General features: G+C 44.5%; 1 protein-coding gene across 1 annotated transcript; it reads right to left on the reverse strand.

The window, feature by feature from the left end:
- Positions 1 to 27,881: 27,881 nt before the first annotated feature.
- On the reverse strand, positions 27,882 to 56,404 carry LOC309547939 (uncharacterized protein; the record flags this gene model as incomplete). The annotated part of the gene is made up of 6 exons (XM_082247937.1): positions 27,882 to 29,044; positions 35,645 to 35,685; positions 47,147 to 47,281; positions 52,016 to 52,066; positions 56,142 to 56,234; positions 56,323 to 56,404. The coding sequence occupies 6 exons, from the start codon at positions 56,402 to 56,404 to the stop codon at positions 28,784 to 28,786; spliced, it is 663 nt and encodes a 220-aa protein (XP_082104063.1). The 3' UTR covers positions 27,882 to 28,783.
- Between the last annotated feature and the right edge of the window lie 15,685 nt (positions 56,405 to 72,089).

The raw sequence follows: 72,089 nt of genomic DNA on the forward strand, positions 1-72,089 counted from the left end.
TACAGAAATATGAGGAGACCGTCAAATAAGGGCCGTGGCCTGGGTCGTGGTGCTGCTGGTAGAGCTCCTGTTGCAAGGAGAGGACATGGTCGATCTGTGCCAGCTACACGCACAAGTGAAACACCTTCCTCAAGTGTGAGTAGGCGACAGAACCTGCATCAGTATTTGGTAGGGCATCAAACGCCCCTAGAAGTGATGAGGCCAGAACAAGTTGAGGCGATAGTAGATTGGTTTGCTGCTGACAGTGCCTCCAGTTCCTTCACATTGTCTCCCACCCAGTCTACTGCAGAAAGGTCAGAGTTGGCACCTGCAGCCAATGTCCAACCGTCTTTCACCTCACCCCCTTGCAAATCAGGCCAGCAGTCTGAGCCCCAAGCCATACAGCAGTCTCTTATTCTTTTTGAGGACTCTGTCAGCAGGGTTTCCCAGGGCCATCCACCTAGCCCTGCCCCAGAAGTGGAAGAGATTGAGTGCAGCGATGCCCAACCACTTATTTCTCAAGATGAGTACATGCAAGGATCATCGCAGCACGTCTCCGATGATGACGAAACGCAGGTGCCAACTGCTGCGGCGTTCAGCATTGTGGAGACCGACAAGGAGGGCAGGGGTGAAGACTGGGTGGAAGATGATGTGGAGGACGATGAGGTCCTCGACCCCACATGGAATGAACGTCATGCAGGTGAACTGAGTAGTTTGGAGGAAGAGGCGGTGGTCGCACAGAGCCACCAGCACAGCAGAAGAGGGAGCAGGGTGCAGAAGCGGAGCGGCCGTGCCCTAGACACTACGCCCGCTACTGCCCAACGCAGCAAGGGAACGAGCGCACCAAAGTCAGCTCAAAGGAGTTCTCTAGCGTGGAAGTTCTTTAGAAAATGTGCTGATGACAGGACACGAGTGGTTTGCACCCTGTGCAATCAGAGCTTGAAGCGAGGCATGAACCTTCTCAACCTGAGCACAACCTGCATGATCAGGCATCTAAGTGCAAAGCACGAGCTGCAGTGGAGTACACACCTTCAAAACCAAGAAACGTCTCTGGCTCATCCTGCTTCCTCTTCTGCTGCAGTCTCGGCCGCTCCAGCCACATCTGTAGTGATACCGGCACCTGCCACCCCGCAAACAGACGATCTGTCAGCAACACCACCACCTGGGTCACCAACAACCATCTCCACAATGTCCCGTGGAAGCGTTCAGCTTTCCATCTCCCAAACACTTGAGAGGAAGAGGAAGTACCCCCCTACCCACCCGCGATCCCTGGCCCTGAATGCCAGCATTTCAAAATTATTGGCCTTTGAAATGCTGTCATTCCGTCTGGTGGAGACGCACAGTTTTAAAAACCTTATGTCGGTGGCTGTCCCACAGTACGTCGTGCCCAGCCGCCACTACTTTTCCAGGCAAGCCATCCCTTCCCTGCACAACCAAGTGGGGGAAAAAATCAGGTGTGCACTGCGCAACGCCATCTGTGCCAAGGTCCACCTAACTACGGATACGTGGACCAGTAAGCACGGTCAGGGGCGTTATATCTCCCTAACGGCACACTGGGTAAATGCAGTGGCGGATGGGCCTGAGGCGGATAGCAATTTGGCGCATGTCCTTCCACCACCGAGGATTGCAGGGCGCTTCAGTTTGCCTCCTGTTCCTAACTCCTCCTACTCCGCTTCCTCATCCTCTACCGCCTCCTCATCCGGACAGCGTAACACCTTCACCACCAACTTCAGCACGGCCAGGGGTAAACGACAGCAGGCAGTTTTACAACTTGCCTGTTTGGGGGACAAACCACACACCGCGCAGGAGTTGTGGAGGAGCATGGAACAGCAGACAAATGAGTGGTTGCTGCCAGCGAGCCTCAAGCCCGGCCTGGTGGTGTGCGATAACGGGCGAAATCTCATAGCAGCTCTGGGCCTAGCCGGTTTGACGCACATCCCTTGCCTGGCGCATGTGCTGAATTTGGTGGTGCAGAGGTTCCTTAAAAACTACCCCGATATGTCAGAGCTGCTGCAGAAAGTGCGGGCCGTTTGTGCGCACTTTCGGCGTTCTCACCCTGCTGCTGCTCGCCTGGCAGCGCTGCAGCGTAACTTCGGCCTTCCCGCTCACCGCCTCATATGTGACGTGCCCACAAGGTGGAACTCCACCTTGCACATGCTGGAAAGACTGTGCGAGCAGCAGCAGGCCATAGTGGAGTTTCAGCTGCAGCACGCACGCGTGAGTCGCTCTGCGGAACAGCACCACTTCACCACCAATAACTGGGCCTCCATGCGAGACCTGTGTGCCTTGTTGCGCTGTTTTGAGTACTCCACCAACATGGCCAGTGGCAATGACGCCGTTCTCAGCTTAACTATCCCACTTCTATGCCTCCTTGAAAAAACAATTCGGGCGATGATGGAAGAGGATGTGGCACAGGATGAGGAGGAGGAGGAGGATGAAGAGGTAACATTTCCAAGGCTTTCAGGGCAGTCATTCGCAAGGGGCTCCGAGGGTGGGTTCCTGCACACGCAAACGCCAGGGACGCAATTGTCCAGCAGGGGCACAGTTCTGGAGGATGAGGAGGATGAGGAGGAGGAGGAGCTGGAGGAGGAGATGGAACCATGTTCACAGCAGGGTGGCACCCAGGCCAGCTCATGGCCATCACTGGTGCGTGGCTGGGGGGATACAGAGGACACGGACCATACACCTCCCACAGAGGACAGCCTTTCGTTGCCTCTGGGCAGCCTGGCACACATGAGCGATTACATGCTGCAGTGTCTCCACAACGACCGCCGAGTTGCCCACATTCTAACTTGTGCTGATTACTGGGTGGCCACGCTGCTGGATCCCCGTTACAAGGACAACGTACCGTCCTTAATTCACTCACTGGAGCGCGATCGCAAGATGCGCGAGTACAAGCGCACGCTGGTAGACGCCATGCTGCTGGCATTCCCATCTGACAGCGGGGCCACAGTGGAAGCACAAGGCAGAGGAGGAGGAGGAGGAGGTCGCCAACGCAACCAGGGCACCGCCAGCACCTCAGAAGGCAGGGTTAGCATGGTCGAAATGTGGAAAAGCTTTGTCAGCACGCCACAACAAACAGCAGCACCAGCAGCTCAGATGGAACGTCTTAGCAGGAGGCAGCATTTTACCAACATGGTGGAGCAGTATGTGTGCACACGCCTACATGTAGTGAATGACGGGTCTGCCCCCTTCAACTTCTGGGTCTCCAAATTGGGCACATGGCCTGAGCTTGCCCTTTACGCCTTGGAGGTGCTGGCGTGCCCTGCAGCCAGTGTATTATCTGAACGGGTATTTAGCACGGCTGGGGGCGTTATAACAGACAAGCGCAGCCGCCTGTCCAGAGACAATGTGGACAAGCTCACGTTCATTAAAATGAACCAGGCATGGATCCCACGGGACTTTTCCGTACCTTATGCAGAATAGCAATGGATACCGACCTTACCCACCCATTGTTCCATTTTTGCTCTTTCTCACTCTTTTGGGGTGTACCCTCATTTAAAATTTGTGAAAAGAAGCAGTGTTGGCTACCTCGTCCTCCTCCTCAGGGCCAGATTAATGTAGGGGCTATTGGAGCTGCAGCTCCAGGCCCCTACCTTTTATATAGGCCCCGGGTTGGCCATATTCACTGTTACCGCTCTTCTGTCACTTGTAAACACAGAAGTCTGGCTTCTATGCTCGCTTCCCCAGGCAGCACCCTCAGAACCTCCCCACACAGCGTGAAGGCCGGACAAGGAGGGACAGTTGGCGATGCATGGATGTGTTTATGGGCTTCAGAGACAGCATCCCATGTTGAATTAGGCATGCATGGCTGCACCCTTCCTCCTCTGGGTGCATGGCAAGGCACGGCCCTAAGGCCCTTCAAAATCCTCAGCACCAAGCCCATGATGCTGTTAATCCGGCCCTGGTCCTCCTCCACCGCCGCTTCCACCTACACCGCCCATAGGTGTGCGCAGCCTATTGCATTAAGGTGTGCACCCCAAAGTTGAAATACACATGCATGTGTTTGCCAGCAGGGAGAGTAATGTATCGGGGCCATGTACCTGTAGGCAAGGAGAAATAGAGCAGAGCAGGTCCCAGGGAGATCTTTCCCATCTCCTCACTGGCAATGCTATGTGCCCTAGGTGATTAGGGTGTGCCCAGGCACACCCAGCACACCCTGTGCGCACGCCTATGTCACCGCCACATCCACCACCACCTCAACCTCCCTCCTACTCCATATGGGCCTCGTCCTTCAGAGATGAAGAAGAACATTGTTTTATTTTTCTGTTTTTTTTTGTTGTTTTAAGTTATTTCCCTATCCACATTTGTTTGCAGAGCACTTGCCATGCTCTTAATTACGTTTTGCTGCCATTTGCAGCACTCTAGCCCTTTCCTTTGGTGTTTTAGAGCCATTTTAGTGCCTTAAAGTTCGGGTCCCCATTGACTTCAATGGGGTTCGGTGTCCGGGAAAAGTTCGGTAAAAGTCCGGGACACGGACCCGGACTTTTTTTTAAAGTTCGGCCGAACCCGTCGAACACGGACATCTAGGTGTCCGCTCAACCCTATCCACAACATAATCATAATATAGTAACATAATAACAAAGAACTAGTTGCCTAACATCCCAGAAGGCTGGGAAACATGGGATAAATGAAGGGGGGAGCAGGTGGGACTTTAAATGAAGTGCATACAAGGGGTTGGGATGCAAAGGACTCATATAGGTATAAAGGTGGGTCCACAGTAAAATAACGATATAAACAATTTAATGTGTGTCATCAATCATACAGATATACAATGTTGGCATAGGTACATACATGTGATGGTATACAATAATACAGTTAAAACAACATGATTAGAAAATCACATATATATATTTTTTTAAAAGCAGAGGCCCTAGAGAATAAAATAATACCAAAGAAAGGTCCCCGCTCAACTCACCAACCATTCATGTATTTTCAAATGTGTGCTAACTAAGCCCCTGTTTTTAATGCAAACTGTTAGACAGGGTATTTGGTTGGTTGCAGGCTGGTTGGTGAGTAAAGCTGAGAACTTTCTTTGGTTTTGGTTTGCATGCACTGCCCTTTCATGTACTCTTTAACCACTTAAGCCCCGGAAGATTTTACCCCCTTCCTGACCAGGGGGTATTTTGCGATTCGGCACTGCGTGACTTTAACGGACAATTGCGCGGTCATGCTACACTGTACCAAAATGAAATTGACGTTCTTTTTTTCCCACAAACAGAGATTTCTTTTGGTGGTATTTGATCACCTGTGCGATTTTTTGATCATGCGCTATAAACAAAAAAAGAGCGACAATTTTGCAAAAATAACAATATTTTTCACATTTTTTATATGAAATTTCCCAAAAAAATGTAAAAATCAAAATTTTTTAACATTTTCTGCCAATTTGTTTGTTTGCTACATATGTTTGGTAAAAAAAAATCGCAAAAATTGTATTTTGATTGGTTTGCGCAAAAGTTATTGCATTTACTAACTAAGGGAAAGATTTATGCCATTTTTGTTGTTGTTTTTTTAACGAGTAATGGCGGCGATCTGCGATTGTTTTTTGCGGGACTGCGACATTGCGGCGGACAGATCGGACCCTTGACTGACATTTTTTACACTTTTGGGGCTACTAGTGACATTACTACAGTAATCAGTGCTATAAATATGCACTGTTACTGTAAAAATGACACTGGCAGGGAAGGGGTTAACTTTATTGGAGAAGGAGGGGTTAAGTGTGTCCCTAGGGGCGTGCTTCTAACTGTGCAGGGATGTGGCTGTGTGTGTAACAGCAGAGATCTACAGTCCTGTATAGCAGGATCGTATGATCTCTGCTGTTACACCAGGGAGAATGACAGGCGGCTTTGTTTACATTAGCCGCCTGCCTTTCTCCCTCTGTAACTGACGATCGCGAGTGACCGGCGGACATCGAGTCCGCCGGTCACACGCGTGGGGATCAGAGTGAGCGAGCGGGGGGCGGGAGCGTGCCTCCGGTGGCACGCGCTCGCCCCCTACTGGCTCGCAGGCGAGTAACGTACTAACGTACCGGTACGTCACTTTGCCTGGCCGGGGCTGACCGCCGCAGTATATGTACTTGCAGCGGTCGGCAACCGGTTAATGTGAGAGCCATTTATAGGTGGGGGCAGCTTTTTATATCTCACGGTATTTGCACAGCAGTTTTTCAATTGGAAAAAATACACTTTTTTTTATTTCAATGCAAAAAAACACAATACATAACCCAATTATTTTGAAAAAAATAAATAAAAAAGATGATGTTATGCTGAGTAAATGGATACCAAACATGTCACACTTTAAAATTGCGCACGCCAGTGCAATGGTGACAAACGACATAAATTTTACCATCCATAGGTGATGCTTTAAAAGCTTTTACATGTTACAGAGGAGGACTAGTGCTAGAATTACAGCCCATGATCTGACATTTGCGTTTATACCTCACACGGGTGGGAGAATCGCTGTTTGCGTGCATGCAGGACCGACATGCATGTTCGCCTTTGTGCGTGAGCACAGGTTAACGGTGACACTTTACTTTTTTACTTATTAATTAATTTAATTTATTTTTTCTTTTAAACTGTTGCTTTAACAAACACAATTTTCATCACTTTTATTGCTGTCACAATGAATTCACGCCAGCACTAGGCATGTACTCTTTATGAAAAGATCTGGGGTCAAATCCCTCCTCTGTTCTTAAAAGCATTCAAAACACCAAGATCAGTGTTTTTGAATGCTTTAGATTTTTTTTAAAATGGCGCCAATGACATCTGTTTAAACCGGAAGTGATGTCAGGTCATGGCTTCCATATTATGGTGTGGAGCTGATATTAAGGAGTTAGGCTTGGCCCCTTAGTTCCAGTGAAGGGAACTCTTAAGGCTTAAAGCATACCAAGACATTTTGGAGAATTTCATGCTCTCAACTTTGTGGGAACAGTTTGGGGATGGCCCCTTCCTGTTCCAACATGACTGCGCACCACTGCACAAAGCAAGGTCCATAAAGACATGGATGAGCCAGTTTGGGGTGGAGAAACTTGATTGGCCTGCACATAGTCCTGACCTCAGTCCGATAGAACACCGTTGGGATAAATTTGAGTGGAGACTGCAAGCCAGGTGGGAAGTATGGTGAAACATTCCCATAGACACACTCCTAAACCTTGTGGACAGCCTTCCCAGAAGGGTTGAAGCTGTTATAGCTGCAAAGGGTGGGCCAACTCAATATTGAACCCTACAGGCCAAGAGAGGGATGCCATTAAAGTTCATGTGTGTGTAAAGACAGGCGTCCTAATTCTTTTGGTAATATAGTGTATTTCACCATCAAGAACTTTGGCACTCTCATTGGACTGTAGATAACATATCATGGACACCCTTCAACTTTTCTGTAAGCTTTAGTAAAGCCAAAAGAAATAACAAATGTATTTTTTTCGACAAGCACTGGGGTCTCTTCACCTCACAAAATTATCTCTGTAATTCCCTCATCCTCCACCCCGCACGTGCGAATGTGGTTGTGGTTTCAGCTATACAAGTTTAATTTTTTCACAGGTTTTGAGAGGGACGGTGGTGTAGTGGGTGGAAATATGTGTTATTTTTTTCAATTCTATAGCTATAAACATACGCTGTGATATTTTAATCTCATTAATTATAGTAGCATACTAGCTGCAAGTCCTATGCTAGCCCTGTAAGGTATATATTTAGTAAAAGTGGTCTGTAACAGCAATTTTCTGCTTTGGGCTCCAGGAGTGTTTGATCCTTTTTTATTTTCTATTTGAGGTATGGGCTTTGAGATCTGTTCATATTTTTTATTGCTAGTTTCAAGACCACCAATGGATCTCCATTGGCACTATGGATAACCAGAGGCACTGACCAATATCATAGGAGGAAAAGCTCTCCAGCTTGGTATCTTATCATAGGTGTGCCCAGCCTATTGTATTAGGGTGTTCGCTCCAAAGCTCAAGCACATATGCGTGTGTGTGCATGTGTAAATACTGTATACTGACAGTGTCAGTAGAGCAATGGATGGTGTCAGTAGGGCAGAGATTGGTGTCAGTAAGGCAGTGTCAATAGTTTTTGTTTGTATTACCATATTTATCGGCGTATAACACGCGCCGGCGTATAGCACGTACCTCAATATTAGGAGAGAAATTTCAGGGAAAAAGCTGAAATTTAAAATAAACAGCTTTGAACTTTTTTTTAAAATCAAATTACATCTCACCAGTGCCCATAAATGCAGCCTCATCAGCAGTGTCCAGCAATGCAGTCTCCAGCAATGCAGCCTCATCAGCAGTCTCCAGCAATGCAGCCTCGCCAGCGCAGTCTCCAGCAATGCAGCCTCATCAGCAGTCTCCAGCAATGCAGCCTCGCCAGCGCAGTCTCCAGCAATGCAGCCTCATCAGCAGTCTTCAGCAATGCAGCCTCGCCAGCGCAGTCTCCAGCAATGCAGCCTCGCCTGCGCAATCTCCAGCAATGCAGCCTCGCAAGAGCCATTGACACTATCCGAATCAGTTTTGAAAAAGGCCGGCAAGCAGAGCCGAGAGCAGAAGGGGGAGGGCCGGGCCGAGGAGAAGGGAGAACGAGCACTCGTTGTCATCGGAAGTCCCACCTATGACAGACATCACACGTCTCGGCAGAGGAGGCGGGACTTCCTATGACAGCTCGTCCTTCCTTCTCCTCAGCCCGGCCTGCCCCCTTCTGCTCTCGGCGCTGCTTCCTGGCCTTTTTTTTTAAATATCGGCGTATAACATGCACTATTGCTTTTTCCTCCATTTTTAGGAGGAAAAAGTGCGTGTTATACGCCAATAAATACGGTAATTAATTTTTTTTATTATTTTTTACAATTTTTTATTATTTTTTTTTTTACAATTATTTTAGGAGCCCCATTAGTGGGCTTTTCTGAAATATTAGGAGTTTCACAGGGGGCATCTGCACCACTCAGGGTAAGTAGGGTGTACCCAGGCACTCCTGGCACATCCTGTGCGCACGCCTATGTATTTTTATGTTAGTTTTTGCCAAGACTTGAGAGCTGACACTGTGTGCATATCTCATTAAATATAGGATACGTCTTATATTGCGGTAGTATGCAATTTGAATCATAGATATAGTATACTATATTACTGGGCTCTGATTTTGTACTTGAGCAAACTAGACTTTGTTTAGTACAGTCATATGATGACCCATCCACAACCAAATCTAGGTCTCAAACTATAGTTAAAGTGATACTAAATACACACTTTAATTTACTTTGTCCCTTCTATTTCTGTATGTGGATGATGAGACTGTAATTAAAAAAAAAATCAAAGTACCTTTTCCTAATCGATATACAGCTGTCACATGACCCAGGTCTTTCCAAGTCTGTCTGCAGGGAAATGTAAGCAGGAGGAACTTCTAGTTCTCTGCTGTTGGTTACATATTCATAAAAAAAAAAAAAAAAAAAAAACAGCCTTTGGAAATGAAATACAGAGTAAAAATAAATAAATAATATCAATAAACTGTTTTAAAATGGCATACAAATGTATATTTGAAATTAAATCTTTATTATTTTGTGGAAATAACATGAAGTGGGCGAATTTCTATCAGTCATAGGTTGTGTCGCGCCCTCCAGCCTGTGTTTTAGAATAAGAGGGAGGTAAAGCCTCCATCAATCTACATGTAATATCCCATCATTGTGTTTAGCTGGTTAGTGGGCATGGAGGAGGAGGAAGGAGGGAGTGGACTGTCATTTCCCACTGTATATACGCCCACATGTGGGACTCTATAGTCACATGGGCTGCTCAGATGTGATAGAGAGGAAATGTTCAGCATAGAAACTCACTTAAAACTGAGCGTGTGCAGAGCTGCCAACACAGTTGCAAAATCCCTGGCTGAATCAGGGACATGGACAGGAGGGCGAGACAGAGAACAGCAGGATCAACCAGGTTTTTGACAGAATACAGAAAACTAATGTCATGGTGACTGAGTGAGTATGAACAGCATGTAATACACCGTTTATTGATAGTTTTTTATGTTGTGGTTTTAGTGACACTTTAAAGAAACACGTCCTTAGGGGTTGGAGCAAATTAAATCATATTTTATCAGGGTTTATTTTGCCTTGCTCTGGATGAACTGCTTATTTAGGGTTCTGTTTGGTTTTATTTGTCTTTTTGGTGAACCTGATGGACATATGTCTTTTTTTTAACCTAGTTCTGTAACTTGTATAACTAGCTGTAGCACACCCCCCAAATTTGGTCCTATTTTCCCCTTAGAGCACACACAACCAGTCACACTGCATTTTCAGCACTCTTCCACTTGTTTCCAATGAGCAATCTAGAGTTTCTTTTTTTATTCCTTTTATTGGATACAGGGTAGGGAACATGGGATACCCTGATGAACTTCAAACTGAACAACTTGAGGACTCCTTAATTTCTGGCTGAACTGCACAGACTGCTGGCTACACAGCATAAACTGAATGTCTCACAGGATTTCATATGCTGTTGGTGACCTGAACGCCTTCCAGAATTAAAAGCTACACACAGTTACTATTCTTTAGCACTGGGGTCATCTGCTCACATAGTGGAAGGATCATCAGTTGCCTCCTACCAATATCCTTCAGGCTCTTCCTAGTGAGGGAGCAGTAGACTCACATCACCATAGGACAGCTTGACTCTCTCCAGTAAACTTCTCCATACCCAACTCGATCTCCAGAAGCAGATTTGCAAACAAGACAGCAGCTTGGCCTTGGACCTCAATGTCCTTTTCAAGACTTCCTCTAGGATTATGAACCAGGGGGCAGAGCCCCCTGACAGGTGTCTCCATCTGCAATGCATGACTGGAATCAGGAAGACTGCACCCAGCTACCCAGGTCTCAGATTATTTATGGGCTCTCTCACCCCCTACTGGGTGCACCTCTCCAGGGATTGGCTAGTGTCAGGACCCAGACTTGAACCTGGGACCTCCATGGTGTCTGACAATGGCTCTACTCGCTGAGCTATCTGGAATGCTGGACAGCTCCCTGGACAATGAACCCTTTGCTCCTAGACAAGAGCTTCTTTGGAGCATATTGCGTCCCGCGATTTTGTTTGCGCGATGTTGCCGCGATTCGGCAGGTGGAAATCGCGGCAACATCGCTCGGCGTTTGGGGGGCTATTGCAAATCAACGGGCAACGCTAGGCGTCCCGTGATTTGCAATAATCTCCGGATCGCGGGCGGAACCGCGGCGGTTCTGCCCGCGATCCAAAGGCTGACATGTGAATGCAGCCTAAAGAAATGACACTTTGCTACAATATAAAGTAGTGAGTGTACAGCTTGTATAACAGTGTAAATTTGCTGTCCCCTCAAAATAACTCAACACACAGCCATTAATGTCTAAACTGCTGGCAACAAAAGTGAGTACACCCCTATGTGAAAATGTCCAAATTGGGCCCAAAGTGTCAATATTTTGTGTGACCACCATTATTTTCTAGCACTGACTTAACCCTCTTGGGCATGGAGTTCACCAGAGCTTCACAGGTTGCCACTGGAGTCCTCTTCCACTCCTCCATGACGACATCACAAAGCTGGTGGATGTTAGAGACCTTGCGCTCCTCCACCTTCCATTTGAGGATGCCCACAGATGCTCAATAGGGTTTAGGTCTGGAGACATGCTTGGCCAGTCCATCACCTTTACCCTCGGCTTCTTTAGCAAGGCATCGGTCATCTTGGAAGTGTGTCTGGGGTCGTTATCATGTTGAAATACTGCCCTGCGGCCTAGTCTCTGAAGGGAGGGGATTATGCTCTACTTCAATATGTCACAGTACATGTTGGCATTCATGGTTCCCTCAAATAACTGGAGCTCCCCAGTGCCGGCAGCACTCACGCAGCCCCAGACCATGACATTCCCACTACTATGCATGACTGTAGGCAAGACACACTTGTCTTTGTACTCCTCACCTGGTTGCCGCCACCACAGTACATGGTTTCCTTCTGGGATGACAGCCATGCAGACCAATTTGATGCAGTGTGTGGCATATAGTCTGAGCACTGACAGGCTGCACCCCCCCCCCCCCCCCCCTTCAACCTCTGTAGCAATGCTGGCAGCACTCATACGTCTATTTCCCAAAGACAACCTCTGGATATGACGCTAAGCACGTGCACCCAACTGCTTTGGTCGACCATGGCGAGGCCTGTTCTGAGTGGAACCTGTCCTGTTAAACCGCTTTATGGTCTTGGCCACTGTGCTGCAGCTCAATTTCAGGGTCTTGGCAATCTTCTCATAGCCTAGGCCATCTTTATGTAGAGCAACAATTCTTTTTTCAGATCCTCAGAGTTCTTTGCCATGAGGTGCCATGTGGAACTTCCAGTGGCCAGTATAAGAGAGGGAGAGCGATCACACCAAATTTAACACACCTGCTCTCCATTCACACCTGAGACCTTGTAACACTAATGAGTCACATGACACCGGGGAGGGAAAATGGCTAATTGTGCCCAGTTTGGACATTTTCACTTAGGGGTGTACTCACTTTTGTTGCCAGCGGTTTAGACATTAATGGCTGTGCGTTGAGTTATTTGGAGGGGACAGCAAATTTACACTGTTATACAAGCTGTACTCTCACTACTTTACATTGTAGCAAAGTGTCATTTCTTCAGTGTTGTCACATGAAAAGATATAATAAAATATTTACAAAAATGTGTGTGTGTATGTATGTGTGTGTGTGTGTGTGTGTGTGTATATATATATATATATATATATATATATATATATATATATTCTACTGTATACCTTGTGTGTATGTATATGTGTATATATATATATATATATATATATATATATATATATATATATATATATATATATATATATATTATGTATGTGTGTATATATATATATATATATATATATATATATATATATGTATATACTGTATATAGACATTTCATATGATGCATTTCATTTATAGATTTTTGGGGGTGGGTTATAAAATTGTGATGTCATCTGTTCCGGGGAGGGCATCATGTATATTTACAGACAGTTACCTTAGATATAAGTGTGTACGTTAGTTGGGAATTTTGCACATCTCAGGACTGGATTCTCTGGGTCAAAAAAATGTGCAAGCTTCTGCATGACAATATTGATTCTTGGAAGCATTGAAAGGAAGTACAAGTGCATGAATATTATATACCACTTTGTGACAAACGCTAAATGGTAAGCCACACAAGTAAGGTGGAAGCAAGAACAAAGTGCAAAAATAGTCACAGCGTTGCAAGTTGGGGAGTGAGGTTACCACATAGGAAAATAAAAGCATATAGCATCACCTGGTACAGAAATGTGGTGTTTGGGGAGGGGGAGGGTTATTGCATTGTTTTCAGCAGTCCTAATTTTTGCAGCACTGTTTTACTTACAGTGGTTATCAAAAGTCTACACACCCCTGTTAAAATGTTAGGTTTCTGTGATGTAAAAAAATGAGACAAAGATAAATCATTTCAGAACTTTTTCCACCTTAATGTGACCTGTAAACTGTACAACTAATCTTTTAGGTGGAGGGAAGTAAAAATAAAGCATTAAAATAATATGGTTGCATAAGTGTGCACACCTTAAACTAATACTTTGTTGAAGCAACTTTGATTTTATTACAGCACTCAGTCTTTTTGGGTATGAGTCTATCAGCATCGCACATCTTGGCAATATTTGCCCACTCTTCTTTGCAAAACACCAAACAAAGATTCCCTCTAAGTGGGACTTTTAAGGGTTTTCAGGGACATTTATAATGTCTTGCCCTTGAGACTCGATTCACACTAGAGCGACTTGTCAGGTGACTTGTCAGCTTGACAAGTCGCGGTCCCTCGCAGTCCATTGACTGCTACAGGACCCGTTCTAATAGGAGCGACACAAGTCGCTCCGACTTAGAAAAAGGGCCCTGTACTACTTCGGGGCGACCTCGGAGCGACTTGCATAGACATTCATTATATGAAGTCTGTGCAAGTCGCGCCGAAGTCGCGGTGCACGGGCCTGACAAGTCGCCTCCCGAAGTAGTGCAGAGTCGTGTCGCCCCAGTGTGAACCGACTCTAAAAGTCCCACTTAGAGGGAATCTTTGTTTGGTGTTATTCATTTAGGGATGTGGGCTATAGTTGTCCAATAGGTCCAATCTGTCAGATTGTGAATGCATCTCCTGCACACAGCCCTCTTCAGATCACACCACAGATTTTCAATTGGATTAAGGTCTGGGCTCCGGCTGGGCCATTCCAAAACTTTCATCTTCTTCTGGTGAAGCCATTTCTTTGTTGATTTGGATGTAATGCTTTGGGTCATTGTCATGCTGAAAGATGAAGTTCCTCTTCATGTTCAGCTTTGTAGCAGAAGCCTGAAGGTTTTGTGCCAATATTGACCGGTATTTTGAACTGTTCATAATTCCCTCTACCTTGACTAAGGCCCCCCTTCCAGCTGAAGACAAACAGCCCCAAAGCATAATGCTGCCACCGCCATGCTTCACTGTGGGTATGGTGTTCTTTTGGTGATGTGCAGTGATTTTGCGCCAAACATATCTTTTGGAATTATGGTCAAAAAATTCAACCTTGGTTTTATCAGACCATAACACATTTTCCCACATGCTTTTGGGAGACTTTAGATGTGTTTTTGCAAAATTTAGTCGGGCTTGGATGTTTTTCTCTGTAAGAAATGGCTTCCGTCATGCCACTCTACCCCATAGCCCAAACATATGAAGAATACAGGAGATTGTTGTCACATGTTCCACACATCCCAGGACATGTTCCACACATTCCAGGACAAAGTCGGTATGACGAAACGCGTCGGTACGTGGCTGTACGCCAATCAGAATTGATAAGTTATGCAAAACCAGAAGTGACAATCCGGAACATCGTGAGTGGTTGGGTGAGACACGGATCCTTGTGTGTTCGGTCTGCCGCGACCACGATATGTCAGCATACCTGTCATTTTGTTATGCGCTATTTTATTGTTTATATTGTGAGTGTACTACATGAGAATAGCTGTCTTTTAATAAAGTGTTCATATGTTATCACACTATCAGCATCTTTTTTCTTTACAGTTATGTTATTCATGTATGGAGCACCTTAGAGCACATGTGTTAAACACAAGGCCAGCAGGCCAAATGCGGCCCGCCAGGCCATTTCATCTGGCCCTCACATCTCTCATGCAGCTCCGACATCTCCTTGTCTCTGCCCCACCTTGTCTCAGCAGTCAGCAGCAGATAGGAGAACAGAGCTCCTCCTACATATCTTGTACCTCTCTGTGAAGCCACAGCACCCCCTCATCTCCACTTCCCCAGTTTTACAATTCAGCAGTCTCCAGCCCCCCCTATAGTTCTCCTTCAGACCCTTCACTTCCTGCTTCCTAGCTCTGCCTCCAGCGTCTTCCTGGCCGCAGCACAAGGTAAGGGCGGTGCACTGTGATGTAAGGCAGGGTGGTGGACTCTTGACTTCTGATGGTGTGGGGGAGCTCTTGACAGCTGATGTAGGGTGAGTAGGGTGCTCTGGACATCTAGTCTTAAAGAAACAACCGGCCCTTTGAGGGCAATCATAATGCTGAAGCGGCCCTAAATGAAATTGACTTTGACACCCCTACCTTAGAGGATTGGATACATCTTGTGAATAACCATTAACCCCAGAGTGGGTATCTGCTGCTTTTGCCAATATGAGAGTATTTGGCATACATATTTGGTGAGTGGACATCCAAAAGGGAATAGTGACACAGATGCACGTGCTGTGGTGGACAGTAATTCGATCTTCAGTTATCATTTTTTATGGACCTTTGTCTGAATAACACTATTATGGACTTTTATTTGTTTTGTGGACTTTGAATTTATTCACTTGTTTTCAGGGGTGATATTGTTAGCGCCACTATCTACTTCATTATAATTTCACCAATTTAATTGGTAGACAAGTTATTACAATGTTTCTTGTTTAAGTGGCAGCTGATCATGCACTTTTTTTAATATGGCGCAGTGGTAAGATCTTTTTAGTAGTGCGCCCCTATACTGATCCTGGTGTGTTTTCACATGTTTCATACAGCCAGTACTTGTCAGATATTCCTGAAGCTCCTTTAATGTTGCTGCAGGCCTCTTGGCAGCCTCCCTGACCGGTTTTCGTCTCATCTTTCCATCAATTTTGGAGGGACGTCCAGTTCTTGGCAATGTCACTGTTGTGCCATATGTTCTCCACTAGATGACTGTCTTCACTGTGTTCTATGGTATATCTAATCTGTGTTGTGGACCTCTGCGTTATGTGTATGGGATCAAGTGATGTGCAACTGTCAAATGAATATCAATAGAGAAAATTGTAATCCCATCACCTAGTGTTAGTGGCCATAATCCCGGTCAGTAGGAAACTAGTATAATTCTCAAATCCCTCCTGTGGTCATTATCATTATTGATATTTATTATTCAAACATTATTCTTTTTCTATTTTTCTATTAACTTACTCAGGTTTACAATACTTGCTCATACAATTCAATAAGGACCCCTTTTGGAGCTGTCCTTATCAGACCACTTTGGATCATTGTGGCATCTATGGGCCCCCAGCACGGCTACTCTCTCTCATCCTTTTCTACACTTGCCTAGTAACTTAGGTATATTGGAAATCAGGCATTCCTCCTCATCGGTATTCATTACCGTTTTAATTGACAGATCATCCCACCTCTCATGAAGACTCCTACGGTAGGTATCTATTACTATAATACTCCTAATGGAAATGTATTTTTCTCTATATTTTACCAAGTTCTTTAATCCTCATAGGCACATTGTGTGTTCGGAACTTTGGTTGACCCCTGAAGAAGTGTAGTTACCCGAAACGCGTAGGGTCATTTTCCGGGTTCGCCTCACCATATGTACCTGAGTGTCTTCCATGTTGATGCTGAGAATGATCTGCCATTGCATGCAATTTTAATCAATTTTGTCTTCAATCATAAATTGAATGTACAGTTATTTGTATGTCTTTTTCCTTTTGTATAAAATAAAGTTTTTGATCATTTTACTTTGTTGTTACTGTTGTTAGTGTCTAGTGGAATGAATATCAATAAAACAAATATATATATATATATATATATATATATACATATTTTTGCATGGGTTGCTTCAGCCCTGAATTGTGTTCTCACAATGTGACAGAATAATAGTGTAATATATGGTTGTGCAACCTAAATCAAGTATAAAACTCAATATTATAAAGCAAAAGATGAAATAACAACTTAGGTGCAAATATCAATTCTTCATATAGTCCAATAAAAAGTGCATGTGCTAATAGTGAACTTCACTGAGGTCATATATACGTTGAAAGTCCATGCTCAAAACGTGATATATCTCAACCATCTTCTTCTCAACAAACGATCTATATTGCCTCGTTTCCACTGAGTGGTGCGGTACGGTTCAGTACGGTACGGTTCGGAACGGTACACATTGCGTTTCCACTGCCAATAGTACCCTTTCATGATAGGCGTGGTGTAGCAGGAAAGCTTTGATAGACGATTCTCTATCAACCAATCAAAATTCTGCAGAGTGTAGCTCCACCCTGTTGGTACGGTACTAATGTGCTTGGTACCCCAACGAAAGGGTACCAAAAAAGTCGTACGGTACAGTTCGGAATTAGGGTACCATTCATAATGGAAACGGCATAAATAGCGTACCGTACCGAACCGAACCGTACCAGAAAGCTCAGTGGAAACAAGCCATTAGTGAATCATAATTAAGAGAACAGTGGAGTTGGTTTGGTAGAGTCAAAAAAGTTTTGATTCTACCAAAGAGAGAACAATTGTGGAACTGCAAAAACAATAAAAATTATCTTTCATAGTATTATTTTCTCTTTAATATTTTCTGAGGTCTGATCTCACATCCATAGTGGTTGAGCGGACACACTGGCGACATAAAGAGACCACAGGTGTCTTAAAAGGACCAGTACCGCAGTACCCTGAGAATTGAATTGTCCCAACTGGAGGTGGAGATTGGTGGAGCATTATATCGGTTCACTGAATATACTATTTAGCCACTTGCCTACTGTGCACTTAAACACCCTTCCCATCCAGGCCAATTTTCAGCTTTCAGCGCTGTCACACTTTGACTGACAATTGCGTGGTCATGCTACACTGTACCCATATGAATTTTTTATCATTTTTTTTCACACAAATAGAGCTTTCTTTTGGTGGTATGTAATCATCTCTGGGTTTTTTATTTTTTACAAAAAAAAAAGAATAAAGACAGAAAATTAAAAAAAAAAAAAAAAGTTTTTTCTTATTTTCTGCGAGTAAATTTTGAAAATAAATTTTTCTCCTTCACTGATGTGCGCTGATGAGGCGGCACTGATGGGCACTGATAGGCTGCACTGATGGGCACTGATGAGGTGGCACTTATGGGCACTGATGAGGAGGTACTAATATGCCGCACTGATATGCATTGATAGGCGGCACTGATAAGCGGCACTGATGAGCACTGATAGGCGGCACTGCTGGGCACTGAGAGGTGGCACTGCTGGGCACTGAGAGGCGGCACTGATGGGCACTGAGAGGCGGCACTGATGGGCACTGGCAGATGGCACTGATGGACACTGACGGGTGGCACTGATGAGCACTGATGGGCGGCACTGATGAGCACTGATGGGCAGCACCATCAGTGCCCACACTCAGTGCCCATAGTGCTGCCAGTCAGTGCTCATTAGTGCCTAGATGAGCAGGCACTGATGGGCACTGACTGGCGCACTATGGGCACTGATTGTGGGCATTGATGGGGGACACTGATGGCGGGCACTGTGGGCACTGTTGGGGGCAATTTGTGTATATTTTTTTACCTTTTAGTAATCAAGGCACTGGTGATCAGTGCCCTGATTACATTGCTGTGTGTCCCCGGCGGCTGACGGCTCCCCCTCCTTCCTCACACTGCAGGCTCCGTGTGAGGAAGGAGCGCCGGCGATGAGAGATGATCTCATATGTTTACATATGTGATCCTCTCTCATTGGATGGTCCGATCACGTGATGAATGGCCGCTGTGATTGGCCATTCACCACGATCTGTGATCGGCTGTGTCCAAGGGACACGGCCGACACAGATTCTCCCCGATGCGCGCTCGCGCGAGCGCGTGGGGAGCCTGCTTCTAGGAGGCCGTTTAAAAACGGCCTCCCGAAAATTCGAGTCCGCGCTGCAGCCGTATATAGGCTGTAGCGCGGATGCGAGGTAGTTAAAGTCTTGCCTTTATTTTACATGAGGTGAGGGTTCTGAGAGCACGGGGACGGTGCACAGAGGTGGAAGTTCACTGTTCACATGGAGATTGTTTGTTGAGAAGAAGATGGTTGATATATATCACGTTTTGAGCATGGACTTTATTTCAACGTATATATGACCTCAGTGAAGTTCACTATTAGCACATGCACTTTTTATTGGACTATATGAAGAATTGATATTTGAACCTAAGTTGTTATTTCATCTTTTGCTTTATAGTACTAAATGGTATATCTAATGCCTTGGAAATGTCTCCTGACTGATACCTTTTTAACAATGAGATTTCTCTGATGCTTTGGAAGCTCCCTGCAGATCATGGCTTTTGCTGTAGGATGTGACTAAGAAAATGTCAGGAAAGACCTACTAGAACAGCTGAACTTTATTTGGGGTTAATCAGAGGCACTTTTAAATGATGGCAGGTGTGTACTGACTCCTATGTAAATGTGGTTGCTTAATTCTGAATACAGCTACATCCCCAATTATAAGAGGGTGTGCACACTTATGCAGCCACATTATTTTAGTTTTTAATTTTTACTCCTCCCCCCCCCCCCCTACGAGATTTCGGATTGTTTTTCAATTGAGTTGTACAGTTTATAGGTCACATTAAAGGTGGAAAAAGTTTTGAAATGATTTATCTTTGCCTCGTTTTTTTACATCACAGAAACCTGACATTTTAACAGGGGTGTGTAGACTTTTTATATCCATTGTATCTGGCAGTGGCGGCCCGTGCATAGGGGGCGCCAGGGCGCCGCCCCCCTACCCCTAAAAAAAAAGAAAAAAAAAAAAGAAAAAAAAAAAACCGAACAAATAAAGTTGTTCAAAAAAAAAATTGGGTTCGCCGGCCTGAACCCAAGGAACTGGTGGCTGGGGGGGGGGGGGGGGGGTGGGGTTACGTCCCAGAAGAGGCGCCGATTGGCTGCCTTCTGGGGGGTAGGGGGGTATCCTGGGCGCAAGTCTTTGCGGTTGGACACCCCCACTTTCTGATATCCTGGCTGTGATTGGTCCAGTCTACAGCCTGGACCAATCATCATCCAGGATATCGCTGACGTCGAAATGGGGGCGGTGCCGGTGCGTGCGTCAGTCACTCACCGTCACCGCCGCTCAGAGAAGAGGAGAGGCCGCCCGCCGGTTCCCGCCGCCGAGACGACGAGGGAGAAGGACCCGCCGCAGAAGAGGAGGAAGAAGCTGAGCCGCGCCGCCGCCAGGTAAGTTTGAAGGGAGCACGCATGCTGGCACTCTGCAATCATTGGGGGACAATGCTGGTGCTCTGCAATCATTGGGGGACAATGCTGGCGCTCTGCAATCATTGGGGGACAATGCTGGCACTCTGCAATCATTGGGGGACAATGCTGGCGCTCTGCAATCATTGGGGGACAATGCTGTGGCGCTCTGCAATCATTGGGGGACAATGCTGTGGCGCTCTGCAATCATTGGGGGACAATGCTGTGGCGCTCTGCAATCATTGGGGGACAAAGCTGTGGCGCTCTGCAATCATTGGGGGACAATGCTGGCACTCTGCAATCATTGGGGTACAATGCTGTGGCACTCTGCAATCATTGGGGGGCAATGCTGGCACTCTGCAATCATTGGGGGACAATGCTGTGGCACTCTGCAATCATTGGGGGACAAAGCTGTGGCACTCTGCAATCATTGGGGGACAATGCTGTGGCGCTCTGCAATCATTGGGGGACAATGCTGTGGCGCTCTGCAATCATTGGGGGACAATGCTGTGGCGCTCTGCAATCATTGGGGGACAATGCTGTGGCGCTCTGCAATCATTGGGGGACAATGCTGTGGCGCTCTGCAATCATTGGGGACAATGCTGTGGCGCTCTGCAGTGATTGGGGACAATGCTGTGGCGCTCTGCATTGAAAGGGGCTCGCACGCTGAACTCTGCATTGATGGGGGCACGGAACAGTTGCATTGAAGGGGGCACGCACGCTGAACTCTGCACAGTGTTTATTGCATTGAAGGGGGCACAGCACAGTTGCATTGAAGGGGGCATGCACGCTGAACTCTGCATTGTGGGGGCACAGCACAGTGTTCATTGCATTGAAGGGGGCACAGCACAGTTGCATTGAAGGGGGCATGCACGCTGAACTCTGCATTGTTGGGGCACAGCACAGAGTTCATTGCATTGAAGGGGGCACAGTGTTTATTGCATTGAAGGGGGCACAGTGTTTATTGCATTGAAGGGGGCACAGCACAGTGTTTATTGCATTGAAGGGGGCACAGCACAGTGTTTATTGCATTGAAGGGGGCACAGCACAGTGTTGCATTGAAGGGGGCATGCACGCTGAACTCTGCATTGTTGGGGCACAGCACAGTGTTGATTGCATTGAAGGGGGCATAGCACAGTGTTTATTGCATTGAAGGGGGCACAGCACAGTGTTTATTGCATTGAAGGGGGCACAGCACATTGTTCATTGCATTGAAGGGGGCACAGCACAGTTGCATTGAAGGGGGCATGCACGCTGAACTCTGCATTGTGGGGGCACAGCACAGTGTTTATTGCATTGAAGGGGGCACAGCACAGTGTTTATTGCATTGAAGGGGGCACAGCACAGTGTTTATTGCATTGAAGGGGGCACAGCACATTGTTCATTGCATTGAAGGGGGCATAGCACAGTTGCATTGAAGGGGGCATGCACGCTGAACTCTGCATTGTGGGGGCATGCACGCTGAACTCTGCATTGTGGGGGCACAGCACAGTGTTTATTGCATTGAAGGGGGCATAGCACAGTGTTTATTGCATTGAAGGGGGCACGCACGCTGAACTCTGCATTGAAGGGGGCATGTACACTGGTCTCTGCATTGAAAGGGGGCATGTACGCTGGTCACTGCATTGAAAGGGGGCATATACCATCTCCTGTACCATGACCTGTGACATGCCTATACCATATCTGTGCCATGCCTATACCATCACCTGTGCCATGCCTGTACCATCATCTATGCCATGCCTATACCATCACCTGTGCCATGCCTGTACCATGACTTCAAAGTCACGCAATTTTTTACTGCGTTTTTTGACGCGAAGCAATACCTATTACATTTTTCTTTTTGCGCCCCCCCCCAAAAATTTTGAGCACCAGCCGCCACTGGTATCTGGAGTCAAAAGAGGAGGGGATTGTCAAAAGTAAAAGGACAAAATATCACTGCTTTCATAAATGTATAACCATCATAGGAAGTGCACAGCAGGGTGAGCTACAGTATATACAAATTACAAGTCCTTACCAGCATTTAGCTTTGTTTGCAAAAGATAATGTAGCACTGTCCCTGTTGGGCTTGCTGTGTGATGACTTCTTAGGCCTCCCTCCAATTATCTGCAGACAGTTGCTGTTTTTTTTTTTTTCACATATACCCCCTTACTCCCCTTTGCTTGTTACTCAATAATCAGTCCAGGGGATTTGGATTTATTGTGGAGCTTGGATAGGGGAAAAGAGAATAGTGGGATACTCCAATGGAACTATTCACAGTAGATAAGGACAACTCTCACTTGGCCTCACCAGATTATTTGTGGAAGCAGTCACACTGCTTTAACCATACTGCCACTTGTATGGAAGAATTAGGTCTTCCCTCTCTCTCTCTAGCAGCAAACTTAATGCAACTATATTATCTTCAGGACACTCTCTAGCATCCCCTTGATTCATTTCTTCCTAAAATAATAAATTGATATTACCAGACCACACCCCTGCTCCTATTTGCTTACCAGGACTTAAATTACATTTCTCCGGGCCCCATCATGTCAACATAGGAGCCCAGGTGGTGGGACTTTTTTTTTTAAATTTCGGGTTGTAGGTGGAAAAAGTCAGGGCTACCGTTCTGCTGAGCTTCTGGAGGGTGGAGGTGGAGTTGGCGGGGCCCTGTCTGGAAGACTGTACAGGGCCCCATGATTTCTAACAGCAGCCTTGCTTGATGGAGTGGCAGAACTGGCCCCAAAGATATGGGATCACAGATCTGTACTCACTTTAGGCAGAATCAGATCCTTTCCAGTGTCTCTCTTCCAATCAGCTCTGCAGGACCTCTGAGTTCAGCTTCTCTCTAAATTCATGTCCTCAGGTCAACTACCCAAGGCCACATGGCAGCTTCTACAGAGGAGGGGCAGTCGCCCCCTCCCTCTGAGACCCCACTCTCCAGCCGAAGACCCTGAGCACATGTGCCCTTGTCATTTATACAGTCAACCAGCATGCACCAAGGCACTTTTCTCTGCCAATCACCAGGGCTGTAACAATGCCTGTGCCCTTGCTTGTCAGGTTTCCTCCCACTGTCCAATATGCCTCCTAATTGGACCAGTGTGAAAGACAGACAAGCTGAGCTGCACCTAAACACCATAAGCAGACACTACCAATGGATCCTGCTCCCAGGTAGGCAGAGAGCACTATAAATGTACCTGGCAATCTTCCTGGTAAGCAGAAAGACCCAAAAGCTATACTTTCTTCTAGCACCTACCTAGGAGGGTGCCACAAAAAATAAAAATAAAACCTGCCTGTTAGGCCTCATTGACATTCTGAATTCTAAAATCCCTAAAAGTGGCAAGTTTGGGAAAAGACGCCATACAAGGCAAACACTGAGGCAAAAGCAATCATCATTAACACGATATCTGAGGCATGCAGCTATTCCCTTGTATTGGTGGCTATTTGCGGCATTTGCTGCTCCTCGGGTGCAAGAAAGCACTGGGGATTTTATGCTTCAGCACACAGGAGCTGCAAAATACCCGGCCCTAAAGTGGTTGTTAAGTCACATACTTACATTACTTGTATCCTCTCTGTTTTATAAAAATCTAAAATACCGTGGGTGTGTTTTTTAAAAATTATAATCCTAAATACCTTTTCTCATACCGCAGCTCTGCGGTCATGTTATCCCCCTCTGCTCTAATCCCCCGATCTAAGGAGAGCAGTGGGAGGAGCAGAGATTCCCCACTGACGTCAGTCGGCCAGCAGAGTGAGGTCACATGACCACAGAGCGGCGCTGTGAAAGGACATATTTAGGATTATAATTGAAAAAAAACAGATCCACTGTACTTTAAATCTGCCTAAAACAGAGGGGATACAAGTAATGTGGTTATGTATTGTAGTGGAACTAGCGGCAGGGGAAGAGAGGAGGGGCGGGGAGCAGATCGGCTCTCACTCATAGACTGAGCTGACTGGTAGGGAGGGAGGGGGAGAGGGAGAGACTGTGGGATGATGGAGGCATGTAAACTGACCACGGTATCATGGATCAGCAGCCTGATTAGTGTGGTCAGGGGGACACAAGAACAGACAGGATCAACCAGGTATTTTACAGCATAGAGAGGGACAAATGAAACTGTAACAGCACTATGCTGTTATTCATGCTTTAAAGGAACTGGGGCTTTTTTTTTTTTTTTTAGGGTTACAACCGCTTTAACCACTTGTTTACTGGGCACTTAAACCCCCTTCCTGCCCAGGCCAATTTTTCAGCTTTCAGTGCTGTCACTATTTAAATGATAATTGTACGGTTATGCTATACTGTTTCCATATGAAATTGTTATAATTGTTTTCATTCTGCTCCTTGTTGCAGAAGCTGTCGGCATTGTTCCAAATGACAGAACCACTGCTACTGACTCTGTAAGTGGCTTTGGACAGTTGTGCTCAGGCCTAGATGTAACCTGTTGAAATGTTCTTCAATATACAGTGTACTTCAATCGACTTCTGTGTGTGCTTTCTACCATCGCCAGTTCACCACACCACGTTACCCCCTGCTCACAAGCTGAATGTGACTATTATGAGCTATACCATGGGCCAGGGCCAGATTAACGTAGGGGCTATTGGAGCTGCAGCTCCAGGCCCCTACCTTTTATATAGGCCCCGGGTTGGCCATATTCACTGTTACCGCTCTTCTGTCACTTGTAAACACAGAAGTCTGGCTTCTATGCTCGCTTCCCCAGGCAGCTCCCTCAGAACCTCCCCACACAGCACGAAGGCCGGACAAGGAGGGACAGTTGCCGATGCATGGATGTGTTTATGGGCTTCAGAGATAGCATCCCATGTTGAATTAGGCATGCATGGCTGCACCCTTCCTCCTCTGGGTGCATGCCAAGGCACGGCCCTTAAGGCCCTTCAAAATCCTCAGCACCAAGCCCATGATGCTCTTAATCCGGCCCTGCCATGGACTGTATAAATGAGTACCTTAACCTCTTCCTGCCCGTGCTAGAGCCAAAATATGGCTACAGCGCTGGCCTAAATTGCAGGGAGGGCATCCATGTAAATCCTCCCGATGCCTTGAGAATGTCCATAATGTTAAAGGGTGCCTTGAGATTGTCTATAATTTTAAAGGATGCCTTGACTTTCCTAGAGGCTACCCTACGTCAAATAGGAATGGGACCCAACATTCCCTGTAAAATCAAGGCCCTGTACAATGCTCCTTGTAGCAAGTCAAAAGGTGGAAGGCCATAGCAGTTGCTGATCTGTTTCAGTTAAGAAAGAAGATGGCGACCCTAGATGATGCCATCCTTCTGAGGAGAAAAGCAGGTGAAGGCATTATCAGAGGGAAGCACTGTGATCTCTGTGAGCGGTAATAAATATCTGGAAAATAGACAATAATCCAGAACCTCATTTCTCCCCAGACCCGAACAAATTCTTTCCACTGTGGGCATGATGGGTGCCGGTCCCTGGAGCCTGAACAGCAAATTCACACAAAAGCAGCACTCCAGTACATCGTTTCCTCCAGGACCCTTTATTAGTCAAACCAGTACATCCTGGGCATTACCACCTCAAGACTGCCCCATTGAAACATTTCACCCTCTGGGGCTTATTTGTAGAAATACCTGGAAGTGTTACACATTACTTGACAGTTAACATGAAAGAAAAATATCTAGGTCAACTTCAACCTTGTAGGATCTATACATTTTAAATATCACTTTTGGCTGGACTGACCCTTTAAAAGGACCTGCATATATCTACTGAACTGTCATAAGTTGAGAAATGAAAAATTTGAAGCTAGCTTGCAGACTTTGTTGTCAGGTAAATTAGAGAAAGGTAAATTATTGATGAAATCTGTCTAAAACTGTTTAAATCCAAAGTGGGCTCATAATGGGAGTTTCCACCTTCACCCATTCTTTAGAACAGAGATCCCCAAACCATTGTTGGTCCATGGCCTGCTGAGCGTGGGCGCGGCAGCAAGCCAGCACAACCTGCACTGCCACCCTCCAACCACCAGAGGGTGCCTGCCCCCCCCCCCCAGTACCCCTACCCCTTTCACTCTCTGTGGTCAAGTCGGCAAAACATGGGAAGAAGAGGAAGAAAGATAAGGAGAAGAGGGAGAATAAGGGGAAGGAGGAGAGCTGGGCCAGGGACAGGAGTGTCATAGAGCACTGGTTTGACCTGTACCCCGCTACGGTCTATAGAAGAGAGAAATGTCCTGGGGGCCTTCATACTGAGCTGATTTTAGATGATATTCTGCACCCCCATCACTACCGCCCCCTTGACAGGCTTCACCCTCATCACCACTGCTCTCGGCAGTGGGGAGAGGTTGTCTTCAGCAAGGCGGTCCCTGGTGCCGGGGAAATAGGGGACTGCTGCTTCAGTTGTAGCCATGAGAAAATCTGTAAGGATGTATGTCAACCAATATAGGCAACTTTGTGTCACTATGAAAATAAATTCTGAGTCAGCTGAAGCAATACAAATTGTTAATTATTTTATCTTGGGTTAAAAAAAAGTGATTTGATAAAATAAAAATTAAATACAAATGTATGTGCTAATACAAGTATGCAAACAATAAGCAGCACATATATGATTGATACATTATATAGAGAATTTTCGTAGTAATGCAGCACTTAAGTGTTGAAGTAACTCGTATATATCTCCATGAGAATAAGATAAAAAAATATTTCCTCCACCATACAGAGAAAATAGGTGACCCACCAGATAGTTGGGCCTCACAAATAGAAGAGGTCTATCTGGGGTTGATAAAGCAAAATCATGTTGGACTCAAAAACCAAAAATTCTTTTATGGAACGCCAATATGATAAATACCAGGAAATACTATTTTCTCCAATAATGGCTTTGTCAAGGTAGAATCTACCATCCATGAGTATCCATCCATTATCCACATGAAGAGAGGAGGAGGATTCCAATAGTCTGGGTACTGTTAAAAAAAAAAAACTTGGATTTTGGACACAATGGATTTGTCTGACATCAGTGTCTCCTTAGCTCCACCCTAGCGGTTCCATCCTAGAGGATGTCATCAGGGGTGGAGGACACACTGTTTGCTCTTATGCTCATGGAGATGTATGTAAGTTTCTTCAACATGGATGAATGATACTTTAGGTCCTTTAGAACATCAGATGAGTATAATAGGGATTAAGTTAAACTCCTGGAAAACAGCTATTTAGCTGTATTTACTCAGATTAAATGTTTTTAGGAGATGTTTTACCTGCCAAAGTGATTTTTGCTTCTGCCCATCCATTTCTGAGATTTGCACAGCTCTACCGGGCCAACCTGTCTGGTAGGGCAGGAGACCAGATTTTTTTCTGCTGCAGGTAATTACCGCTTAGAGGTCCGTTAGCACATGATTGGACAGTAAAAGGACAAACTGCAGACTTTATAACTTCATCTCTCTGTCACTCTGATCTCTCCTCCTATCAGTGTGCCCATGCAGGGATTGGCTCCTTGTGCTGCTTTTACCTCTCCGAGTCTGTATTCTGTATAAGGACCACAGGAGAGTCAAATTCAGGTACAGCCTGTACATTGCTTGTATTCAAACATTTTTTTTAGCCAGGAGTTCAGTTTTAACCCCTTTATGACAGCATTATGCATATATGCTGTGGCAGGGAGGTGGGCAATAATGTTCTGCCATTTCATATATACAAGGCTGTCTTGTTCTGTGGTTCATTCCACTAGCACCCCCAGAATCCTGATGGAGCTGTCACCAACAGCTCACAGGCAACTAGTGATGATAGGGAGATAGTAGACATTGCCCCCAATGATGTTAGTACCATGTAGCCAATCACAGCCCACAAGGATAGGGAGCCCTGCCTACTGGCTCCCTGCAGCACAGCCCATTTAAAGCACCGGCTCCAGCAGGCATAGAGAGATTAAACACATCTATATGACTGATTTAAACTTTAGTAATCTATACTCAGAGGATCTTCAAACCAAATTATTCTGCGCTCATTCCATCAGCTGTTGATAAATGCAAGAAAACATGTGCTTTGAAAAGTTTACATTCGTTATTTGTCATATTGAAACACCTAAGTCTCTGAAGAAAGTGAAATCCGTAAGTAATTCTACAGAATCCCGGAAGACTCAAAGAGAATTCCAATATTTTCTTCTATTGTCAAGGTGAACATCAGCTGTCTTCGGATGAACAGGACACAAGTCGTACTTCTTAGACTATTGAGCTCAACTGGTCCACCAAAGTCATAATTACTTGATTTTGACTTCAAAGAGTGTTGCTTTGCCAAAGTCCTTTATAATATCTCAGGAGTTTTCTTACTGAATAACATCCTATAAGATCTTGCTCTTAGGTTAACTTGGATTATCAGATACCACCTTGAAAATCTTTTGAAGAGTGAGCACAATAGATCACAAGAACGTCTTCAGTATAAAGTTCTATAGATCAAGATGTCCATTGTCCAACGTCATTGTTAATGTTCACTGGAAAGTTTCTTGTCTACTTCAAACGCACCGTTGCATATTCAACTTCATCTAATTCTTCAGTTTGGAAATACGCTTTTTTGGCTTCATGGTTTAAATCGGCGTAGACTATAGAGTCTTCTTCTGGTGAAAGGCGAACGCTGGGACGGTGGCCCAGGTGGGCATTGTCGTAAGTGGTTTCAGTGGGCACTGTAGTGAACTCCTCGTCTGGTGGGCATGAAGGCTGGATACGCTCCAAGTAGTTCTCAGGACCTACTGAGGTAGCCACAAACTCTACCTGAAAAAAACATATAATGTATTTTTAGAAAAGTGTTGTTTGAATACATAAATACATCTTTAGTGCATGTGTGAGTTGTGGTTGGGGAGGTAATGTCCTAAATTGGCTGGATATTTTGGCCATGCTGCAGAATAGTTTATATGAGTTCGAAAGCGCTTGCCACGCTATTTATGCTGGCGGTGGCCAACACTGTAAATGGGTTTTGACACCAAAGGCCTGTATTGGGAGCAGGCCCACATAGGAGCCCCCACGGAAAGCAGCTTTCATTGGGGGCACCCGATGAAGAGGAAGGGCCTGGAGCGCCGATGGGGACCTCAGAAAAGGAGAATCAGGGCTACTCTGTGCAGTGCCATCTTAAGAACATTAAATTGCCCCGGGCAATGCAGTGCACTGGGGCCCTGCCTACACAATTACCCATGAGAATAAAATGGCAAATTATGGATAAGGCTATATTTTATTGGTAGTGCCAGGCTAATGACAGCTTCCAAGTTAAGCAGCTGGGTCCGGTGAACCCACACACACGGACGAGAGTCAGACTCGACTGTCCTGTGTGTGTCTGTTCCCATGCAGGCAGACAGGCATTCCTGCAGTTGTGGGCTCCCCCTCCACGGCCCAAGTGGCCTGACAGCAGCGCAGGGCCGTTAGGCACTTGCCACCTGCTAAGTTTGGCAGCAGGATGCACACGGGAATCGGGACTAATGCTTGGCTGGGTCGCTGGGCAGGTGGGGCCCCCCGGGCAAGCGTGCCCATTCGGTAAGATGGCCCTGACTCTGTGCAAAACCATTGCATAGAGCAGGTACATATATGCATGTTTGTTATCTTTTATAAGAAAAAAAGAAGGTTTACAATCACTTTATCCAGTTGCCCACCACCCTATAGCAGTTTTAGTGCTACAGGGTGACCGCGATGTGCTGCGCAGGATCGTGTATATATACGTGATCCTGCACTTCTGGGTATCAGGCCTGAGTGCGCACCAGGTGGCTCGTTCCTGCTATGATTCTATGCAGCGGGTCCCGCCGACCTGATGTACGCTGGCCCCCGCTGATCATTCGGTACACAGGCAGAACGCCGATCTGCATATGTAAACAAGGAAGATCATCATTCTGTCAGTAAGGAAGGCATGGATCCTGTGTTTCTGCAAAGCAGGGGCATGGATCTATGCCTTCCCCTAGTAAAAAGCGCCTCCCCCTTTTCAGTAAAACACCAGCTAGGTAAACATTTAACCCATTGAATGCCCCTTAAGTTAACCCCCTTCCCAGCCAGTGTCATTAGTGGTATCAGGACAATATCCCCCCAGACAATATCCCCCCGGACATTATCCCCCGGGCAATATCCCCCGGGACAATATCCCCCCGGAAAACATCCCCCTGGACATAATCCCCCTGGGACAACATCCCCCCGGGAGGATAGAGGCGGGATATTGTCCAGGGAGGATATTGTCCAAGGGAATGTTGTCGAAGGGGGATAATGTCCCGGGGGATATTGTCCCGGGGGGATATTGTCCCGGGGGATATTGCCTGGGGGATAATGTCCGGGGGGATATTGTCCAGGGGATATTGTCCGGGGGGATATTGTCCTAGAATCGTCATTAGTACAGTGACAGTGCATATTTTTAGCACTGATCACTGTATTAGGATCACCGGTCCCCAAAATGTGTCAAAAGTGTCAGTGTCTAATAATTCTGCCTCAATATCGCAGTTCTACTATAAGTCACTGATCGCCTCCTAGTAAGAAAAAAAAGGGCCTAGGCCACTGCACATTTGGCAAGGCCACTTTTTTATTTTCTATTTATTTTTCTCCCACTGTTTGTCACTTTCACTTTTGTGTGTGTTTTCACGGATTGTAGGGTGTGAGTCCTCGGGTTTACCCTGAAGTCGAGGGGGAGGATGTGTGGCCCTCAGGTTCCTTCCTCCCCTGCCTCTGGGGGGTCTATCTTCGGGAGAGCCCCTCGACCTAGTATTCGGGGTTGGCTTCGGCTGGCCTGAAGAACGGGGTCTGCCAGGCCTTCTGGCTAGGCAGACCATGTAAACTCTATTTCCTTGTCAGGAGCCTTGCGCCCCGGGGATCAGGGTCGAAGTCCTACCCCTTCGGGGGTGGATTAAAGCACACCCTTAAGCTCCTTTCACACACTCCGTCCGTTGGACGGAGTCCAATTTTCTCAGCGGGGGATCGATCCGCCAATCCCCCGCTGAGCAGGAGGATGACAGCTGTGTCTCCGCGCTGTGTGTGGAGACACAGCTGTCAGTTCCCCATACATCTCTATGGGGGAAATCAGATGGGAACGGACCGTCGGTCCGTTCTCATCCGATCCCATCCGATCCGATCCGCTGGACGGATGGAAAATAGGGTTTCCATTCGTCCAGATTTCACGGATCGGATCGGATGACAGCGGACATGTCTCCGCTGACATCCGATGGCCCATAGAGATGCATGGGGGGACCGTTCAGATCGGCCAAAAAAAACTGACAGGCGGATCTGTACGGTCCGCTTGTGTGAAAGGGGCCTTAAGTGCACTTTTTAGTGTGTGTTCACATGCACGTTTTTTGTTCACTTACGGGTTTTTTCCTTGTAGGTTTTTGTACCAACTAGTAAGAAAAAAACAAATAAATAAAAATTCCTTCCAGAAGTATGAAAAAATCTGGCAACCATGGCTAGACTGTTGATTGTTCTTTGACGTGATTCTGACTCTCTTTATGTAATACATATGATAAATGTTCCGACATGTTTGTATAAATGTCTGAATATCTCTTGTTAAATGGTATGTGCATCTGAGAACCTTTGTTTTATATGTACCATTCCTAATCTCAATAAAGTGCAATCCTGTTTTGTAAAAAAAAAATAAAAAAATTCCATGACAAAATTCCATAGTTTGTAGTTTGTAGATGCTATAACTTTTTGGGCAAACCAATCAATATACGGTTATTGGGATTTTTTTTTTTTTTACCAAAAACATGTAGCAGAATACATGTTGGCCTAAATTGATTAAAATATTTGATTTTTTTTAACATTTTTGTTATTAGAGATGTGTTTTTATAGCAGAAAATATTGTTTTTTTTTTTTCTAGATTAGGTTTTTTGTTTATAGTGCAAAAAATTAAAAATGCAGAGGTGATCAAATACCACCAAAAGCTCTATTTGTGGGGAAAAAAGGGCATCAATTTTATTAGGACACAGTGTTAAAATAACGCAGTGCCGTATTGCAAAAAAATGGCCTGGTCAGGAATGGGGTTAAATCTTTCGGAGGTCAAGTGGTTAAAGGACGTGTGATGTAATGACATTTTATTATTTTTTTTATTTTAAATGTTATTGTTTGATCGGTATACAAAAATCTTTTTTACTGTATTTTCTTTTGTTTTTCTGTACCTCTAGAGCAGTGATGGCGAACCTTGGCACCCCAGATGTTTTGGAACTAAATTTCCCATGATGCTCAACTACACTGCAGAGTGCATGAACATCATAGGAAATGTAGTTCCGAAACATCTGGGGTGCCAAGGTTCGCCATCACTGCTCTACAGGTTAATGTCACCAAAAGAAGGTAACAACATTTCTAGGCCATTAGGGGCCTCTGCCATTAGGGCTCTCTGCCATTAGGGGCCTCTGCCATTAGGGGTCTCTGCCATTAGGGGTCTCTGCCATTAGGGGCCTCTGCCATTAGGGGCCTCTGCCATTAGAGGTCTCTGCCATTAGAGGTCTCTGCCATTAGGGGTCTCTGCCATTAGGGGTCTCTGCCATTAGGGGCCTCTGCCATTAGAGGTCTCTGCCATTAGAGGTCTCTGCCATTAGGGGTCTCTGCCATTAGGGGCCTCTGCCATTAGAGGTCTCTGCCATTAGAGGTCTCTGCCATTAGGGGTCTCTGCCATTAGGGGCCTCTTCCATTAGAGGTCTCTGCCATTAGGGGTCTCTGCCATTAGGGGCCTCTGCCATTAGGGGTTTCTGCCATTAGGGGCCTCTGCCATTAGAGGTCCCTGCCATTAGGGGTCTCTGCCATTAGGGGTCTCTGCCATTAGGGGCCTCTTCCATTAGAGGTCTCTGCCATTAGGGGTCTCTGCCATTAGGGGCCTCTGCCATTAGGGGTTTCTGCCATTAGGGGCCTCTGCCATTAGAGGTCCCTGCCATTAGGGGTCTCTGCCATTAGGGGCCTCTGCCATTAGGGGTTTCTGCCATTAGGGGTATTTGCCATTAGGAGTCCCTGCCATTAGGGGCCTCTGCCATTAGGGGCCTCTGCCATTAGGGGTCTCTGCCATTAGAGGCCTCTGCCATTAGGGGTCTCTGCCATTAGGGGCCTCTGCCATTAGGGGTCTCTGACATTAGGGGTCTCTGACATTAGGGGTCTTTGCCATTAGGAGTCCCTGCCATTAGGGGTCTTTGCCATTAGGGGTCTCTACCATTAGGGGCCTCTGCCATTAAGGGTCTCTGCCATTAGGGGTCTCTGACATTAGGGGTCTTTGCCATTAGGAGTCCCTGCCATTAGGGGTCTCTGACATTAGGGGTCTTTGCCATTAGGAGTCCCTGCCATTAGGGGCCTCTGCCATTAGGGGTCTCTGCCATTAGGGGTCTCTGCCATTAGGGGCCTCTGACATTAGGGGCCTCTGCCTCAGTCAGCAGTGACCACTGGAAAAGGCCCCTAGTGGCCTTGAAATGTCTCTTCCTTCTGTTGGTGACAGTAAAGTGTCCTGTTAGTTTACCTATCTATCTAAATGTAGTGTGCTGATGATATCTTGGATTGGCCTGATGCAATGCTGGTGCCATTGGCCAGTTCACCACAGCATCCTCTTATGACTGGGTCACTCTCGTTACTGTATGAAGTGTGTTAGCCTCTTTTTGTATTTTTGTACCATTGGGGACATTTCCCTTCATTTTCTTTCCCAAGGACACAAAAGCAAGTGAGTATAAATCTCTCAAAAGTGAGGGGAATTTCCCTTTATACAGTTTCATCTGGAAATTATGCCAACAACCCCCTCCCATCGGGACATTTCCCTCTACTCCTGTTCCAGTGACAACTGTAAAATTTAGATTTTCTGATTTTTATTCAGTGACAGTAGTCACCAGGACAATACAGAGAGGTTGAATATCCCCAGTGGGGGCTGTCGTGAACGTGCTGGCCACAGTACTGTTACTTGCCAAAGGGGGATGCAAATGTGCATGCACGGACTCCCAAGTGCTTAACGTTTTAGATGTGATAATGCACGCAAATATGCACGAATGCGCGCACGCGTGCGCACCCATAGACATATGTGCCAAAACACCATATATAAGTGCAGCAGTTGCACTAAGGCTTTGCTGTCTGTTCTGCAGCTGTACCTAAAGCCCCGTACACACGTACCGATCGTCGGCCGAACGATCGCCGGTCTTTTGTCCCCAGGCTGTAGTGTCTGTTGAAAAGTGCAAAAGACTGCACAAGAATTTTGTCCGCCGACTACAGCCGACTGCAGAAGTGATGTCATGTGATGGTTAACTTTCCCTGTGTTTTTTCTTTGCTGAGCATGCCCAGTCTTGCAAATCTGCAGTCTGTCGGCCGAATTCTGTATTGACTGGCGAACAATCGGCCGTTCTGGTGTCGGCATACAAAAATGTTAATGCTTGCACAACAGATTCTTTTCGGCCGAAAGTGCGCTGTCGGCTGTCGGAAGCATCATACTAACAAGCCGAAAATCGGCCGATCGTTCGTCGGCCGAAGCTTTTCGGCGACAATCTGCACGTGTGTACGGGCCTTAAGTTTCTGAAATATGATCCTGCTTCTTCTGTGTTTGACCCGACTTGCCTTTGACTCCGCTTGTATCTCCCCCCACCTTGACCTTGGCCTGTATCTGGACTTTCCTATTGTCTTTGCCCACCTGCCAAAATCCACGTTGCCGATCTCTGCCTGAACCCTGGATACTCTCTGCCTTCTGTCTTTGCCTGCTATTGATCGTCTTTCACCGACCTGGCTTGTCTGACCACGCTTCCTGTGTCTCTTGCACTGCATGCACCTGCCTGCTGCCACCTGCCTGGAGTCTGCCAGTTCTGCCTACCTGCTGTTACCGTTTGGTCCACCCTGGTGGCACACCCACCATTTGGAAGACGATCCAGGCACCCTTACACCACCATGCTCTCGTGACCACTGTCACAACATCAGTGGTCCCGGAGCCGGGGTTGTACGAGAAGCCTTCACATCAGGCTCAGCCGTCAGGTACATGACAGGGGCACACAAAACGTGTGTTCTAATCCTTCACCACCATTTTCAAAAATTACTTATGACTTTTAGGCTCCATTCACATGTAGGCGTTTCAGATTGCGGGCAGAATTGGCGCAAAAGAAATCCCAGACTCTTTTGCTAAATTGCACCGCACTGAAACGCGTGGTGGGGTGACATTAGGAATGTATGGCACTGCCGTACATCTGCTAAAGGGCAAAGTGTTTTTGTTTGTGTCGGGAAAGCTAGTGATTTTGTACGAGTTCCCAACATGCATAGGTGTGAACCTATGGTAAAAGGTCCTGTGCAGCAGGGGTGTATCCTTTTATCACTGGAGCATTGTCAGTTTGTATTCATTTGTATCAACCTTTAGATGGGATATCCTTATAGCTTGGCTGTAATATCAATGTAGCAAAATATATGCCGTACCTCTTCTGCTGTTTGTGGGTCTTTGGAAGATCTGTGTTTTCCTGGAAGCAGAGGGGGAAATTGTTAAAACAAAAGTAATAAAAAGAAAAAAAAAAAAAAACATACATATTAAAATAATAAGAATATAATAATATAATAATATTATTTTATTATTATATAATAATAATATAATAGAAGAGTTTACTGCACATACACAAATAGATAGTCAACAAACTACAATGCTATGTTTTCAAGAGTTTTTTTTTAGGGTTTTTAAGGTGCCAACAAGTCAGAATAACACATGATATTAAAAATGAAATCACATTTTTATTGTAGAAAATATATAAAATCAATAATAAAAACAATTGTCAATCTTGTTGAAACAATACCACAAACAGATCCTCGACATGTTTCGCTGTATATGTTTAGCTTATTCAGGAGGATTTAGCTTGGATAATACTCATATATGCTAATGAGAAAAAATAATATACAAAAAATCTAATTAATTATTTCATACTAATCTGAAAAAAACTTGAGAGTCTCTGGAGACTCAGACATGAGTCCTTTACCATAGGAAACACTAAATTTCCAAAGAGATCCAGCATTCGTAAGCACACATGGCCTTGTCCAAATATTTGTTATAATTGTAATACATTAATAATGTTTTTTGGAATTGTAAATTGAAACGATTTTTTCAGATTAGTATGAAATAATTAATAAATTTTTTTTTTTATATTATTTTTTCCATTAGAATATATGAGTATTATTCGAACTAAATCCTCCTGAAGAAGCCAGACATATACAGCGAAACATGTCGAGGAATTGTTTGTGGTTTTTCAACAAGATTGACAATTGTTTTTATTAATGATTTTATATATTTTCTACAATACAAATTTGATTCATTTTTAATATCATGTGTTATTCTGACTTGTTGGCACCCAAAAAGCCCTAAAAAACTTCTGGAAACAATTTTGTAATTATTTTCAGGGTGTGGTGCATTTGAATCAATTGGCACACTCATCTATAAAAACAAACTACAGTGCTACCTAATGCAGAATTAAAGTGTTAGGAAACTCCACCTTGTAAAACAAGCCATTCAGTTTAAAAAAAAAAAAATGAAAAGGAATACATTTGTGTATAAATATAAATTAACATTATAAACCCCTTTTCCCCCTTTTTTATAAGTAAGTTATCACATTCCCAAAGCTGCAAAGGAGCTGGGGAGGAAAAACAGCAGCACGCTGATCTTTCCAGTAATAGGATGTGCAAGGGGGGTGTCAGCAGAAGTCTGATCAATGGAGGAGAGCACACTGGGTTCCCAGAACATCTAGAGAACTGACCACGCTGTGCTCTCATGCCTAGTGTGGTTAGTTTTTAAAAGGAAAGCAGAGGGAGTGGCAGAAATGCCAGAAATTTTACAAAAAGGAAACAATACAAAGAGAACAGGATACATTTTCATACATGTACATGATAAAGCAGGCACAAAGACATGGACAAACAGAATTTAATACGGCGGGCGGGAGGTGGTTAACACAGTCTTTAGAGCAGTAGAACATAAGCACCTGGACACCATTAACGATGTTCCAACCCAGGACAGCCTTAAACTTAGTGCACCAGGGGTTAACAGCAGTAACAGTCACTAGGATCCCTCTCTCAGGTCTGTACTAATAGTGTCCCTGGGACTGAATGTCTACCTTCAGACTCAGGCAGACAGTCACCTCAGTGGGACCTCCAGAACGGATCCACAGTGAAACCCCTCTTCCAGTTCTCAAAGAATTAGCAGTAGAATAGGCCCCCCAGTTAAGCACATCTTCAGCTGGAATGCCAGGAAGGGCAGCTGCCCTTTTGGCTGGGAAATTCTCCTCCTGGGGAAGAACCTTGCTCTCTGGGGCTCCAAAGTTTTAATGCACTCCCCGACCACCATCTGGGCACACCTTCTCAGGGATTCATAAATATTCAGGCTGCCCATTTGACTCTCCCACCCATTACATTATGGAAGCCTCCAGGAGACAGGGGGAAGTAATCAAACTTGCAGCCTGCAGATTCCAGGGCAGCCTAAAGTAATCACATGCTGCTCAGATGATTAAAGGATGAAGAACCACAAACCAGATCAGCGCACTACGGGGTCCAGCTTCACAGTAAGCAGTCAGTGGAACAAATGTAATGTAGACAATATAACAAGGGTCCTGCGGCTTGCCAAAAAGTCCAGGAGAGACCAGGTCATGACAGCTGTCAAAAGACCGGCCAATGTCCGGCGACCTGCACTAAAGTAATCCACCTCGTGGTAAACCCTTTGTTGTGGGGGGCTGTGCTGGGGGGTCAGCAACGCGTTTCAGAGGCTCGCTCCTTCTTTGTCAAAAACATGATTTGCCAATCCACACTGACAGCTCTGTGGTCTCTCATCTTCTATGCTGCCGATACACAATGACAGCCCTGGGGTACTTCCATCTAGTTCACATGCTGATTATCATGTTTTTGACATGTAAGTGTACTATTTTTTTGTTGAATAAATTGTTGAATAAATTGTTTTCATTATACTAATGAGGATCCTGATCTGCTATCTGTTATTCGTTTGAGCTCCTGTGTAGCACCCTCCTAGGTATGTGCTAGGTAGGTGTATATAGTTTTTGTTTCTCTGCTTAACAGGGACACAGACAAGTAAATCCAGGCTGTCTACCTAACAGAGAGCTGTGATTGTTGGATAGGACCTTCCCAGTGTGCTCTGATGCTGCTTATCCTGGCTTGATGTTTCACACTGATCCAGTAGTGATAAAGTGTATTGGACAGTGGGGGAAACCATGCAGATGAGAGCAGGGCATATCTGTACAGCCCTGGCCAATAGGGCAGGGGGGTGCCCTGGTGCATGCTGGGCGACTGTACTTATATCTGATGTGAACATGAGACCCGTGGTCTTTGGCTATAGAGTGGAGTCCAGGTAGGGAGGGGGCTGCTGCCTCTCCCCAGCACAGGCTGCCATGCAACATCAGGTGGTTGATCTGAGGGCCAGAACAAGAGATGCTGAAACCCAGGGACTCTTTTGAGGGCTGACTGAGGGAGGATGTCCATGGATCTCGTCTGGTGGTAAAAGAACGAGCTCTGGTCTAGGTGTATCAAGTTATAGGGATGAGACAAACCATCTAACACTACCAGGGGTGCTTACAACAATTGGCTTTTATTCATTTATGTAAAAGGGAAAATAAATGTTTACTGTAACTGCTTATAAAGCTGGAGATTGGCTTTAATTTGTTTGTGTATTTAAATCTGCTAATCCCTCCAACTGTACCCTCTCCCCAGACTGACCGTGCTGCTGTCCAAATGTGCCCCCTGTGATACTTCATCCAGAGTGGGAGCAAGATGTGTTAATGGCCGGATCACCAGGTGAAAATAAAGAGAAAAAGTATAAAAAAGAAAACGAATGCAGCCACCACATCCAATGATTGGTAAGCTGCAATATATTACATTTTTGGTTTCGGGTTTAATACCCCTGAAGCTCAGTAGAACAATATTAATGAATGCAAAATTCTTCAAATACCATTGGCAACAAATCTACGTTCCAGTGTTCAACATGTAAATGAGATCTTTAACAATTATATGCTACATATTGATGTACTTTAGCTGGAATTTTAGGCTAAAGAACATTTAAAAATGACTAAATTTTTTATCATTAGAATTAATATTGAGGATTTCAAAAATGCCAAAATTTCCTGTACAGCTGTATTTTCTGGGCAAGATTGTTGCTGTGGAAAATATTATTCTACAGCACCTTAGTTTTATATATCTAAAATTCAAATAACCTTCTGCAGTTTTTACAAATGTAACCCTGAGTGAACCTTATTGTAAGGGATTTAACATATTTAAAGTGATTGTAAAGCCCCGTACACGCGTGCAGATTGTCGGCCGATAAGCTTCGGCCGACGACCGATCGGCCGATTGTAGGCTTGTTAGTATGATGCTTCCGACAGCCGACAGCGCACTTTCGGCCGAAAAGAATCTGTCGTGCAAGCATTAAAATTTTTGTATGCCGACACCAGAGCAGCCGATTGTTCGCCAGTCAGTATAGAATTCGGCCGACAGACAGCAGATTAGCAAGACTGGGCATGCTCAGAAAAGAAAAAACACAGGGAAAGTTAACCATCACATGACATCACTTCTGCAGTCGGCTGTAGTCGGCGGACAAAATTCTTGTGCAGTCTTTTGCACTTTTCAACAGACACCGACATCCCGGGGACAAAAGACGGCCGATTGTTCGGCCGACGATCTGCACGTGTGTACAGGGCATTAACCTTTACATACACCCAGCGAAGTGACTGGTCTCAGGTGATACAAATCCTCCTAAAAAGTATTCATACCCCTTGAAATTTTCCACATTTTGTCATGTTACAACCAAAAATGTACTGTAAATGTATTTTATGTAATAGACTGACACAAAGTGGCGCATAATTGTGAAGTGGAAGGAAAATGATAACTGGTTGTCAATTTTATTTACAAATAAATATGTGAAAAGTGTGGCATACATTTGTATTCACCCTCCCTTTAGGGCCGGTTCACACTTTTGGGAGTGCGCCGATCGCATGTAATTCGGAGCGCACTGCTCCTTCATTACATGCGATCGGAGGTGCGGATGCGAATTCAGCCATACACTTTGTATGGCTGAATTCGCACTGTATCCGCACCAAACACGCACATGACCCTTTTTTCCAGCCGCATCAGGATCGGATCGCACAGTGGTTCACACTTGTGCGATCCGATCCTGCGTGAACTGTCAGATCGCACTGCGATATGCGATCAAACTGCGAGTGTCGTTAACATTTCATTGACACCTCCTGCGTATCGCATATGGCAATGTGAACTGCCAGGGGTGCGTTTGTGATGCGGGAACAGGCTGCGAATTCGCAGCCTTCCCGCATCGCACAAGTGTGAACCGGGACTTATGCCTCGTACACACGCAACGATAGTTGGTCGTGAATTTTCGGCCACCGTCCGATCGGCCGATTTTCGGCTTGTCAGTATGATGCTTCAGACAACCGACTGCGACTTTTCGGCCGAACAAAATCTGGTGTGCATGCTATAAAATTTTTGTTGGCCGTCAACAGAACGGCCGATTGTTCTTCAGTCAGTACAGATTTCGCCAGACAAAAATGTGATGAGCAAGACTGGGCATGCTCAGAGAAGAAAAAACACACGAAATGTAAACCAGCACATGACATCACTTCTGAAGTTGGTTGTTGTTGGCCGAAAAAATTTGTGTGCAGTCTAGAGCACATTTCAACCAACACAACAACACTGGACAAAAGACGGCCAATTGGTCGGCCAACAATCGTTGCGTGTGTACGAGGCATTACTCTGATACCCCTAACTAGAATCTAGTGGAACCAATTGCCTTCAGAAGTCACCTAATTAGTAAACAGAGTCCACCTGTGTGTCATTTATTCTCAGTATAAATACAGCTTTTCTGTGAAGCCCTCAGAGGTTTGTTAGAGAACCTTAAGCCTTCTACACACAATCAGATTATCGGACGATCTGTCGTCCTTTTTTTGTTGCATGCTAGTCTCATATGGAAAGTGAAGAGGTTACTTTCATACCAAAATTCTCCTACGACAGAATTCTACTTCAGAAGTGATGTCATGTGTTGAATTGTTTTGTATGTGTTCTTTCATTTTTGAGCATGCCTAGTCTTGCTCTTATGTTTTTTTTACGGATGAAAACTGTACTAATTAAACGAAAATCGGACTTTGTGTTGACATACGGTAAAAATTTTATAGCCTGCACATCCAGCTTTTGACGTTCGAAAATTCGTAATCTGCTGTCGAAAGCACCATACTAACAATCTAAAAATCGGCAGATCGTTCGTCGGATGAATTTTTACTTCCGTTTTTCGTATCGTGTGTACGGGTCTTTAGTGAACAAGCAGCCCCATGAAAGGCCAAGGAACACACCAGACAGGTCAGGGATAAAGTTGTGGAGAAGTTTAACCACTTCAGCTCCGTAAGGTTTTACCCCATTAATGACCAGGCCATTTTTTGCGATTTGGCACTGCATTACTTTAACGAAAAATTGCGCGGTCGTGCCACGCTGTACCTAAATACAATTGATGTCCTTTTTTACCCCACAAATAGAGCTTTCTTTTAGTGGTATTTGATCACCTCTGCGGTTTTTAGATTTTGCGCTATAAACAAAAAAAAGCGACAATTTTGAAAAAAATGCCATATTTTTTACTTTCTGCTATAAAACATTTTTTAAAAGTTTTTTTTTTTTATCAGTTTAGGCCAATTTGTATTCTGCTACATATTTTTGATTAAAAAAAAAATCCCAAAAAACGTATTTTAATTGGTTTGCGCAAAACGTTATAGCGTTTACAAACTACGGGATAGATTTTTTTTTAGCGGGACTGCGACATTGCGGCAGACAGATCAGGCCCCTAAGTGACATTTTTGACACTTTTTGGGGACCAGTGACATTAATACAGTAAGCAGTGCTAAATAAATGCTCTGTTATTGTATAAATGACACTGGCAGGGAAGGGATTAATACTGGGGGTGATCAAAGGGGTTAATGTGTACCTAAGTATGCTTACTGACTGTGTGGGGGAAGTGTTCTGTGACAGGCACAGAGAGATCGGGGTTGTAGCTTAGCTGAAACTCCTGATCTCTCCCTGCCTGAGTGATAGAAGAGCATAGTTGCCAACATTTGAAAAAAATTTCCAGGGACACTTTGCAGCACAGCTATCAATTACTTACCACACCCACTTCCCCGAAGCTCCGCCCACTCTGCATAATTAATCTCCGCCTACTTATCAGGTTATAGGGTCTACTTCATAAAGAGAGAATTACAGGAATTTGAAAAGGGAATTGAAAACTTGAGGCCAAAGTAGCAGAGTTGGAAATATTCTCTCATTCAGCTGCACTACTTCTGCCTAAAGTTTAAAATTCTCATCACAATTCCCTGCAATTCTAAAGTGTCAGCTTGTCGGAAGGTGCTCTGCCTCCCCCTGCTGGCGAATTTCGGAAAGTGCACCATGCTGACACCCTGCCTCCGATGACACGTTAAATTTGCGACAGGCGGGAAGAGTGAGCGTGCACCGAGAGAGAGACAACCTGCTGCCAGAACTACAACACATAGCTGGGGTGAGAGCGACACTGTGTGGCACAAAATTACAGGGACAATGTAAATTACCCAGGACAGGCTCCTATTTGTCGGGATTGTCCCGGGAAAAACGGGACAGTTGGCAGGTATGGAAGAGCCGCCTGATTTGTTTACATAAGCAGGCGGGTCTTCTGTCAGTTTATCTGACGATTGCAAGAGGCCGTGCGCCGCCGAGACCTTGTGCACGGAATCACGCAGTACTACGTGATTTTGCACAGCCGAGCCTCCCTGCCGCAGTAATACTTCGGTGGGCGGTCGGCATGAGGTTAAAGCAGGGTTATGTTCTAAAAAAAATCTCCCAAGCTTTGAGCATCTCATGGAGCTCTGTTCAATCCATCATCTGAAAATGGAAAGAGTATGGCACAACTGCAAACCTACCAAGACATGGCCGTCCACCTAAACTGACAGGCCGGGTAAGGAGAGCATTCATCAGAGAAGCAGCCAAGAGGCCCATTGGTAACTCTGGAGGAGCTGAAGAGATCCACAGCTCTGGTGGGAGAATCTGTCCACAGGACAACTATTAGTTGTGCACTCCATAAATCTGCCCTTTATGGGGAGTTGCTAAACCCCATATGTATAACTTTTAACAAAGAATGTTTTTGTACGAATAAAGTTTTTTCTTTTTTTAACAACGTTTTTGTTATCAATAATTACGGTATACTGAAAGGAGGTTCAACACCTTAAACCACTTGCCGACCGCCCACAGTATATTTACTGCGGCAGTCAGCCCCTCCTGGGCACAGCGACGTAGTACTACGTCGCTCGCCCAGGAGCCTGTAGGGGGGCGAGCGCGCGCCGCCGGAGGCGCGCTCCCACCACCGCTCGTTCACGGCCATCCCCGTGCGAGAGACCGGTGGCTCCGATGTCCGCCGGCCACTCGCAATCTCCCCGTGGAGAGGGAGAAAGGCAGGCGGCTGATGTAAACAAAGCTGCCTGTCATTCTCCCTGACGTAACAGCAGAGATCATAGGATCCTGCTATGTAGGATCGTATGTCTCTGTGGTTACATCACAAGCCACGCCCTTTGACAGTTAGAATCACGCCCCTAGGGACACACTTAACCCCTTGATCGCTAATAAAGTTAACCCCTTCCCTGCCAGTGTCATTTTTACAGTAACAGTGCATATGTATAGCACTGATTACTGTAGTAATGTCACTGGTACTCCCAAAAGTGTCAAAAATGTCAGTCAAGGGTCCGATCTGTCCGCCGCAATGTCGCAGTCCCGCAAATAAATTTGCAGATCGCCGCCATTACTAGTAAAAAAAACAATAAAAATTACATAAATCTTTCCCTTGGTTAGTAAACGCAATAACTTTTGCGCAAACCAATCAAAATACGCTTATTGCGATTTTTTTTTTTACCAAACATATGTAGCAGAAAACAAAGTGGCCTAAAATGTTAAAACATTTTGATTTTTACATTTTTTTGGGGGGAATTTCATATAAAAAAATGTGAAAAATATTGTTATTTTTTTAAAATTGTCGCTCTTTTTTTGTTTATAGCGCAAAAAATAAAAATCGCACAGGTGATCAAAAACCACCAAAAGAAAGCTCTGTTTGTGGGAAAAAAAGGACGTCAATTTCGTTTAGGTATAGCGTCGCACGACCGCGCAATTGTCCGTTAAAGTCACGCAGTGCCGAATCGCAAAATAGGACCTGGTTTTTGAGCAAGAAAATCCTCCGGGGCTTAAGTGGTTAAAGTCCCATTAGTCTATTTTTGGTGTTCCTATGTTTGTTGTCGGGATGTGGTGTTGATTTGGTCAACCAGGACCCCCAATGTATTTTGTCCTTGGTATAGAGTAACAGAAGGCCATAAATACATATCTCCAGCCTCTTTACAGTGCTAGTCATGTCGCCAATAGGGTAGAGCAGCCTTTCTCAACCTTTTCAGCACAGAGGAACCCTTGAAATGAATTTCTGGTCTCGGGGAACCCCTGCTAAAAATTAAAAATCTACAACTCATGACACATTAGTATGACAGTCAGTGCGAAGAATGCTCCTTACTCTTGTCATCATGGGGAAGAATTACCCCCTTACAGATAGCTAAAAGGAACAAAGGTGTCATTGGAAACTTATCTGAGAGGCAGAAATCGTCCATTGCTCAAGGAACCCCTAGAAACCTCAGGAGGAACCCTGGGGTAGAGCTTTGATTACATGGTCTTTGTTGAAGGGGAACATATTTGATTATCTTCTGCTTTTACACATATCACATGATCTAATGTCTGGGATCTTGGTCACGTGACCAGCACCTGGAGAGAGTTTGGGGTAGTTTTCATCAGCTATACTAATATTATTTATCCATCCCAACATGACTTAACATGATGTAGCGCTACTCCCTTGGGAGCTGCTGGTTACGGATTCCCCTGGGTTACCCATAGCAACAACATCACGGTTTAGCATTTTCAAAGTACTTGGCTCAGAAACAGTCTAGGGGTTTTGTTTTTTTGTGGTTTTATTTGAGAACTTGGATAGGAGAATGGATGAGTGGGATACTCCAATTGGAATGAACAATGCACAATTTGCTGGGACATCTAGAGATAACTGAGTGCGGCAAGGCCGCTGCTTCACCTTGTCACTACATATAGTTACATAGTTACATAGTTACATAGTTAGTGAGGTTGAAAAAAGATATCAGTCCATCCAGTTCAACCTATGATGTGTGTGTGTGTTTGCTTTTAACCGTACATTGTATACCCCTGTATGTTGTGATCTCTAAGGTGCCCATCTAATAGTTTTTTGAAACTATCAATGCTCCCTGCTGATCCGACTGCTTGTGGAAGAGAATTCCACATCCTTACTGCTCTTACAGTGAAGAACCTCTTACGCATTTTAAGGTTAAACCGCCTTTCCTCTAGTTTTAGTGAGTGGCCACGTGTCTTATTGTATTCCCTTACTCAGAATAGTTTGTTCCTTATGCTCGGGTCACCAGTACAGTATTTGTACATTGATATCATATCCCCCCTCAATCGTCTCTTCTCCAGAGAGAATAGGTTCAGTGCTTGTAGTCTTTCCTCATAGCTGATGTCCTCCATCCCCCTAATTATTTTTGTTGCCCTTCTCTGGACTCTTTCCAATTCCAGCACATCCTTCCTGAGGACCGGTGCCCAGAACTGGACAGCATACTCCAGATGTGGCCGGACCAGAGTCTTGTAGAGTGGGAGAATAATCTCTTTATTTCTGGAGTGAATCCCCTTTTTTATACATCCCAGTATTCTGTTGGCTTTGCTTGCAGCTGCTTGGCATTGCATGCCACTGCCAAGCCTGTTGTCTACCAGTACCCCCAGGTCCTTTTCCATCCTAGACTCACCCAGAGGTCCCCCTCCTAATGAGTAGCTTGCTGTCTGGTTTCTGGCCCCCAAGTGCATTACTTTACATTTTTCAACATTAAACCTCATCTGCCATGTAGTTGCCCATCCCGTTATTTTGTTCAGGTCTGCTTGTAAGGTTTCCACATCCTGCATAGAAGATATTGGCATGCTTAGTTTAGTATCATCCGCAAATACTGAGATTGTACTAGATATCCCCTCCTCTAGATCATTTATGAATAAATTAAACAGGATTGGTCCCAGGACAGAACCCTGGGGGACCCCACTTTCCACAGTGAAGAAGAATTTAATGATCTTGTATTGCTCTGTGAATCGCTCTTCAGGGCCCAACTAGGCACCTCCTTTATCCCTATTCTACAGGGTTCTACACAGCACCCCCTTTACTCTGACACTCTGTGTGAGCTGACCCCTTGATCCTCTGACTTCACTGGAATGGTCCCCCTTCCTGGGCAGACCCTTTGGCAAGTTCCCTGGTACTCACGGACACTGTTTTTCCCAGAAGACTCTGCCAGCAACTCCAACGTCAGCTCCACTGGATCCTCTGTAGCTCAGCTCCACCCCTGGTTCACTAGGCCGACCGCCTAAGACCACCTTCCTCACACACACCTCGTCCACCTCCTCCTGGGACTCTGCTTCCTGCCAAAGATGCCCTGTCACATGTTCCCCCGGCTTTTACGAGCAATCCCAGGATGCATTGCAAGAATGCCCTCCCACTGGGATCCCACAAAAGCCAACGTGTCACTGGCTAGGTTTCCTCCACTGTCCAACAAGTTCCCTCATTGGATACAGTGGGGACACTCCCTCAGACCCAGTGAATCACACCTGGAGACATGCAACAAGGCAACCTAACAGATCAGGCTCCCCTGATAAGCAGAAGGAGCAAATAGATGCTTTTACCTAGCACCTACCTAGGAGGGTGCTACAATGACATTTTATGAATAGGTCAACTTTTATATTAACAAATTAGTGAATTATATTTAGTAGTTCTTTATCTTATCCACCTCTCATAGGTGATCTCTCTCCACCTTTTGAGAGGAGTACTCAATAACGACTTACCCCGCTTTCTTCGTTGACAAAAAACAAGAAGACTGATAATGATGATCATGACACAAACTCCTCCGGCAGAAGCCATAAAATACACCACAATTTTAAACTGTTCTCTTGCCGAGTTGGCTGGTACTGATGTTGAGTCTGTATAATGTAAAGAGATAAAGATCAGTGAATGAAATTATTGCCAAAGATTTGCAAAGTCTATCTCTAAGTCTGCATTCACACCTGAGCGTAGGGTCTTTGAACGTTTTTCTGGCGTTTATTTGAGCGTTTTTACGTGTGATTTTGGTGCTTTTTTATGCGCAACATGCATGTTTTTTACGCAGCGTTTTTGAGCTTTGGCATTTTTTTATTAACCAACAGAGAAAACTATCATCTGTTGCATCATTTGTTGCTAGGTATTTCAGCTTTTGTTTTTTTTTTAGACAAAAATTGCTAGAAAAAGCACGGTCTTTAAAGCGGTGTTCGCCTCCCCCCCCCCCAAAAAAAAAAATTAAAAGTCAACAGCTACACATACTGTAGCTGCTGACTTTTAATATTCGGACACTTACCTGTCCTGGAGTCGAGCGATGTCGGCACCGCAGCCGATGTTTCCATCGGTTGTTGAGTGCTGCCGCCGCCATCGCCGGTAAGGGAACCCGGCAATGAAGCCTTGTGGGTCCCAACTATGCATTCACAAAGCGCGCTGCGCATTCAGATTTGCTCGGCAGCGGGGGAAGGAGGGGGGGGGCCAAACTGCTGCGGCGCCGTCTCCCAGAAGTGGGGAAGAGTACCTGTCGAACAGGTACCCGTTTCCCCCTCCCCCCTGAAAGGTGCCAAATGTTGCACCGGAGGGGTGGAGGAAGCAAATGAGCGTAAATTCCACTTTTGGGTGGAACTCCGCTTTAAGCGGTTAACGCCCCCTGGCCGCCTGTGTGAATGAGACCTAACAGAGCAATGATGGGATATTCACATTCTTCCTCCATGATGGCGGGTCGGGAGCTCAAATAGATCAATCCCTCTTCCTGAGAGTTCTGTAGGGGGATCAGCTAATGCTGAGGTTTAGAATTAGATAGCCCATGAGAGGCAAAATGTACCGTATGTAAACCCGGTACCTAAAATCTCTTATAATATTTAACATGGTTGTTTTATTTCAAAAGCCATTTTTGATCTTTTTCAATTTGCAGCTTTGATTAACCAGTTAAGGACCGCCCTCTGTTTTACTGCGGCAGGCAGCCCCTCCTGCGCAAACTGACATAGGGCTACGTCGGTCGCGTGCCTGCTGCTAGGGGGCGAGCACGCTGACAACGGCGCGCTCCCGCCCCCACTCGGCAACGGGGACTACAATGCAGGGGGCTGCGGCTCCGATTGCCGCCTGACACCCACGATCATTCCCAGCTGAGAGAGAAGGACGGTCAGTTGTTGTAAACACAGCCGACCGTTCTTCTCCCTGGAATGATCACAGAGCACCTGTGATCCTTCTATATAGGATCACATGTCTCTATGATCACTTCAAAAGCCCCTCCCCTCCACAGTTAGAAAATACTCCCCTAATCTCACATTTAACCCCTTGATCACCCACAGGGTTAACCCCTTCCCTGCCAGTGTCATTATTACAGTAACAGTGCGTATTATTAGCACTTATTACTGTAGTAATGTCACTGGTCCCCCCAAAAGTGTAAAAAATGTCAGTTAGGGGTCCGATCTGTCCGCCGCAATGTCGCAGTCCCACTAGAAATTGCTGATCACTGCCATTACTAGTAAAAAAAAAAAAACAATAAAAATGTGACATAAATCTTTCATCTAGTTTGTAGACGCAATAACTTTTGAGCACACCAATCAAAATACGCTTAGTGCGATTTTTTTTTTTTTACCAAAAATATGAGCAGAATAGCAGATTGGCCTAAAAGGATGAAAACGTTTAATTTTTACTTTTATTTTTTTTTGGAAATAATATATATCAGAATGTAAAAAATATTGTTTTTTTTTTTTTCAGAATTGTCGCCTTTTTTGTTTATAGCGCAAAAAATAAAAACCGCACAGGTGATCAAATACCACCAAAATAAAGCTCTATTAGTGGGAAAAAAAGGACATCAATTTTATTTGGGTACAGCGTCGCATGACAGCACACTTTTCCGTTAAATTAACGCAGTGACGAATCGCAAAAATGGCCTGGTCATTAACCACTTATGAACTGGAAGGATTTGCCCCCTTAATGACCAGGCCATTTTTTGCGATTCGGCACTGCGTTACTCTAACGGACAATTGCGCGATCGTGCGACGTTGTACCCAAATAACATGGATGTCCTTTTTTTCCCACAAATAGAACTTTCTTTTAGTGGTATTTGATCACCTGTGCGATTTTTATTTTTTGAGCAATAAACAAAAAAACAATAATTTTCACATTCTGCTATATAACATTCCCAAAAAATTTTTTAAAAATCAGCATTTTTTAACATTCATAACAATTTGTTTTCTGCTACATATTTTTGGTAAAAAAAATCCCAATTAGCGTATTTTAATTGGTTTGCGCAAAAGTTATCGCGTCTACAAACTACGGAAAAGATTTATGTCATTTTCATTTTGTTTTTGTTTTTTTCTAGTAATGGCGGCGATCTGAGATTTTTAGCAGGACTGCGACATTGCGGCGGACAGATCAGACCCCTGACTGACATTTTTGACACTTTTGGGGGGGACCAGTGACATTGCTACAGTAATCAGTGCTAAAAATATGCACTGTTACTGTAATAACGACACTGGCAGGGAAGGGGTTAACATTGTGGGTGATCAAGGAGTTAAATGTGAGCCTAGGGGAGTGATTCTAACAGTATGGGGCGGAGCTTATGGAATGAACACAGAGACCTTTAATTCCATATAGAAGGATCACAGGCGCTCTGTGATCATTCCAGGGAGAAGAACGGTCAGCTGTGTTTACAACAGCTGCCCCTTCTTCTCTCACAGTGGGGAGCGATTGTGGGTGCCTGGTGGCAACCAGAGCCGCCTTGCCTGTGCATCGGAGTCCCCGCTGCCGAGTGGGGACGGAACTGCACCGCCCGCGGCGCACGCTCGCCCCCTAGCTGCAGGCGCACAACCGAGGTCGCGCAGGAGGGCCAGCCTGCTACAGTATATCTGCGGCGGGCGGTCCGGTAGCGGTTAAGGGGGCAAATCCTTCCGGTCCAGAGCTGGTTAAATGCAAAAACTGGTAGTCCTACAATGAAGCTCCCTGTGCAGGCACTTCCTATTCTAGGGTGACAATGCTCTAACCCTGTTTAACACAGCACAGTATTTCTGGCAGGATCAACAGATATTTATTGTATTTCTTGAAAATGTTCTTAGCTTAAAAAATAAAACAAACGCAGGTAACACATTCAAGGACTGTAAGCTGCAAAATTTAGCATTTTTTATTCTTGCATTTAGTTAGTGCTGTAATGGAAGGTAAGCTGCTTTTAACCACTTCCCGTCCAATTGACGGCTGGGCGGGTGCTTTCTCACCCTGGCTTAGGGTTGCCACCTCATCCCTTTATACCAGGACACACATTATTACACAGGTCCTGTGGCTGATTAAGGTGGTAATAAACTCATTTAGTTCCTTGTGTGCATTATATCAGCCCCTGTGTAATTCATATGTGTCCTGGTTTAAAGGGATGAGGTGACAACCCTATCCTGATTGGATGTCATATGATGTCCTGTCAGGAAGCACCAACTCACGGCCGGCGCAACGGCACGATCCCTTACCGCCTGTGTCCATGGGTACCGTGTGACTGCTGTGTCCAATCGCAGCAGGTCACATGACAGTTGTACACAATGGATGGCTTCCTTTAATGCCATCCATTGTGTACAATTGTGTTGCTAGCTGTGATTGGTCAATCTGATCACATGGTACAGACAATCACTGCCCATCTGTACCATGGGATTAGCTTTGACCAATCACAGCTAATCACAAAAAAAAAAAAAAACTAAATGATTCAGTTTTATTCAGTAAAATGTTTGCTTATAGCAATGTAATTTACTGCTATAAGCAAACATAATGTGTAAAAAATCCTGATCCCTTCCCCAGAGTAGTATAATGTATTATATAGTATATAGTATAGTATATTATGTATTATACTATGTAGTATAGCATTATATTGCTCCGGTCACGTGTTAAAAAAAGAAAAAAAAAATGTAAATTATAACTTTTTTTTTGTACTGTCACCAGTGACCACTTCAGATCACCAGCCACACCAGTCATATGACAGTATGGCGACAGTACGTGGAAAAAAAAAATATATATATATATATATATATATATATTTTTTTTTTTTTATTTCTTCGTATACTAAAGGATTTTGACTAAAAATTACAAGTTTAAAAAACCTACAATGCCTCCTGCTAAATACCTTGGTCTGTCTACTTTCCAAAAAGGGGGTCAATTGGGGGGTATTTGTACCATCCTGGCATTTTAGGGCCTCAAGAAATGAGATGACATGAGGCTGTCAGTACATCAGGATTGATCAATTTTCAGATATATACAATAGTTTGTGGACTCTATAACTTTCATACATAATAATATACACTGATTTGGGTTATTTTCACCAAAGAAATTAAAAGAATACCATTTGGAGCTAAATTTATGAAGAACATTTATTTATTTGCAAACTTTTATAACAGAAATTAACAAAAACATTTTTTTTTTATTTATTTAAATTTATTTTTAAATTTGTTTAGCATAAAAAAAAAAAAAAAACAGTGGTGATTAAATACCACAAAAAGAAAGCTCTATTTGTGTTAACAAAATGATAAAAAAAAATGTCATATGGGTACAGTGTTGCATGACTGCGCAATTGTCATTCAAAGTGTGACAGCGGTGAAAGCTGAAAATTGGCCTGGGCAGGAAGGGGGTAAAAGTGGACTTACTGGAGTTCAGCGTATTCACAGTTGTATCCTCATTCGTAGCTGAAGAGGAAACTATATAGGAATGGAAAAGAGAATGCAGAGTTATTCATAGAGAAAAACAGAAAAAATATTTATATAATTCAATAATTGCTTTATTATTATAAGTTGGGGTTAGCACCAGTGTTCTGGGCTTGCTTCCTAACTAAAAGGATATATACATACAGTTTGTATCTTCTTGCTTTTTTAATGGTATACGCTGGTTGCCTTCCACTACCCTAAACCCTCTGGTGTTTGTAGAGAATATAAAGGGGTTGCAAGCTGTTATGGAAATTAATGGAGTTTGGAGCATACAAATGTGCTTGGTGCGCTGAAAAGTTTGCTGCGCTGAAAAGCGCACTTGTGAATATTAACCGCCTTCGGACCGCCCGCTACCGGAATACTGCAGCAGGCTTGCCCTCCTGCGCGATCCGCCTTAAGGTATACGTTGGTCGTGTGCCTGCAGCTAGGGGGCGAGCATGTGCCGCTGGCGCACTCCCGCCCCACTCGGCATGCACGGAGCAGGCGGCTCCAATTGCCACCTGACACTTTACACCCGCGATCGCTCCCCGCTGAGAGAGAAGAACGATCAGCTGCTGTAAACACAGCTGACCGCTCTTCTCTCTGGAATAATCACAGAGTGCCTGTGATCCTTCTATATAGGATCACATGTCTCTGTGATCATTTCACAAGCCCCGCCCCCATACAGTTAGAATCACTCCCCTAGGCTCAGATTTAACCCCTTGATCACCCACAGTATAACACAGTCTGTAACAGTGCATATTTTTAGCTCTGATTACTGTAGTAATGTCACTGGTCCCCCCAAAAGTTTCAAAAATGTCAGTTAGGGGTCCGATCTGTCCGCCAAAATGTCGCAGTCCCGCTAAAAATCGCAGATCGCCACCATTACTAGTACAAAAAATAAAAACAATAAAAATGACATAAATCTTTCCCGTAGTTAGTAGACGTGATAACTTTTGCGCAAACCAATCAAAATACGATTATTGCGATTTTATTTTTACCAAAAATATGTAGCAGAAAACTAATTGGCCTAAAATGTGAAAAAACTGTGATTTTAGATTTTTTTCTTTTTTGGGAATGTTATATAGCAGAAAGTGAAAAATATATATATATTTTTTTTTCAGATTTGTCGCTCTTTTTTTGTTTATAGTGCAAAAAAAAAAAAAAAAAAATCGCACAGGTGATCAAATACCACCAAAAGAAAGCTCTGTTTGTGGGAATAAAAAGGACATAAATTAAGGGGGCAAATCCTTCCGGTCCAGAAGTGGTTAATATGGGCCAAGCGCCATTAATCCCTCATACTGAAAAGTACAATGTATAGCTCTTTTGTATAAAGTTATCCTAGCGACAAAGAGCGGGACAGACACACGCTGTATCACCGTCGATGTCCGTAGGAGCAGTCCTCTTGTTTATTTTATTGTCCGAGAACAAAAGGGGTTTACGGGGTTACAGGTGAGGTGGCGTCAACACAACCAATCACAGACATGTTTACTTTCAAAAGTACAATAGGAAAGGGGAGTGTATGTTTATGGAGAAACCCGCCCGTGTGCATGAGACTCCAACTGTCAAGTAAAAGCGAAAAACAAAGCACTATTACTAAAAATGGCTGCCAAACACTATCGTGGATTCTCATGGACTCGGCCACGGCCATTCATAAGCATGCACTCCCGTCATAACCTGTTAGAGTGAATCCTATATAATATAGTTCATAAAAACCATATTTAATAGTGATTATGCTGCTATTCCAGTAAATGGGACGATATCTGCAAAGGACAATAGCAGCAGTATTTCAATCATGTGGATCAAGCATAATAGAAAGCTACCAGCCATTATTCCAGTAAAAAAGGCAGATATTTATCAAAACGATAATACTTCCACATCACAAACATATCTCCGCCAGTGAATACCGGGGCCCCGGCTGGCTGATATACATTTGCGCGGTGGAGTTCACATCGCACTGCCATAGATCCGGATCGGCGCTCTCTCCAGCGATAGCCGCTCAGACGAGTGGTATGCAGTCTCCATTTAATGGAAGGTTTCCACAACTACAGGTCTTTCCTCAATGCCAATTAAAGACATATTTGCTGTGCATAGCGAATACAATAGGGACACTGGGGTTTTTGGTTTGCACCTCGTTCCCAGTTACCATTCACTGTAAGAGTATACTTCCACTCTCTTCTATCAGTAAATCAGCCCAGTCTAGTCCTTGTAACTAAGTCAGAACACTCTTGAGTAAACTTGATTAAGGTATACAGGTACAGTTCCTCTTCATCTCTTTATCATAGTTTTTCATCAATCAAATGGCAATGCAAAGGTTACAAAACATCTCTGTGTTTCTTCTAGTAGACTTTTCTTGGGCTAAGGTGCTTGTACAGTGCTGTGGTGTCTCCTTCAGTTTGTAGTAGTTTCCAACCAGTCGTAAAATCGGTATAATTGCTCAACAATACAGTCCCATTTCAGGGTCCCGCCAAGGGATAACCCCAGTTAGATGCAGCACTACATCCTACCATCCATAGTCCTTCTCACTCCCACCACCAACAACCCACTCCTTGGCTCAACCCCTTCCTTTTTGAATAAGCCCCTTCAGGAAGTACTACAGACCAAAGAGCAGACTAACAACACCATGTTAACCCCCGGATTACCGGGCATTAACGCCTTACGTGAGAATCACATACAGAATTTAGGCACCTGCCTACACTTGTATAACTGTGACCAGGCCTTTTTTTCAGCTGGAACTTGGTGGCACTCAGTTCCACCACCTCTAGCTCAGGCCCCGTTTCCTGCTCATAATTATCACTTGTAAAGACAGAAGTCCAACTTCTATCTTTACAAGTGACAGCCCAATGGCTCCCTTAGATCTGATCTCCTCTCAGGCTCCCACTTAGTGCAGGTTGGGTAAAAGGGAGATGTAGTTGCCCGGGGTGCAATGCAAATGCCAAAACCCTAGGTGGTTGATTTCCTATAAGTGAGAAAGGTGGAGCCACCTACAGTGTGTGGGGAGATACTAGAGCCAGTTGGGTGCTTCGGGAGAATACAGCAACAAAAGTAAAACATGGAAGATAGTGGAGCTTTCAAGGAGTGGAGGAGTGGAGGAGTGGAGGAGTGGAGGAGTGGAGGGGGGGGGGGTGCATGCAGAGGTTGGAGCTGAAGAGCGGTGAAAGTAAGATGTGGATGGTAAGAGGTAAGCAGCTAGGAAAGAAGACTGAACTCTGCACTCTGTATGCAGAGCAACCTGGAACTCTGCACTATGTATGTACCGCACCCCTGAATTCTGCACTTAGTGCACCCCTGAATTCTGCACTCTGTGTGTAACCCTCAAAAATCTCTTCTCTGTACGTGATGCACTCCTGGTATTTAATGCTCCTTTAAGACCGTCCTACTGTTAGTGAAATTTGACCACACCCACTATTTGATGCAGCTTGTGTGTGTGTGTGTGTATGTGGAGGGGAGGGGGAGAGGGGTTTTGGGGGGTCGTGGTTGAGTTCCAGCTTCCTATTTTCTGAGAAAAAAAAGCCCTGACTGTGACGCATAACAAAATACAGATTCCTATCTTATCTTGCGCAGCAGAAACTAGTTCCACAGAGTTAATTATTAATGCTCATAGGAAAATGTATAGGGAAGTACAAATGATATACAGATTATATCTATAGCCCACTTAGTATACTTCTGTAATTTATATTTAATAAATGATTTTGCAATTAATTTTTCTGTAGTTTTTTCTTGCCTGGAAATCTGAGCTGCATTATGTATGAGGCTATAGAAGAGAAGAAGGAAGCACACAAGTCAGAGGAGATGCTAAGGATAATGGGGAGGCCAACCAATGTGACAACAAATGCTTCCAAAATGTCTCAGCACCTTAGACTGCTTTATATCCAAAAACATGGGTGCAAAGCATTCTAAATAGTTCTGCCACTGATTCAATTTCTTTTCCAATAATTTCTATTGAAGAAGTTTAGACAAGACAATAAGGTACAAAGTTGTACAGGTGAATGTCAAGCAATGGTGTCACATTGGGAGATAACAAAGCCACCTCATCCTAATTAAATAACATCTAAGCAATATTAAAGTGGTAGTCCTCAACCAACTGCACCCTGGGGGCTAGGATGATGCTTCTGTACTTGGGCTAGGTTAGAAAGAACCCGGAAGCCTGCGCCAAGGTGTTCATGGGAAATTAGTATGAGAACTAGAAGGGGAAAGAAAAATAGTAGAAGAAGAGATATTCAGCCATTTACCACATCCCAAACTACCGGCCACTGGGCCACCCCACCCACTATTGGAGATATCTATTTCAAGAATTCCAGACTGTTTCAAATGGAAGTCGTTTGTCTCTGAGAATATTAGCCGATTTTTCATTAATCCTGATCCAAGAGATTGTGTGTTTGTCTAGCGCAAGGTTAATAACAGGGAATTTCCATGCTCCTGCTATAGCGATTTTAGCAGCTAAAAAGATAAAGAAGGCGAGGGTTCTGGGATATTTGGATAACTCGTTCGATAGGTCAGAAAATAACGTCGTCTTAACATTTTTTGGGATATTCAATTCGGTCACCAAGTAAAAGAAATTTGGTATCCTGGTCCAGTATCGTTGGACCTTTGGGCAAGATCACCAAACATATTTCCCTTCCTGACTACACCCCTTGAGATTTAGGGGCGAGGCTTCGGGGTAGATTTTAGCTAACTGTGCTGGGACCACTGATTCAAGTTCTAACTGGGGTAAATTGATTTGCTCATTGCTAGTCACAGGACTCCTAAATCATGGCAGTGAAGTTATACATGTAAATGTTTCTGGAAGACACATCTGGTTGTATCTAGACAGGCCTCATGGTCCTCCCAGGAAAAAGAACCTGGTTTTATGCAAAGCTCTGCTACCTCCGTTCGAGAGCTTCAACAAGATGCTTTGCCAATGGGCTTGTATACACAGGCATTGTTTTCTTGCATTTTCCTAAAATGCACATCAAACACAAGTCAGCAGATTTCTGTTTACTTCAATAGAATAGGGTACATGACAGTTCAGAGTGTGTATTTAACCTGATTTGTGTTGCGTTGCTTTCTTCAGTTGCATCAAACCCTATTGAGGTGCATTTGGATTATTGACAAAGCAGGGCAACCTATACATTTTCTTGTGAAATGCTGCACTTTGTATTTGAACGCATGTTGATATGTTAGAATGGAAAAGGTTGAGGAGCCCTTACTCTGCTTTCAGTTCACTAGCAAATGTAGACACTTCTACTGTAGTCTACTTTGTTAGAATTAGGGAGATATTATATTATTATTCTATAAACCCTACTCCATATACAGCATCATCATTACAACATATTTTTCAGAGCAGACTTACCAGATACAGTAACTTCTATCACACTTCCTACGATCTGCATCCCCTTAAATGCTGCCGAACATTTATAATATCCAGTGTCATTTATTTGCGCAAATTGAAACCTCAAAAAATGAACTGCTTTGTTTCCCGTCTTATCTTCCCATCCAGAGGAGATCCAATCATCCAACTTTACATTCTCACATTGATTCTGTTGTCCCCTGTCTATTCTGCACCAGGTCACATTGGGCAGATCCTGGGAGCATAGGTGGACTGGACATCTCAGGTAAAGTGATTGGTTTTGGGTTTGAGTGACCTGTGAATTCTTTGTGAGATTTATATTTGGAGTACAAGCTGTACCGAGCCCTGTTAAGAAAGAAACATTTATTAAAAGGTGTTCTGTGTGCAGTGGATTAGCATTTAACTTGCAATTCTGAGGTTCTGGTTTCAGGTCCCACAAACGACTCCATTTGCAGGGATGTTGTATGCACTCCCCACATTTTGTATGCTTCATACTGGTTCTCCACTCAAAACCAGAACCAACCTTCTAGTTTAAAGAAGAACTGTAATGAGAGAAAGGGCTATTGGCCAAATTGACTCTTTTGCAAATTATAGTTGTCTGACTATCATGCTGAATGTAATCCTACTTAAAGTCATTGTCCTTGTTGGCCTACTTTTACTTAGGCTATCCCCTCTTTAGTCCATCGATGCTGCTACCAGACCTATCCACCTTACCTGCTGCTCCCCCTCTCTGTCAATCCCTCTACTGGCTCCTACTCACCCAGCGAATAAAGTTCAAAATACCAACAACAACCTCCAAAGTCATCCAGAACTCAGCCCAAGCTACATCACTAATCTAGTCTCAAAATGCCAACCAAACTGTTCTCTTTGCTCTACCAAGGCCTTCTACTCTCTAGCTACCTTGTCATCGCCTTCCATGCTCACCTTCAGGGCTTCTCCAGAGCCTCTTCCATCCTCAAGAACCCTTAACCCAATCTGTATGACTATCTCCTATTCCATTTACCTTTTGGCGATCCCTGAAAACCCTTCACTTCAAAGAGGCCTCCAACTGATAAACTGTACCTTTACTTTCTCCATGAGCTCATCCCTTACCTTTAGTATCACTTGGCCCTTCCTTTTAGACTGTAAGCTCTAATAACAGGGCCCACTGATCCTTCTTGCATTGATTTGTAACTGTTCTGTCTCCCTCCATTTTGTAAAGCACTGTATAAACCATTGGCGCTATATATATTGTGTGGTGGTGTAAACTTGTGAAAAGTTGGTTGTAGCTGATAAAACATTGACTGAGATCTTAACTCCAAATCAAAACTTCTTTAGCTTTGGATTGATTTAGGAATGGGTAGATCCTACGTCAAATTTTCAGTGTTGTAGGTGTCCCCATTTGGGATATGTCACTGTGACCAGTGCCGGGGCAACATCATCTAGAGCCCAGGGTGAACATGCCAAACCCCCCCAAGATTTATGAGCATTATGTGTCAGCAAACCCCCCCCCCCAAAGAAAAAAAAAACGGAGTACCAATCTGCATGCTTAGCTCCTAAGTATAAATTCCCCTCTACCTCTAAAAATCTAGAAGAGTACAAATCTTCTCCACCCCACTCCAATCCCCCCCCCAGCACAAATCTCACCCCAATTCCCCCCTCCTAGCACTAATCTTCTCCCCCCCCATCCTTCCTCCCAACACAAATCCATCTAAATCACCACTCTTAGCACCCCCCCAACTTTCCATCCCAGAACAATATTTACACCCCTACGCCTCCCCCCCAAATTACCCCTTCTAACACAAATCCCCTTGCGGCATCTCCCCCACCTCATATGATACCATAGGGCCCAGGGCAGCTGCCACTCCTGTCTTTACCCAGCCCGTGACCACCCGAACATTCCGGATAAGAGGACTTCCTATTTCCCTTGGGGAGTCTGGGGTGCAATATGTCTATATTCGCTTGGAGAATCCACTTAGAGCTGGTGACTTGTTTACAGGACAGGTTTAAAAAAACCTAAACCTATAATCAGGTAAACACTTTATTTCACAAAAAATGATGTACAGATACACTTAAACCAAAGCAAGATGCAACGGTATTGCTCCCGGTAGTCTTGCGTCTGTTCATTCATTCTTAAGTCCATTAAAGATAGAAAAGCTGCACTCTATCCAGCAGTATTGATTTATGATTATTGACTCATTTGACTCACCCTCTTCCTTATCTTATGCACCCAGAATTATAATGATTTAGAAGGTGTGCCACTAAATATGTATGTTGGAATCCCAAAAACACACAGCCACGGCCTCCCTCAAGCCCAGAAAAGATCCACCCACATGACCAGATTTGGACCAAATCAGACCCATTTGTTGAAGCCCTTGGGGCCCTTATGCCCAATTGATGGATACGGGCAATGCTTCAATTTTTCCTTTGTTTAATTTTTTTTACAACTTGTGATTGTGTGCTACTTTAGATAAAATATATAAAACGATTTCAAACATTTTTCTTTTTATTCTGCAGGTAATGGCTACCAAAAGATTTCATTAAAATCCTCATGATGAGCATTGAAGCACTTCTGGAAAAGTACTTCAGATTGCTCAGGTGTAAACCTGGGTTAACAATACAAATTGTTTACTGACTGTTCTGTTGCATTTTCACAAAAAAGGGACTTTTATGACCTTAGGGAGAATCTAAACTGAACTGAAACAGATTTTAATAACCTTTCTGCATTAAAGAGAAGTATGGAAAATCACCTTTTAAGCCAAGGTTGGTCAAGGTTTACAGAAGAACTTTGTTTATTTCACAGGCAGAATAGAGTTTCAAATTGAGCCACTGAGATCACTGGTCTGCTCATCAATCTGCTGAAAATTAAAGTTTGCATACATACCTGTTCAGGTAGCAATTTAAAGTGTTTGACTAGGGTAGTTCAGATATCACCTCCTTACCATTATTACCTGATTCTGCCCCCAACACCCACCCCCTTTATCGTCATTAATGACACAAAGCCGCATTGGGGTTAAATGGCCGGTTCGGCCTTTTATTGAAGTAAAAACCATAAATAACATAAAACATTCATAAACAATCCAGATCATAGAAGAAGAATGGTTGCAGGTTCTTGACAACACCATCTTCCACAACATTGAAGTCTTTGATTCCATTGAGTTAGATTCTCTCCCCAGCCGCCAAACACCGCCTTGAGGACTATCCTAACTGACCACAGACCCCTACCACCTTAACTACCCGGTCAGTCTAAATTGAACATGACCAATCAGAGGATTCACTCCATACCTGAGATGGGTCCCACCGTTTCATCAATAGACACCATGTTTATGAACCCTTGTCAAGGAACCTAACTGCCAACGTTTACCCTCTTAAAGCGGAGTTCCAGCCATTTCACTCACCTGTCCAACGGTCCAGCGATGCGGCCGCCCGAAGCCTCGATCCTCTCCCTCGGCGCCGGCATCACTGCTGTTGGCACCCGGCTGTGACAGTTTGCAGCTTCACACCCGGGTACCCACTGCTCATGCGCGAGTCGCGCTGCTCGTCTTGATTGGCCGGCAATCTTCTGAGACCTCTGACATGTCCCAGAAGATTGCAGGGAGGGAGGGGGAGAGGAGAACTTCCGTTCAGGGCGCCGCGGTGCTCCGAGCGGAAGTGGGAGCGGGTACCTGTCAAAACTAGGTACCCGCTCCCCCCCCCCCCAAAAAAAATGACATGCCAAATGTGGCATGTCAGGGGGTTAGAATACCTAAAGCGGAAGTTCCATTTTTGGGTGGAATTCCGCTTTAAGCAACTATAAACATGTAACGTCACCAGGGTGGGAGGGAGGTACATTCCTTCTACTATTTCCAGACTGCAAGTGACACCCCTGCAGTCCTCCCCTCAACTACTATCTCACCTGCTGCTTCCAATCCCCCCATCTGCTCGTCTAATAAGCTAAGAGTCCTGACCTATCATTCCCAACCCCATATTTAAACCACTACTGCCTGGTCCTCCTTCCACTGTGTCATGTATGCCGTTTGCTTATTATTTTATTCAAGCTCTGTGCATTCTCATGCTTTATTAATTTACCTTATTCCATTATAGCACCCTAAGGGCTTGTTCACATCTGTTTTAGCCCTCTGAAAAAGCTGCCCATGCTTGGAAAGTCCTCAAAGTTGCATTAACTGACTATAAGAGAGAAATATTGTAAATAGGGAATACCCAAGACCAACCTCCCAGATGGTCAATGGGGGGATGGGGAAAAGGGGGAAGGATATTGGATATTGGATGGGACTTTCAAGGTACAGTAATCATAAATAATAGACAATAATAAAATCTGAATTTTTATTCGAGAACAAGGTTAAAAACAAAATCGCAAGCATATAACAACATATATGCACACAAACAGTGTTTACATATAATCTGAACAATGTTTATAGACACAGTATAAGTTTAGGCAATCCTGTAATGGATTCTCAAACTTCTGAGTGTGTAAACCTCGACATGTTTCGTGGTTTGACCACTTCTTCAGGAGGATGCTATACACATTTATGTTTTGATCTAATGGTGACAATTAAACAATTAGTAATCGCATGAGTATACATGTAACATGATGTGCACACAACAGAATAAGGGAGGGGCCATCTTACCCAGTGTTCAGACTTGTTAGCGTGTTCATGTTACATGTATACTCATGCGATTACTAATTGTATAATTGTCACCATTAGATCAAAACATAAATGTGTATAGCATCCTCCTGAAGAAGTGATCAAACCACGAAACATGTCGAGGTTTACACACTCAGAAGTTTGAGAATCCATCACAGGATTTCCTAAACTTATACTGTGTCTATAAACATTGTTCAGATTATATGTAAACGCTGTTTGTGTGCATATATGTTGTTATACACTTGCGATTTTGTTTTTAACCTTGTTCTCGAATAAAAATTCAGATTTTATTATTGTCTATTATTTATGATTACTGTACCTTGAAAGTCCCATCCAATATCCTTCCCCCTTTTCCCCATCCCCCCATTGATCATCTGGGAGGTTGGTCTTGGGTATTCCCTATTTACAATTGTTGTCAAAGGGGATGCTGGTACAATATACTTTCAATATACCACAGGCTCCCATATTCATGACTATAAGAGAGGTTTAAGCTGTAAGCGCTACTGACCTCTCTCTGTAAGGAGTCCATTCAAGCTGGTAAGCCGGCAATTTTGTATGGTGGCGGTCACATCACACTCTTGGTGGTGGATGGTGTTAGTACCACGTGGAAGATTCTCCTGTACTTGGGCTTTATTTTGTTTGATATTTATTTTTATTGTACTGGTGTATTATCACCTTTGTGGAAGGACTTTCTTCTTTTTTTACATTAGGATTTATTTTTCACTGTTTGTCCAAATTCTTTCATTGTTCGCTGTTTATGCAAATTATTTTAATCAGTATATGTTTAGCGCAGCTCTGTTTTTTCTTAATTGTATTAATATTTTACTAATATAAGAGAGAATGTCAAAACAAATTGGAATATAAATGGATCAGATTATTCTGACCTATCCATGTAGTGAAATGGAGGGCTTTTTGCAGCTTACACCTCCCTGACTTTCCTGTAACAGGGTGTAAACATTCACCTACAGTACCAGCTGTCTTGCATCAAATTCTTCCTGTCTGTTTCTTTATATATTGCATTTGACCCACTTTTCAACTTGTTTCTTGTTGTGTGGCCAATTTTCCAACCACATCATGCTGCTCTCAAACAAGATGTGATCAAGTTTGCAAAACTAAAGAAAGTGACAAAGATGTCAGACATAATTACGATGAACCGTCACAATCTATAAATGTTCTCTGGATGAGTCAACATGATGGCTAGTGAAATTTCCAAAACTTGAAATAATATTTTTGAAATCACATGGTAATGACACAAGAACAGCCCCCACTTATCTGAGAACGGTTCCCATACAACTTTGGAACCTGTTTGGGGGAATTTTGGCCCATTCAGTCAACAAAGGATTTGTGAGGCCAGGTACTGATGCTGGACAGGAAGAGTGTCTCCCTACTCCCAATTCATCCCAAAGAGATTCAATAAGAAAGAGGTCAGGTCTCTGTGTTGGCCGTAACCATGCCTTTATGGAGCTGGCTTTGTGTACAGAGACACAGTGATGGTGGAAATTAAAAGGGCCTTCTCCAAAAGGTTGGAAGTGCACCATTACTGTAGCTATAATTTTGTATGCTGTGACATTAAAAGTACCCTTAACTGGAAACACCTGTAGTCAAACATTTGGAGGGATATTCACATACAGGTCCATTTGACCATATAGTTGGTGTGATAGCCAGGTGTCCATAAATCTTTTGCTATGTAGTGCATATCTAAAGCCAGAGCCTTTTTTTTCCAAGTATATGAGTGGTCTATGGAACTACTGAAAGTATGGGTGGTTGCCGTCATCCCTAAATAATGGAGCAACAAGAGTTGTGTTGGTTCCTCAAGCCAAAAAATGATGGGATTGTGTAGGCAAAAACATATATTTAAAATAATTATATTTATTTTGCAAATTTCATACAAAACAGTATATAGAGTGAAAACAAATAACGATTACAGTGGCGGTTTGTACCGCTAAGTTCAACTTTTACTTGAGTCTAATAGGTGATTCCGTTGTTTGAACTGTGGAGACATCCGGAGGGGATGTGAGTCAAAACGGACGGTTTCCGACGCGTTTCGGCTGTAGGAATTTTTTAGCCTTTGTCAAGGTATCACCAATTATTATTCTAAAAAAGTGAACAATTATCACATTAGTGAGATTGAAATATACGTTTTTTTCCAAGTATAAGTTCACCTTCGGCAAGATTTTCCCTCTATATGTACCTCTATGTAATTTTGCATCCTGTGAATAGTACATACCATTATTCCTCCTGTTTTAAATTGTGGACATCCTCCCATTACATATGCAACTGTTGGGAGCCTCTCCACAAAACTGCTGGCCCCTGAATCTACTTCTGTTGGCAGGATGGTTGGAACATTAGGGGCCAGTTCACACCACATGCAGTGCAGTCCAGTGCTTTTCTTTTCTGCATCAAAATGCATGGAAAGTAGGTTATATGGTTTCCAATGGCATAGTTTACACCAGTGCTTGCAGTTCCAGTGCGTTCCAAAATGTTCCAGTTGTTGTCAGAACATAAAGAGGGAAGAAATATTTCATTGTATACACCTGTTCTGGAAAACAACATGTAGGCAGGTAGTGGTTAACGCTGCCTCAGTTGGGAAGGTTAGGGTTAATTGTGTTTCCCGTTTTTTTGTTGGCGGGCTTTAATGGGTCCAACTCACTGACTGTGTGCATTATAAAAGGGACAGTGGCCTGTACCTAAGGGGCTGCGAGCTATCGAAAGTCTAAGGTTGCTGCTGTTACAGCTACCGGGCTCCGTCCTTTTGGCCTGTTGAAGATGCCAAGTCGGGAATCACAAATGGTGCACATTGGCCATCACAAGCGTTCTCTCATTTCTCGTTGTGTCTCCTGGACAGGAAATGAAATGGGACACAGACCTTTTTGAGTATAGATCAATGTTTGTTCCAATCATGTTTAAATTTACTTTTACTGTTGACTGTCTCTCAACCTCTGCTGGGAGTCTTTTTTAGTTATTACCTACTATTTTGGTCAAATAGTCTTTTCAAAGGTTAGCTTTGAACTTTGTTTCTGCTGGTTTGAGGTCATGTCCCCGAGTTTTTGATCTTAGCGTCATTATGAAAATACTGCCCTGCTGAACCTCATTCACACCTTTCATGTATTTAAAGGTTTCAGTCATGCCCACCTCTTTCCTCCAGACTGTACAATAACTGTTCCTGCAGTCTGCCCTGATTTGTTTTATACCATCTGATTTTTAACTGTTTTTGTTGCCCAGCTCTGGATGTTTTAATAGCTTATTGTAAGCAAATACTCCAGAACTGAACACAGCATTATAAATGATGTCTAACTTAGCGCCGGTTCACACTACCGCGACGCTACTTCCCAGGGCGACCTCCGAGGTCGAGGTGCGAGCAGCGCGCCGTGACCTCGGAGCGGCCGCCACGGACTTCATAACATTGAAGTCTATGGCGGTCGCCTCCTGGTCGCCCCAAAGAAGCTCCGGACCCTTTTTCTAGGTCGGAGCGACTTGTGTCGCTCCTATTAGAACGGGTCCGCAGCTTCCCTATGGGAGGCGACCTGCGGCGACCTGTGAGGCGACCAGGTCGCCTCACAGGTCGCCCTAGTGTGAACTGAGGCTTAAGATCTAAATAGAGGACTGAGGGCCTCCTTCATTCTGCTGGCGATCTCTCTAGTGATAACTAAAGATCTGTATAAGGGAATGAGGACTTCTGTCCTCCTGCTGATGATCCCTTTACTGATAAGTATAGATCTGTATAGGGAAATCAGGACCTCCTTCATCCTTCTGGTGATCTCTCTAGTGTTAAAGATCTATATAATAGAATCAAGTCCTCCTTCTTGCTGCTAGCAATCCCTCTAGTGATAACGAGAAATCTATATAGAGAAATCAAAACTACCTTCTGCTAATAATGATCCCTGTAGTAATAACTAAATATTTATGTAGAGGAATCAGGGCCTTCTTCCTCCTGCTGGTGATCCCTTTAGTGATACCTAAAGATCTATATAGGGAATCAGGGCCTCCTTACTTCAGCTGGTCTCTGTCTTTGCAGGACATGCAAGAATTTGAGCATTATGCCACCTATTCCCAGAGAGAGAACGTTTTGTTTTGGGGAAATCTAAAGGTGACACGGCTAAATTAACCACTTTACCCCCAGCCCTATTTCGGACACTTTTTGTTCACGCGTTAAAACCAGTATTTTTTCCTAGAAAACTACTTAGAACCCCCAAACATTATATATATTTTTTTAGCAAAGACTCTGGAGAATAAAATGTCGGTCATTGCAAAATTTTTTGTCACGCGATATTTGCGCAGCGGTCTTTAAAACACCATTTTTTTGGAAAAAAATTGAAAAATCACATTTCACTGCATTTAAAAAATACTAAACAGTAAAGTTAGCCCATTTTTTTTGTATATTGTGAAAGATGATGTCACGCCGAGTAAATAGATACCCAACATGTTACAGTTTAAAATTGCGCCCCCCGTGGGATGGCGACAAACTATGGTCAATAGAGATCTCAATCTGCGACGCTTTAAATTTATTTAACGGTTACCAGTTTAGAGTTAGAGTGTAGCTCTTTTTTTTTAATTATTCCCCACGCTCTGGCGATCGCGGCGATACCTCACATGTGTGGTTTGAACAGCGATTTCATTCGCGGCTCGACTTGCATATACGTTTTTTTTGTGCGCGAGCTAACGGTGACGGGGGCGGCTAAATTTTGTTTTTGTTTTTTCCTATTTATTTTTTCTTTTTTTTTAACTTTATTACAGGTTTTTTTTTTTAAAAAAAAAAATCTGATCACTTTTATTGCTGTCACAAGCAATGTAAACATCCCTTGTGACACCAATATGCAGTGACAGGTACACTTTATGGAGGGATCGAGGGTCTAAAAGACCCTAGACCCCTCCACTACACTTCCCTGTATGCAAAACGCTGAAAACGGCATTTTTGCATACAGCCGTTTTTCAAATATGCCACCTTTTGCAGCACAGTAACCTGGAAGTGACGTCATGGACGCCGCCTCCGGGTTACGTCATCGGAGACCCGATCGATGCCATTCATCGGGACTCCATCCAGCCGGCGGACGTGCCGGCTGGGTGCTCGGGGCTCCCGGTGGAAAGCCACGGAAGGCGGCGGGAGGGGGGGGGACGTCCCCTCCCGCCCCCCCCCCCCCGGGTAATGATCGAGCGGCTCCCGAGCTGCATCGGTCGTTACCGACGGAAAGCCAACCGTCGGCTCTAAACAACGGTACCGGGATGGTATATATGTATGATAACTAGAGATTTATATAGGGGAATCAGGACCTCCTTCCTCCTGCTGATGACCCATCTAGTGGTAACTAACGATCTATATAGGGGAATCAGGACCTCCTTCCTCCTGCTGGTGATCCCTCTACTGATACCTAAAGATATATATAGAAGAATCAGGACCTCCTTCCTCCTGCTGATGACCTATCTAGTGATACCTAAAGATCTATATAGAAGAATCAGGACCTCCTTCCTCCTGCTGATGACCCATCTAGTGGTAACGAAAGATCTATATAGGGGAATCATGACCTCCTCCCTCCTGCTGGTGATCATTCACTTTCCCCAATGCCAGGTCACCCTGCTCATTTAGCAATAATATGAAGATATTACCCCCAAAACCTTATCCCTCACTCCTCCAGGCTTCTTTCCAGCTTCTCAGCCAGTCCCCTTTAGCTGCTTCTCTTTACTGCCCCTTTGGACACAGACACTCCTATGTCACATCATAAAATGCAGGACCGGTAGTCCTGCATTGTAAGTAAAAACTCAGAAGGCCCACTCAAAGCGTTGGCTGCAGGAAAAGTGAGGGATAAGGAAAAGATAAGTACAGCTGCTTTTTCCCGTTTCTTCTAGGCAAAGAGAGCATTTAACCCTTGCAGTGCTGGTGGAGCCCTACTGCAAGGGTCATTTTCTTCTCATGGCGTTCAGATTTAACCATTCCTTGCTCTATCCAAAAGGACCGCCTGTCCGTTCTCATCCGATCCCATCCGATCCGATCCAACAGACGGATGGAAAATAGGGTTTCTATTTGTCCGGAGATGTCTCCACTGACACCCGCTGCCCCATAGGGATGCATGGAGCTTCTGATCAGGTCCGCCTGAAAAACTGACAGGCGGATCAGATCGCCCGTGTGAAAGGGGCCTAACACAGGTACAAACTGGAACTTGTAACAAACGTGTAACATTTTAGGCCAGGATAGGTTCACCTTAATGCCTAAGTGCCGGTTCACACTAGTAGGACTTGTCAGGCGACTTGGTCAGCCCGACAAGTCGCGGACCGTCGCGGTCCATTGTGTAGTACAGGAACGGTTCTAATAGTCACTCCGACTTAGAAAAAGGGTCCTGTACTACTTCGGGGCGACCTGGAGCGACTTGCATAGACATTCATTTTATGAAGTCCGTGCAAGTAGCGCCAAGGTCGCGGTGCACACGACTTCACAGGTCGCCCCCGAAGTCGTGCCGCTGCAGTGTGAACCGGCACTAAAATATCACACTCCAACCTCTTGCAACTTTTTATACAGTAGTACTGAGGCTGAAAGAGCTAGGAGCAGGACTATGAGCCAATCAGTTGTGCTGCATGCAAATGTGCTTACAAGGAACGTGCAGATAGGAAGAAAGATAAGAGTGAGTAAAAAAGTGACCCTATCAGTCTCCTGCTGGTCCTTCATTGTCCAATCAGCAGTCTGATGGTGGGGAAAGAGTACAATTTTATCTCTCCTACAGTCTGGCTGTAGAAAGCTGTGTTTTGAAAGAGAGCTGCGCAAATCTTTGGATGGCTGGACAACAATTATAAATCCTTGCTAAGGGAAAACAGCTCCCATGTACATGTTTTGTTTGTTTGTTTATCTTTTTGCCTGGTTCCCAGTGCAATTTGTTATGTAATGAGACAGTTCAAAATTGCATCACAAGTCGCACCCCCATTGCCAGCAACTCGTTGCAAGCAACTTTCAAAAAAGGTTCCTTCGCTACTTTTTTTCGACTTCATCGCGACTTGCTTTGACTTCTGTTAAATGAAGTCACAAGCTGCAGTGAGATCAGGAGTCCAAATCGCACTGATCTGCGGATTTGAAATCGTGCTGAAATACAGCGATTTCAAAGCTACACTGTTGTGAAATAGGGCTTAAGGTTCAAACGATTTAATTGTATGAATTGAGCCTTAATTATAGGTCCAGGTTTTAGTCTGCCACTGAACCCAACAGATGTCTCCTTTAGGAACGTTATTTCTGGCTTTTATTACTGGTTTACCCAATTCCTCAGTCATTATATCTATTTTGATGTTCATTCCCGAAAATGACTCTGCCAAATATATTTGAAATGTGTTTGACTGAATTTTGTTGAATTACAAAAGGCAAATTGACTCTTGACTTTGCAAGGGAATTTTCACCAAGGTTTAGTGTCATGGTGAATTTTTACTTTGCAAATAATACCTAATCACATGCAAAGAAAATGTTATTGCCTGCACATGATTGGATGTTAGAAGTCAACAGAGCTTCACCTCATACACTAAACTCTGGGGAAAATGTCCTTGCAAATGCAACTTCCCATTCAAAGTGGACAGTCTATTTGCCTTTATCTTTATGCCTGTATGCCTCCCATCCTCTGGAACCCTCTACCTCAATCTGGCCTGCTATCCCCTACTCTGGCCACCTTTAGGTGATCCCTACTTATAACGCCTTCATCTAACAACTGAACATTTAACTTTTCCATCAGTTCATTCCTTACAGTTATCACCCTTTGAATCACTTACCCCACCCTGTTGGATTGTAAGCTCTTATGAGCAGGGACCTCCTAACCTTTTATTGTAACTCCACTGTCCCCCATAGATTGTAAAGAGCTGTGCTATATAAATCCTGTATAATAAAATAATAATAGGCTAAATTTTAGTCCATGTTTCCCATGAGTCTGGCCAATATATTGCCTGAATTGGGATGAGGATCTTGAGGGTTTTCATTTCCCTATAATTTTGGCAAAAAAATTAGATTTTGCCACTTTGGTGCAATGTACTGAGAAGGGAAAGTTAGGGTGGTTTTGGTGGTTCTTACAGGTCCTTTCATGGGAAGGAAAAAACAGACAGTCAGAAAAGTACAAAACTTGTTAAAGAGACAAAAAAAAACAACCAAAAAAAAAAACAGCGGAAAATTCCCTATCAGATACTTACCGTAAATGTCCTTTCCTGATGGTCTCCATGGCAGCCTATGTGTGGGTTAACCCCGCCTCCTCTCCAATGGTATAGGACCCCCCTCCCATAAATTTCAGCTCACAGGTACAGCCAGTGTTCCATAACTTAGCCGAATCCAAGACCAGAGGGTGGGAACTCTTACTGCCATGGAGACCATGAGGAAAGGAAAATTACGGTAAGTATCTGATAGGGAATTTTCAGTTTTCCTGACAGTCTCCATGGCAGCCTACGTGTGGGAAATAACTAGCCAAATCACACGGGTGGGAATGCTCAAACAAAGAAAGTTTCAATTCATATTGTTAGCAGACAAAACAGTCAGGCCAAAATTAACTGAAGATAAGGAGACAGGCTCCACACAGCAGTGGGCCATAAAGGTGTTGACAGATGACCAAGAAGCCGCTCTACAGATTACATCTGGAGCCACTTGACTTGAAGCTTCCCAGGACGTTGAGATATCTATTGTAGAATGGGCCATCACCGCTTCTGGAGGAGCTAAGTCTTCTGCTCTGTAGGTCTGTTGACTTTTGGGTTTGAACTCAGCATGGGTATAAGGACCACCCGGTCTGGAAAGTAAGTTAGAAATGGTTCCTTGTGACCGAGGGAACCTATCTCAGAGACCCTTTTGATCGCTACCAAGAAGACTGTCCTGAAAATAAGGTCCTTGATAGATGAAGAGGACACTAGACCAGATTTTGAGAAGGCATTAAGGACGAGAGGAAGATCCCATTAAGGAAATCTAGGTTTCCTCTGAGGTCTGAGCCTGGCCACTCCCTAAAAGAATTGTTAAATGAGTGGGTATTTGGCCCACAGGACACCGGAGAAAGCGGTCAAGGCCAACACTTGAACTCTGAGAGTGCCTACTGAAAGGGCCATATCCAGACATGACTGGAGAAACTTCAGGACCTCTTGAATCCCAGGGACTGAAGAAGATCTTTCTTCCGGGTACGTGAATTCCATGAATTTAGCCCAGACTCTGCAAAAAACCCTATTTGTGCTTGGTCTTCTAGAGCTCATCAAGGTGGGTATGACCCCCGGGGGACAACCAAGGGATTCCAACCTCTCCCTCTCAAGAACCAGACCATCAACCGGAGTAGTGCAGGGCAGGGTTGTAATGTCGTTCCCTGAGAAATAAGATCTGTTCTAAAGGGAAGAGGGATCAGGTCCCGATAGCTGAGTTGCAGGAGAAGCGGGAACCACGGCCTGTTTGGCCAGTACGGAGCTACCATCACAACCTCCACATCTTCTGCTTGGAGTCTCTGCAGGAACCTGAGGATGATGGGAATTGGGGGAAAGGCATATGCCCTGCTGAACTCCCACTTGTTGGTCAACGCATCTATCCCGTAGGCTTGGTGACATCTGCCTCTCGTGAAATATTTCTCCAACTTGTGGTTGCAGGGAGAGGCGAACAGATCGACTTCGAGAGAAACTCCCAGCGACAGAATCCATTTGAACGACTATACGTAGAGAGAACATTCGTTGTGGTTCAACTGAACTCTGGACAGAAAATCCGCTTGGACGTTCTGAGACCCTGGAATGTATACTGCCGATATATTGACAAGATGAGGCTGGGCCCAAGTCATAATCAGGTCTAGCTCCCGTAAGAGGGAAAGGCTCCGAGTCCCACCTTGTGATATTGTCCATCCTGAGCAATACGGACTTCCCTTCTACAAGGTGGCGGAAGGCTCTGAGAGCCAGAAATGCTGCTCGAAGTTCCAGAATGTTGGAAACGGGAGTCTGGATTTGTGGAGACCACCTCCCCTGGGCTACTTCTGACAGGCAATGAGCTCCCCAGCCAGAGTTGCTGCCGTCCGTCGTAATGATGGTCCATGAGACTGGAGTCAACGAATGGCAACTGTGCAGATTCTTGCATTGGAGCCACCAAAAAAGACTGGTCCTAATCCTGTAGGAGATGTGAATA

The sequence above is a fragment of the Pelophylax lessonae genome (genome assembly GCF_965119305.1).
Source record: "Pelophylax lessonae genome assembly, chromosome: 2".
NCBI lineage: Eukaryota > Metazoa > Chordata > Amphibia > Anura > Ranidae > Pelophylax > Pelophylax lessonae.